Source organism: Sapajus apella, unplaced genomic scaffold, assembly GCF_009761245.1.
Source record: "Sapajus apella isolate SASKATOON/1434 unplaced genomic scaffold, GSC_monkey_1.0 scaffold64, whole genome shotgun sequence".
Classification (NCBI taxonomy): domain Eukaryota; kingdom Metazoa; phylum Chordata; class Mammalia; order Primates; family Cebidae; genus Sapajus; species Sapajus apella.
The window spans coordinates 6,585,729-6,657,817 of record NW_022437004.1 but is presented as its reverse complement, the minus strand read 5'-3'; the positions used below and the strand labels follow the sequence as shown (position 1 = coordinate 6,657,817).

At 39.6% G+C, this 72,089-nt stretch overlaps 1 protein-coding gene and 1 pseudogene across 4 annotated transcripts; one reads left to right on the top strand and one right to left on the bottom strand.

The window, feature by feature from the left end:
- Positions 1-24,932: 24,932 nt before the first annotated feature.
- On the bottom strand, positions 24,933-52,056 carry DR1 (down-regulator of transcription 1). 3 transcript variants are annotated; one of them, XR_004259798.1, is made up of 4 exons: positions 50,518-52,056; positions 42,294-42,457; positions 28,063-28,268; positions 24,933-25,389 (listed from the first exon to the last, which is right to left on the bottom strand). XR_004259798.1 is itself a non-coding variant. In XM_032247994.1 (3 exons), the coding sequence occupies exons 1-3, from the start codon at positions 50,735-50,737 to the stop codon at positions 28,143-28,145; spliced, it is 510 nt and encodes a 169-aa protein (XP_032103885.1). In that variant the 5' UTR covers positions 50,738-52,056; the 3' UTR covers positions 27,912-28,142. The 3 variants fall into 3 exon arrangements, 2 of the variants coding, with proteins under 2 accessions (XP_032103885.1, XP_032103884.1); XM_032247994.1 differs by lacking the exon at positions 24,933-25,389 and having other exon boundaries at positions 27,912-28,268; XM_032247993.1 differs by lacking the exons at positions 24,933-25,389; positions 28,063-28,268 and adding an exon at positions 30,837-35,157.
- LOC116530045 lies at positions 38,819-39,335 on the top strand (annotated as a pseudogene). The gene has a single exon (XR_004259799.1). The product of XR_004259799.1 is annotated as a mitochondrial import inner membrane translocase subunit TIM14 pseudogene (transcript).
- Positions 52,057-72,089: the final 20,033 nt, after the last annotated feature.

Below are 72,089 nucleotides of genomic sequence, written 5' to 3'. Positions count from 1 at the left end.
CTTTTCTACTACATGGGCAGGCTTCAAATTTTCAAAACTTTTACAATCTGCTTCCCTTTTAAACATAAGTTTAAATTTCACACCATGTCTTTGTGAACACATATGGACTGTATGCTTTCAGAAAAAGCCAGGTCACCTCCTGAATGCTTTGCTGCTTAGCAATTCCTTCTACCAGATACCCTAAATTATCTCTCTCAACTTCAAAGTTCCACAGGTCTCTAGGACAGGGGTAAAATGTTGCTAGTATCTTTGCTAATGCATAGCAAGAGTGATCCTTTCTCCAGTTTCTAGTAAGTTTCTCATCTTTGTCTGAGAACTCCTTAGCCTGGACTTCATTGTCCATATCACTATCAGCATTTTGATCAAATCCATTCAACAAGTTTTTAGGAGGTTCCAAACTTTCCCATATCTTCCTGTCTTCTTCTGAGCCCTCCAAACTGTTCCAACCTCTGGCTGTTTCCCAGTTCCAAAGTTGCTTCCACATTTTCAGATATCTTTATAGCAATGCCCCACTCCTGGTAGCAATTTTCTATATTAGTCCATTTTGACACTGCTATAAAGAACTACCTGAGACTGGGTAATTTATGAAGAAAAGAGGTTTAATTGACTCACAGTTCTGCATGGCTGGGGAGGCCTCAGGAAACTTACAATCATGGCAGAGGACAAAGGAGAAGCAAATACTTTCTTCACAAGGCAGTAAGAGAGAGAGAGAGTGAAGAAAGCCACACTTTTAAACCATCAATTCTCATGAAAACTCACTCAATATCACCAGAACAGTGATGGGGAAGTCTGCCCCCATGATTCAATCACCTCCCAGCAGGCCCCTCCCTTGACACATGGGGATTACAATTCAAGATGAGATTTGGGTGGGGACACAGAGCCAAACCATATCAGTTGGATAATGTGATGCTTCCAGATTTGTTCTGTTTGCTTAGTATATTGTGTCATGAGCTCATTTTTTTGCTACCTGAATTTTAGGATTGCTTTTTCTTGTCCTGTGAAGGACTTTATTTATAGAAAATGTGTGGCTATAACCTATTTTGACATTGCTTCTGCAATCTTTCTCTTCTCCTCTTCTCTTTTTTTTCTCTAATCCACTATCTTGTCCTCCTAGGACTTGAATCACATGCATGTTAGACCTGTACCTGTGTTCTATATGTAGAGGAGGCTTCTGATACACTATATCACATCTCCTTCATATTACTAATTTCAGCGCAGCCATGGTGGACAGCTCCGCGTAGCTTTTACAGAGTGCTACATCAAGCACATGCCCATCTATGCTCTGATTTCTCCAAAGCTGCAAAAGGCCACTCAGCCATGAGCAAGTGGAACCTAGGAATGTGGGAGAGTTAACCCTCAACTGAATGGAGAGCAGGCATTAGTGAAAGAATGCCTTAGTCTTTCCATCTTCCAGTAGGATGATTCTGTTCTAAGATATGTTTTACATGGTTCTTCAGAGGGTCTCCAGTAATGTTGGGAACTCTTTTCATCTGTTCCTGCTGCTATAACAAAATACCACAGACTGGCTGGGTGCAGTGGCTCACTCCTGTAATCACAGCACTTTGGGAGGCCAAGGCAAGAGGAGCACTTGAGGTCAGGAGTTCAAGACCAGCCTGGCCAACATGAAACCCCAACTCCACTAAAAATACAAAAATTAGCCAAGTGTGGTAATGGACAACTGTAACTCCAGCTACTCAGGAGGCTGAGGAAGGAGAATCACTTCAGTCTGGGAGGCAGAGGTTGCAATAAGCCAAGATTGTGCCACTGCACTCCAGCCTGGGCAACCGAGCAAGACTTCATCTCAAAAAAGAAGAAAAAACACAGACTGAATAATTGATAAATGATATAAATCTATATCTTACATTTGTGGAGGCTGGGAAGTTCAAGATCAAGGTGTCTGATAAGATGTTGTTTTCTGTTTCCTAACACTTCCTTGCTGCATTCTCATATGGCAGAAGGGGCAAAAAGAGAGTGAACTCACCCCCTCAAGCCCTTATAAGGGTATTAATACCATCCATGAGGGTGGAGCCTTCATGGCCTAATCATTTCTTAAAGGTCCCTCTCTTAATACTTTTGTATTGGGAATCAAGTTTTATCATGAATTTTGGAGGGACATTTAAACTACAGCAAGGTCCCAAGTGACCATCATAGTAACCAACTTCTAAATATACCCTTTATTGACTTTTCTTTCTTCCTCTTTCAGACAGTTTCAGTAGAGTCAGGTCACCTTAATAAAAGAAGGGACTGACCTGATTTGAACCAAGGAGTCAGTTTTTATAATGGCTTGTATATTTACAACCCTAAGGTGTAGACTCTGGGGAATCCCAACTGGAAAACTGGAGTATATATTAAGATCTCTCCTTTTTGATAGGCCCTGAAGTGCAGTTTTTCTTCACATAGTTCTATATGACTGCAAGCAGCTCTGTATACTTTCTCAATCTCTTAGTCAATAATAATTGGTACTAGGAAAGAAAGATGAAAGTAAAAAACTAAAAATATGTAAATAAATAAAAATAAAAGAAAAAAAGAATTGCCAAACATCTTACCTCTCTCTGTGCATTCTTTCCTTCTAGGATCTTGACTTCTAATGTCTTTGTTGCCTAGGTAGCTCTTCAAAACCTTCAGTCATTTATTTCCAAAAACATTTTGCAGTGTTTTTAGCTGTTCTCAGCAGGAGAGTTAGTCTGTAACAAGCTAAATTGCTATTAATAGAAATGGCCATTAACTCTCATCTTCTCAACAATCCTATGAGGGAGATAACACTATCTCTTCTACTGTGAGTAAACTAAGGCACAAAGAGGCCATGTATCTTCTTAAAGGTGCTGAAGAAGAAAATTTCAAACCTGGGCAGCTGAAATTCAGAAACCATGTTCTTAACTTCTAATAGTCTGTCTAAACATGCTGAGTTAGTAGCAGGACCAGTACTCAATTCCTACCCAAATCCAATACTCATTCAGTGTGATTTGCTCCCTAACTAATCATTATATCTCTCTCTTTATCATACGCTTCTTTTCACCACACCTTGTGCCAGCCTCACAGTGAGTTTCATCATGCTGTCTTTCTCTAATTCTTTCTAGTTTGCTTCTTCTCCATCTCTAAGCTTATTTCCCTCTTTTGTAAAGTGCTTTGGACAGTGCCTAGTGTAAGAGGTGCTTAGTAAGGGTGAGTGATTATTTACCTTTTCAGGGCCTCAATTTCCTCGGCTATCAATAGATGATAATGACACACTCAGAAAAAGCCAGCTCTAAAGTAAAAACAAAATCACTGGGAAAGCTATTTTCTGTGTGCGTGTGCGTGTGCGTGTGTGTGTGTTTTACTTTCTTTCTTTTGTTTTTTTTTTTGTACTTCATGCCAAAGGGAGAGCTATTTTCAATGGTACTTAGAAGCTTCTAAAAAAGACTCTGAAAAGTCATTTCTTTGCAAGAGAAAAACAAAACTTGTCTACAATAATTTCGGAATTGAAAAAGACTGCCAAAATTTCTCCTCATCCTTCAGCTCCTCTTTCTGTTTTGTCAAAACCTCATTGTCCTGATTTAGTTCCCCTTCCTCCTCCTCCTCCTTCTTCTGCTGTTTTGGCTCCATTTTGGGAACGCTCTGTGTTCGGTAGAGGAGAACCTGCATAGGTTTATCAATGATGGTCAAAAGTTGAACTTAAAGGCATAAAAGATTTAATGATTCTCTTCAGGACCCTATTAAACTCCCTAGAAAATTAAAATCAAACATTTGAATTTATGATCCTGATTTTCTGATTCATATCAATTGGCTCAAATATTAGTGTCAGAAAGTAAAACCAAATATTAGATAGCAAACGTAGATTGGAGAAATCCTTTAGACACTAAAGGATTTAGACTTCCACAAATTTTTGGAAGCAGATTGTGAATTGGCCTACAATATTGCCAAAGCTTTGCTATATACTATTCCCTAGTTCTCTAAAGAATAGTTGGATTGAACAAAATACAGTAATACCAACAGAATCTTGATGAGCCTATAATATCACACTATGAGACAGTTGAAAAAGTGTTTAAACAATATTCAAGCCTAAAAGAAGAAAGATGCTAACCACCAAAATGATACTCCTTAACTCAAACTTTATAAACAAATCAGATGAGAGTTGATAATTATATTAGAGACAATACCCCAGTTGGACTACCTGTCAAACTCATGATCTAATTAATGTTGTGAGTCAAATGTCCCATACTCTAACCAGGGAAGAAAAGGAAGAAAAGTTAAACAGAGAAGGAAAGCAAAGGAGGACATGAGTTTACAACTAAAACAATAGTTCAACCAATTCCTAACCTCTAAATAGCCTACCCTTGTTTAATAAACTGTTCAAGCATAATTGATAAGAATTAATAAATATGTCATCTGAAGGGAAAAAGAAATAAAAATTAAATTAAAAAGAATGGATAAGTAATATAAATATAAATGCAATAACAGTTTATAAGTGAACTTCTCATAGTTCTAAAATCTTTTTCAGAAACTTAAAGTCATGTCATGTAAATTAAGTATTAGATAATCATACAACATGTGTGTCGTTTATATAGAAAGGCTAAAAATACTTCAATCTGTTAATAAAAAAATAATGAATATCTTTCTAAAAATTATGAAATGGGCTTCATCTACAAATACTGGTATAGAAGTTTAAAATTACTCACTTCCTAGGTTTTCACTAGATATTACGGTTGCTAAGAGTTAAAATCGTAGTTAATATGTATATAATTAAAACCACAAGATATAAGAAAAACAATTCTATATACAGAGTATATAAAGAAAGTAAGATGTGGGCCAGGCATGGTGGCTCACATCTGTAATCTTAGTACTTTGGGAGGCTGGGGCAGAAGAATTGGTTGAGTTCAGGAGTTTGAGACAATATGGGCAACATAGCATTTGTATAATTTGTATAATTTGTATTTATTAGTCAGGTGCAGTAATGCACATCTATATTCTCAGCTCCTCAGGAGGCTGATGCAGGATGATTGCTTGAGCCCATGAGGTCGAGGCTACAATGAGCCATTGAGGAAGGAGACCCTTAATACTCTTCAGCCTTCTACATTGCATCTCAAAAGGATAAGTTAGAAGTCAGCCAGAGGAGGGACCTGTTGGCGCGTCCAGCCAGGTTAAGGATAAGATCCCGGCCGGGCGCAGTGGCTCAAGCCTGTAATCCCAGCACTTTGGGAGGCCGAGGCGGGTGGATCACGAGGTCAAGAGATCGAGACCATCCTGGTCAACATGGTGAGACCCCGTCTCTACTAAAACTACAAAAAATTAGCTGGGCATGGTGGCGCGTGCCTGTAATCCCAGCTAGTCGGGAGGCTGAGGCAGGAGAATTGCTTGAACCCAGGAGGCGGAGGTTGCGGTGAGCCGAGATCGCGCCATTGCACTCCAGCCTGGGTAACAAGAGCGAAACTCCGTCTCAAAAAAAAAAAAAAAAAAAAGGATAAGATCCCTACTGCTAACCACATCCCATCTATAGATTATGGATATGGTATGGAGGAATCTTTCCAGAAGGCATTGTTTTTACTTAAACACGATCGAATCCCCCACCTAAGTCACGTACCCCATGCCTACTTCATGGATCAAGACCCTTTCACATGTACTTTCTAGAGTTGTAGACCTTTAAAAGGGCAAGGATTTTCTTTGTTGGAGATCTTGGTTGTTAGGCATCTATGCTGCCGCAGCTCCCAGCCAAATAAATCACCACTTCCTTCCCAGTTCAGTGTTCGAGAGGTTTGTTTCGTGGCCCACCATCTTTGGGGAGGCACTAGCCTATGACCTCCAGAAGTTTCCTGCTAAGGACTTAGGCTGCGTGCTGCTCCAATATGCTAATGGCTTTTTATTGGGACACCCCATGGCAGTCGGGTGCGCTAACGGAACAGATACTTTACTCTGGCATCTCGAGCACTGTGGGTATAAAGTGTCTGAAAGGAAAGCCCAGGTTTGCTGACAGCAAGTGCAAAATCTGGGGTTCACCATCCAGCAGAGAGAGTGTAGCCTAGGAGCAAAGAGGAAACAAGTCATTTGCAACCTGCCAGGATCCAAGACTAAAAGGCAGGTGAGAGACTAGAAGGCAGGTGAGAGAGTTCCTGGGAGCTGTGGGTTTCTGTAAACTGTGAATTCCAAACTTTGTGGTACTGGCCAAACCCCTTTACGAAGTCACTAAGCAGGGGGCAAATAATTAAAGAAGGATGGATCCAGCTGCCAGATGGAAGCGTAGCAGTGCTGCAGCTACTGGGGACAGTGGTTGTACAGGCCATACATGAAACCACTCATTTAGGTCAAGTCACTTGAGAAGTTGTTAGGCCGGTATTTTTATATCTCACACTTATCAGCCCTGACCAAAACTGTGGCACAGCAATGCATTACATGTTGGCAGCACAATGCAAGGCAAGATCCAACTATTCCCATTGGCATTCAAGCTTATGGAGCAGCTCCGTTTGAAGACCTTCAGGTAGATTTCACTGAAATGCCCAAGTGTGGGGGACATAAGTACTTGTTGGTCCTGGTGTGCACACACTCTGGGTGGGTAGAGGCCTTCCTGACTAGGAATGAAAAGGTCCATGAAGTAACCCATGTGCTTCTTTGAGATCTGATCCCTAGGCTTGGACTGCCACTATGCATCGGATTAGACAATGGACCAGCATTTGTGGCAGATTTGGTCTGGAAAACAGCAATGGCATTGGGTATTACTTGGAAACTGCACACTGCCTACCGACCACGGAGTTCCAGAAAGGTGGAATGGATGAACCAGACCATTAAGAATAGCTTAGGCAAAATGTATCAGGAAACAGGATTAAAGGGGGTGCAGGCACTTCCCTTGGTGTTATTCAAAATTAGATGTACTCCCTCTAAGAAGATGGGATACTCCCCCTATAAAGTCTTGTATCATAGGCCTCCTCCCATATTGCAGGAACTGCAGGGAACTCCTTGGGAGTGGGGGGAGATTGAGCTAGGATGACAGTTACAAGCTCTAGGAAAAATCACTCAGGATATTTCATCCTGGGTAAATGAAAGATGTCCTGTAAGCTTATTCTCCCCAGTTTACCCTTTCTCACCAGGTGATTGATTGCATATGGATAAAGGACTGGAATGTAACCCCTCTGAAGCCATGGTGGAAAGAACCCCAGACCGTGATCCTGACCGCTCCCATAGCCGTAAAGTTAAAGGGAATCCCAGCCTGGATTCACTGCAGCAGTGTGAAACCTGCAGCAGCTGAAACTTGGGAAGCTAGACCAGACCCAGACAACAACTGCAGAATCACCTTAAGAAGGACAACAATCCCTGCTCCAGCCATATCCTGGAAGCTGGCTGGTCCACACATGGTCAAAGCATGAGGAAATTCATCATGGGACTTATTCTCCTTAAAATTTGGACTTGTACAGTAGGGACATTAACTGATTTTGGACAATGCTCTCAGTGTGTGCACCAGGTTACAGAGGTAGGATGGAAAATTACTGCCATTCTTTTGTTCTATAGTTATTATGAATGCACAGGGACACAAGAGGGAACCTGTTTATATAATGGTGCTCAGTATAAGGTTTGTAACCCAGGGGATAGGCAACCTGATGTCTGCTACAATCCATCAGAACCCCCCTATGCATATGACTTTTGAAATTAAACTCCTAGCAGGTTGATGGAAGAGCCCTACTAAGTTAATAGCTAAAACAGAGGAGAAGGGAAGCCCATAAGTATATCTGCCAGAAAACCTACTGGTGCTATGACTGCCCTTATTGGTCATGCATCACCTGGGCCACTTGGAAAAATGATAAAAATAATCCTGTTTGCCTTGTAAAAGGGAGCGACACCATTCCATGGGGTAATGTCCCCTGCATCTCAGGACATTATAATCCAGTAGAATTAATAACCACAAACCCCCAGGACCCCAAATGGGAAAAAGGAGAGAGTGTAGTGCTAGGAATTGATGGAAAATGATGTGGCCCTGGAGTCAGTATCCAGATTCAGGGAAAAATCCAGAAATGTTCAGCCCAGCCAGTTTATCCACCCTTCTATGATATATTAAATGAGACAATGCCAGAGCTTCCAAAAAAGACAAAGAACTTGTTCTCCAACTTGCTGAAAATGTGGCCCATTCTCTTAATGTCACTTCTTGCTATGTATGTGAAGGAACTACTATGGGTGATAGGTGGCCATGGGAAGCCCGTGAGTTAGTACCCTCTGACCCTGTCCCTGAACTGACCTCAGTTCAAAGAATTCAAACCAAGAGTTTCTGGGTTTTAAAGGTTTCAATTATTGGACAATACTATTTGGCCAGAGAAGGAAAAGACTTCACTGTTCCAGGAAGAAAGCTTAGCTGCTTAGAGCAACAACTGTGTAAAGGAACAGTGGACACTGTAGCCTGGTGGAGCTCAAATTACATAGAGAAGAACCCTCTCCTAAAATTTCCAAGACTACAGGATGCTTGGAATCATCCTGGGGATTGGAGAGACTGGACGGTCCCAGCTGGGTTGTATTGAATATGTGAACATAGAGCATATATACAACTGCCTGAAAGATAGTCAGGTAGCTGTATCATAGGCATCATCAAACCTTTTTTTCTATTATCTGTTAAGACAGGTGAGCTGTTAGGATATCTGGTCTGCTCCACCCAGGAGAAAATAAGTATAAAGATACATGAATGGAAAAATGATAAGTGGCCATCGGAGAGAATTATTGAGTATTATGGGCCAGCCATATGGGCAGAAGATGGCTCATGGGGATGCCGGACTCCTATTTACATGCTCAATCAGATCACCCAGTTGCAGACTGTTTTGGAAATACTCGCTAATAAAATGGGAAAACTCTGTCCATTTTGGCCTGACAAGAAACTCAAATGAGAAATGTGATTTATCAGAACTGGTTGACCTTAAATTATTTGCTAGCAGCTAAAGGAGGAGTCTGAGGAAAATTCAATCTAACCAACTGCTGCCTACACATAGATGACCAGGGTCAAGCAGTTGACAGTATTGTAAGAAACATGACCAAACGTGCCTGTGCAGGTATAGCACTGATTTAGCTCTGAGTCCTTGTTTGGAGGTTGGTTCTCATTCATAGGAGGATTCAAGACTCTCCAACATAAGTGTTGTAATAATAATAGATGTTTTCCCCCCTTGTTTGCTTCCCCTGTTCCTTCAGATGACTAGAGGATTCATCACTGTTGTAGTTAACCAAAAAACCAATCACAAGTGTATTATATGCATCATTATCAATCAGTTTCTTCAGAAGATCATGAAAATGAGAATGAGAGTGAGACCTCTCACTAATGTTATAGGTGAGAGTCTCAAAGTGGGGAGTGAGGAAGGAGACCCTTAATCCTCTTCAGCCTTCTACACTGCATGTCAAAAGAAGAAGTTAGAAGTCAGCCAGAAGAGGGACTGGTTGGCGCTGCCAGCCAGGTTAAGGATAAGACCCCTACTGCTAACCACAATCCCATCTGTAGATCACAAATATGGTATGGAGGAATCTTTCTGGAAGGCATTGTTTTTACTTAACCATGATCAAACCCCCCAACTTAAGTCATGTATTCCACACCTACTTCATGGATCAAGACTCTTTCACATGTAATTTCTAGAGTTATAGGCCTTTAAAAGGGCAAGGATTTTCTTTGTTGGAGAGCTTGGCTGTTATATGTCACCACAGTTCTCGGTCGAATAAATCACCACTTCCTTCCCAGTTCGGTGTTCGAGAGGTTTGTTTCATGGTCTTTCCTGCTTCACCATGATTGTGCCACTGCAATCCAGCCTAGGTAACAAAGAAAGAGACCCTGTCTAAAAAACAAAGTAAGAAAGATGTGTTTTTGGTAAAGAAAGCTGAAAAGAGTAATTGTTTCTTTTGCATAAGGGAGAACTTGGCATAGTCAAAATAATAGGAAGGAAACAAAAGTAAATTTTTGTCCTAAGGTGGAATACCAATATAAAAAGGCAGTAAAGGACCAAACTGAAGGTTTAAGTAAGTTGCAGAAGGTTTGTGGAAGACTAATCTTGGGAAAGAAATTTTATATGTGATCAAGTTGGCTAAAATTAGAAGGGAATTATATATAAGTTTTTCTAAAATTTGAACATTAATATCAAAAGCATGCTGATGTAGCTGGGTCTGGTGGCTCATGCCTGTAATCCCAGCACTTTGGGAAGCTGAGGTGGGCAGATCATTTGAGGCCAGAGAACAGAGGCATTCCACCAAATGTACAGTTATTATAGGCACAGTCTAATGGTGAATCTTTGGGTTCACTTCTTAGCATTAAGAGGCCTTTAAAAGTCTAATCCAACAGTCCTTATGAGACTGGCCTGGCCAATGTGGCAAAACCCTGTCTCTACAAAAAATACCAAAATAATAATAATAATAATAATAATAGTCATGCTGGCATGCATCTGTAGTTTCAGCTACTGGGAAGGTAAAATCAAAAGTAAGTTAGTTACTTCCAAGAAACAATGGGGATATAGGCATTAGGTAAATGCTCCCATTCCAAATAAGAGAAATTGTCTAAAACAAAGGGCTATAGGCCCCATGCAAGTTCAAAACCCAACAGGGCAGCAATTAAATATTAAAGCTCCAAAATAATCACCTATTACTCCATGTCTTACATCCAGGGCACACTGATGCAAGAGGTGTTCTCCTGAGGCCTTGGGCAGCTCCGCCCCTGTGGCTCTGCAGGGTACAGCCCCCGTGGCTGTGTTCACATGTTACTGTTGAATTCCTGAGGCTTTTCCAGGTACACAGTGCAAGCTGTTGGTGGATCTACCATTCTGGGGTTCTGGAGGACGATGGCCCTTTTCTCACAGCTTCACTAGGCAGTGCCCCAGTGGGGACAGAGTGGGGGCTCCAATTCCATATTTCCCCTCTGCATTGCCTTACTCAAGGTTCTCCATGCAGGCTCTGCTCCTGGAGCAGACTTCTGCATGGACATCCAGGCTGAAACCTACACAGAGACTCTCAAAGCTTAACTCTTGTCTTCTGCACACCTGCATGCCCAGCACCACATGGAAGCTGCCAAGGCTTGGGAATTGTACCCTCTGAAGCAATGATTTGAGCTGTACCTTGGCTCCTCTTAGCCATGATTGGAGTTGGAGCAGTTGGCACGCAGGATGCCATGTCCTGAGGCTGTACAGAGCAGCGGGCTACCCACCAAACCATTTTTCCCTCATAGGCTTCCAGGCCTGTGATGAGAGGGGCTGCCAGGAAGATCTCTGAAATGCCCTGGAGACACTTTCCCCATTGTCTTGGCTATTACTAAGCAGTTTCCCTTTACTTATGCAGGTTTCTGCAGCCAGTAGCTTGAATTTCTCCCCAGAAAATGGGTTTTTCTTTTCTACTACATGGTCAGGCTTCAAATTTTCAGAATTTTTGTGCTCTGCTTCCCTTTTAAACATAAGCTCCAATTTCAGACCATTTCTTTGTGAACACATATAACTGTATGCTTTCAGAAAAAGCCAGTTCACTTCTTGAATACTTTGCTGCTTAGAAATTCCTTCTTCCAGATACCCTAAATCATCTCTCTTAAGTTCAAAGTTCCACAGATCTCTAGGGAAGGGGTAAAATGCTGCCAGTCTCTGTGAAAGCAAGAGTCACTTTTATTCAAGTTCCCAAAAAGTTCCTCATCTCCATCTGAAACCAACTCAGCCTGGACTTCATTGTCCATAGTACTATCAGCATTTTGGTCAAGGCCATTCAACAAGTTTCTAGGAAGTTCCAAACTTTCGCACATTTTCCTGTCTTCTTCTGAGCCCTCCAAAGTTCCAACCTCTGCCCATTACCCAGTTCCAAAGTCACTTCCACAGTTTTGGATATCCTTATAGCAGTGCCCCACTACCTCAGCATCAATTTTCTGTATTAGTTTGTTCTCATACTGCTATGAAGAAATACCTGACACTGGATAATTAATTTATAAATAGAAGAGGTTTAATTGGCTCACAGCTCTGCATGGCTGGGGAGGCCTCAGGGAATTTTCAACCATGGTGGAAGGTGAAAGAGAAGCAAGGACCTTCTTCAAAGGGTGGCAGGTTGTAGTGAGTGGCGGCAGAGGAAATGACAGAGACTTATAAAACCATTAGATCTCATGAGACTCACTCACTATCATGAAAACTGCATGTAGGAAACTGCCTCCATGATCCAATTACCTCCACCTGGTCCTGCCCTTGACACATAGGGAGTATGGGTATTAAAATTCAAGATGAGATTTTGGGTAGAGACAAAGCTAAACCATATGGCACAAAACATCAATCAATACATGTAAGATTTAAATTGGCTTGATCTGGAAGGATGGGACAACTCAAAGTGGGGGCTTCCAGGTCACAGGTAGATTTAAGCATATTCTGATTGGGAGTTGGCAATTGGTAGCAATGTTTAGCCTTTTTTTGAGTCATTTTTGTATAAATGTGTTAGTATGTGTTTCAAAATTATATGTGATTCTTAAAAATCTGATACGTCCTGATATGTGTTACCAGTCATAATTATGGATATTGTGTAAAGTTGTGGTAGACCACAAAAATGACCAAATTTCCTTGTCAATTGCATCTTTAATCAAGGTCATTTTAAGTCTTATTGTCCACAATTAAGCATCTGTGGTTTTATCCTTATGCTCTTGTTTTCCGAAGCTCTATATAAATCTTTCCTGTCACCCAGGCTGGAGTGCAGTGGCGTGATCTCGGCTCACTACAACCTCTGCCTTCCAGGTTCAAGTGATTCTCGTGCCTCAGCCTCCTGAGTAGCTGGGACTACAGGTGCACGCCACCACATCCAGCTAATTTTTTTGTATTTTTAATAGAGACAGGGTTTTGCCATTTGGCCAGGCTAGTCTCAAATTCCTGACCTCAGGTGATCTTCCTGCCTTGGTCTATCCCTTTATAAATCTTAAAATTTTGTGTCTTTAAGGAAATTCATGGAAAAGACTACAACACATAATCTTGAATACATGTTTCTGATGACTTTAATGTTGAGTCATGTCTGTAGTCCCAGCACTTTAGGAGACCAAGGCAGAATGATCGTTTGAGGCCAGGAGTTAAAGACCAGCCTGAGCAACATAGCAAGACCTTATCTCTATTTAAAATTTTTTCTTCTTCTTTTTTTTTAACAGCAAGCTCATCCTTTAAAAAAATTTTTTAAAGGAAATCAAGATTTAATCATTAGATGGGGTAAAATAATTTCAGAACACTAAGAGAACAAAAGTGGACTCATAAAATTGCTAATGTATCACCAAATGGAACACTAGTTTTGAACTGATGAATAACGGAAATTGTTTTTTAACGACAACTTTTTGTTTGAAATATTGCTGATTCTTTTTTTCCTAAAGAAAACATTTTTCTTTTAAGCCATTTATAGCTTACACCAACAAATGTTTCTAAATTTTTCTTCCATTTTTCTGACTTGGACTCACCAAAACTGAAACTCTTTTTCTTCTGAAGTTCGATGAGGGGAAGCTTATGCATAAACAACCTTGCGACAAATTATAAACTAGAAAAATCTGTCAGATTGCGAATGCCTGCTTGCTCCAACTAAAGATGTTTCAAACCCAAATCTCAATGGGCTGTCTTCACAAAAGATACATTTTCCTTTGCTGTTTAGATGCTGACATTAAAAGTAGACCCGTGACTTTGCTCTTTTTATTGTACAAAAAATAAATCTAAATATTTTAGCAATTTTATCTCCACTCTAGAATTACAGATCAACTAGCTGTTTGCCAATCCCACTTTCTCTTCTTTGTGGATAAAAAGCACCCCTTGAAACTAGGTGTGGCTGTGTAGAATGAATTCAGGGCAACAGAATGTGAGTGAAAGTGACTTATGCTACTTCCTGGTCTGGCCCATAAAAACTGCCAATGCACGATCTGTATGCTGCTCTCTCTCTTTTCCCTTCTACCAGCTACATATTGATTGACTGACTATATTAAGCAAAGACCATTTCCTCCAACCACTGCCTTCCAATCTCCCATTAACACCCACTGCCTAGTAGCCATTAGATTTTTACATGACTTACTCACGTAAATTTCAACTTAAGCCATTGAGATATGATGGTTTATCTGCTTCAGTAGCTAACAGCCCCTTAACTAAAATAACCATCATCCATTTAAGAAGTACATAAACAAGCTCTTCTGAAACAAAGTAAATTTAGATTATTCCTTTTTCTCCTTGAAGTCATATTCTCATCCCACTTCTCCCATAGTACATTATCCAAATATATTTTATGCTTGAATCTTTAATTGACTACTGTATTATACTTCTCTGCAACAAAAATAAGTCTATAATCCGACATTATGAAAGCTATTTGTTTCCTCTGTTCATAAAGGTCTAAATGTTGGAAAAAATATTTTGTGTAGAATTATTATTACAAAAGGGTACAAAACTGGAGCCTCAGGCCAGTTCACATAAGAGAGAAGGATTCAGGCCGGGTGCAGTAGCTCATGCCTGTAATCCCAGCACTTTGGGAGGCTGAGGCAGGCAGATCACCTGAGGTCAGGAGTTTGAGACCAGCCTGGCCAACATGGTGAAACCCCATCTCTAATAAAAACACAAAAATTAGCCAGGCTTGGTGGGTGGTTGTAATCCCAGCTACTTGGGACGCTGACGCAGGAGAATTGCTTGAACCCAGGAGGCAGAGGTTGCAGTGAGCCGAGATTGCGCCACTGTACTCCTGCCTGGTCGACAGAGTGACACTCCATCAAAAATTTTAAAAAAAGAGAGAGGATTCATTATGTTACCAGTCCCCTGAACACCATATCAAAGCCAGTCATCTTACACAAAACCCAAAGAAACACTGAGTCCACCCAGCACACCTACCCAGACAGCCAGGACCACACAAGAACATGGTAAGAAGCTAGTTGGACTTCAGCAACTTAGCTTAGACAGCAGTACCATACTACCCAGCATGATGTGGGACAAATTCATCCCAGCCCTTAAGCCATTCTCAAAACATGCAGCTTTTTCAAGGTGATAGTGGAGGCCATGATTTATAGCCAGTTGGTCAGAAGTATTGGTAATATCCCACTACTTGTGATTGGTACCTGAAATGGAAGCAGTCTTCTGGGATTGAGCCCTTAATCTGTGGAATCTGACCCTATCTCCAGGTAGACAGTATCAGAATTGAATTGCATTAAAGGACATCCAGCTGGTGTCAGCTGCAGAACTGACTGATGTGTGGGGAAATCACACCATATATCTGGTCACAGAAGTGTTCTGTGTTAAGTGTGTCAGTAGAGAGAAAAAGCAGTTTGGTTTTTCCTCTTGCAATGTATGCCCTGAGAAAGTCTCAGGTATCTTGCAGTGCACCTGTGAGGTAGACTACATGTCTATTTGGGGTAGTTGTGGGGGCTCTGCTCCACATTGTGAAGACAAGTTGCATAAGCACCTTAGTCTATTTGGGCTGCTATAATAAAATACCTGAGACTGGGTAATTTAAAAATAATAGGAAGGTATTTCTCACAGGTCTGGAGGCTGGAAAGTCCAAGATCAAAGCACCAGCAGATTTTATGTCTGTTGAACGCTTGCTCTTTACTTCATAGATGGTGTCTCTTAATGCATCGTCACATGGCAGAAGGGGTGAACAGCTCCCTGCACCTGTTTTGTAAGGTCACTAATCCTATTCATGAGGGCTCTACCCTCACAGCTTAATCACTCCTAAAAGCCTCCACATTGTTGTTTTTTTTTTTTTTTTTTTTTCAAGACCAGTCAACTGCAGTAGTGAGAAGGGAGGAAAAAGTAGAACAAGGAGTTCTATCTGTAACTGACTGCGAACATTGAGATAACTGACTACCTTTGAAGCAGCCAGCCTCCACTTCTTAATATTATCACATTGGCAATTAAGTTTCAACAATAAATTCTGGGGGATATATTCAGACCATAGCAATAGGGAACAAACAAATCTTTATTGTTTCGAACTACTGAGAATTTAGGGTTGTTACTACCGCAAAATCTAGGTCATCGTCACTTAAGGTAGACATAGTTATCCAAAGTGGGTTGCTGTAACAAGAACATAAAATATTTAAGAGAGACAGCAGGTAGCAAGAAAATTCTTTTCAGAGTTTCAGACAGCAATCCATGCTACGCAGTAATGAAACTTTTAGTAAAATTGTTATCTACAGTAACTTGGAAGACAGGTCATATACTTAATACATTTGTAGCTTAGGGGGAAGGCTGGAAAACAGAATGTTGTGTGTTATTTGCTATTGGCTGCATTTGGCAAGCTATGACAAGAAAGAGATGAGCTGAGAGAAAGAACTGACCATTTTGTAAGTAATGAAGGGAATAAAGAGTTCACCAGTTTGAGGACCTACTTGTAGAATTGAAAGAGGCAACTACTTCTCAACCTCAGACAGTTAAAGAGAAATTTGAGAAATGTTTGAAATGACAAAGGATAACTAAAATTTAGCCTGGAGGCAATGTATCAATTTAAGACAACTGGCTGTTCTACCAATTTTTTTAAAACTCTGAGTGTATTAATAGATTCCAGATTAAAGACCCAACCAACTAAGGCTATTTGGAACATCTTATTTCACAAATTTGTCACTATCAGCATGGACATATTAACTTGTACCTGAAGCCCATGTTGCAGCAGGACTTTACCACTTTACCAGAGCAAGGCTTACATCACATAGCAGAAAACATTCTTTCATACCTGGATGCCAGGTCTCTGTGTGTTGCAGCGCTGATATGTAAAGAATAGTGGCAAGTGATCTCAGAATGAATGTTTTGGAAGAAGCTGATTGAACGAATGGTACACACTGATCCTCTATGGAAGGGACTTTCAGAAAGAAGAGGGTAGGACAGTACTTGTTTAAAAGCAGACCCACAGATGGCCCTCCCAATTCATTTTATAGGTCATTATACTCAAAGATTATCCAGGTTATAGCAACTGTAGAATCTAACTGGCAGTGTGGATGACACACCTTGCAGAGGATTCAGTGACACTCTGAAAATAGTAAAGGTGTCTACTGTTTACAGTATGATGATGAAAAATTATCAGTGGCCTACAAGATAATTCTAATAAGCTAAATGAATTTTGTATGTATTATTTTTAGAATCATGCTTATGTCACACTAGCATGTGACAATCTTTCTTTTACTCCAGATTGGTTTTCATCTCTTCTACTCAATCTTGGCAGCTCTTGGTGTAATTTTAAAGAACTGGAGCCAGAGTATTTCCCTGTAACTAATACAAGAACCCAATTGTCTCACTTCTTATCTTTCTCTAAGCACATTCACATTCTATATTCTGTATTAAGAAAATATCCCAGTATCACAGGACTCTTGATTACTTTGATAGCTGGTAAGAGTATTGCTAGTTTATAAATCAAAGCTGCTATCTTTTATGGTTTCTGAGAAGGCCTTAAATAATAATACAGTGGAATGACAGAGCAACTTATATTGCTTTCATTCAGTTTTCAATAGTAGATAAAATGGATTATTTCTCCATGTTTAATGTTTGATGGCTGATCTGAATTGATTTTGTTTTATATTGTTTGTATTAGTAGTTTATTTCCTCATACTTAAGAAAACATTAAGTTTTTTTAACTTTGTTAAAAATGTTATAATTTATAAACAGAGAAGTTTGCTCTTTAGGTGTACAATTCTAGTTTTGAGAAATACACAGAAATATAGAACTGTCACAACACTCAAGATACAGAACAGTTCTCTCAAGCTCCCCAGTGCCTTTGTCCTGCCCCTTTCTTTTCCTGGGCTTTTCTGCTTCTTTCCTGTGCTTACCCATTTCCTGTTGGACATTTGTGTTGTTTCCAGTTTCTCACAATTACGAATAAAACCACAATAAATATATAAAATAGGCTTCATCACTCTCACAATGTCTAAATTGGAAAGGAGCTGACAAGCTGTTAAGAAGTAAAATAAGTTGTAAGGAAAACAAAATATAACTAATCAAACTGTTATAATTCATAAACCAGCTTAGCAGTGAACATGTTATAATCCGACTAAATTTCGTTTTCTGCATTTATAAGCAAGACCTTAACTTTAAACTTCATAACACTGACCCTATTCTTTGGAGTCTGTTTCCCAGATGGCCATTCCCAGCTTTTTCCTTGAATAAACTCTTGGTGTTTTTTTGTCGTTGTTTGTTTTTGTTGTTGTTGTTGTTCTGAGACAGTCTTACTCTGTCATCCAGGCTAGTGTGCAGTGGTGCAATCATGATTCATTGCAGCCTTGACCTCCTGGGCTCAAGCGATCTTCCCACCTCAGCCTCCCCAGTGGCTGAGACTACAGGTGCATGCCACCATATCTGGCTTTTTTTTTTTTTTTTTGGTAGAGACAGAGTCTTGCTATGTTGTCCAGGTTGGTGAATAAACTCTTTAAAAAACTGGATTTTTAAATTTTTATTTATTTTTTGGGTGGATAGGGCCTCACTCTGTTGCCCAGGTGAGAGTGCAGTAGTGTGATCACAACTCACCGTAGCCTCAGCTTCCTGGGATCAAGTGATCCTCCCACCTCAACCTCCCAAGTAGGTAGGAGTACGGGAATGTGCTACCATACCTGGCTAAGTTTTTAAATTTTTTGTAGAGATGGGGTCTTGCTATGTTGCCTAAAACAGGATTTTTGATCTTTTTGATTATTTCAGGCTGACACAGGACAGCTCCTCCAGTTCCATGCTTCATATACCTTCTAAAACAGTAAACATAGCAGGGAGTAAAAGGGAGAAGGTGACTCCCTATCAGGGAAGATCTCTCCCTGAAGCCTCAACATCGTCCCTCTATGACTCATCATGCCAAACCTACATGGATCACTGGAAAAGAAGGGGGATGCCATGACTGACTTAGGTCTATTAAGAATCATGCCATAGGGTACATTGCTGCAACAAAACCTGGGTTTTGATAACAAAAGAGAAAGGAGAATGGCTGTTGGGTAGGCAGCTAACATTTGCTACAATTCCTAAATGTGTTTCCTGAAGATTATTAATGAAAAAATGTTTCAGCCCCTTTATCTACCATTTTATGTTGATTCTTTCAACTACTATTTACAACATCTATGATACGTTGGGTACTGTGATAGGAGCAGAAGGCTCAAAGATCATCAAGACATAGCTCCTGTCCTCAAGATTGAATTAAATGAGAGAAAAATATGTCAATAATTCAGAACAGTGTAGCAAATGCTGAAGGAATCTCCCGGTCTGCCGGTTGCGAAGACCGTGGGAAAAGTGCAGTGTCTGGGCTGGAATGCACCATTCTTCCTGGTACAGTCTCTCACAGCTTCCCTTGGCTATGGGAGAGAAATCCCCTGACCCCTTGAGCTTCCTGGGTAAGGCGACACCCCACCCTGCTTCGGTTCGCCCTCTGTGGGTTACCCGCTGTCCAATCAGTCCCAGTGAGATGAACCAGGTACCTCAGTTGGAAAGGCAGAAATCACCCACTTCTGCGTTCATCTCGCTGGGGGCTGTGGACTGAAGCTTTTCCTATTGAGCCATGTTGAAACAAGAAGTCTCTTCTTGGGTAATTTTAAGTAACCTCCAAGTTTCTTGTCACCTAAATTTTAAAAATTTACCATTCAATTTTTTTCTTGTGGTTATACTTTCGATTTATCAATGCACTTATCATAATCTTATAATCATTTGCTTGTCATTCTTTCTTTCTGGATTATGAGGACCTCACAGAAAGAAATCTGGCCTTAATTCACCTTGGTAGACCCCGTACCTAGTGGACAGATAATAAACAAATATTTACTGAATTGAGGTGTGTAATTTGCATCTGTGTGTCCCTAGTTTCCAGCACAGCTAAAAGTTTTTTTTTTTTCCTTCAGCACTTTAAATATGTCATGTCACTCTCTCCTGGACTGTTAGGTTTACACTAAAAAGCCTGCTGGAGACATATTGGAGCTGCACTCTGTATTATTAATATTTCTTTTCTCTTGCTGCTTTTAGGATTCTCACTTTATCTCTGACCATTGAGAGTTTCATTTTTAAATGTCTTGAGGTAGTCAAAGCTAATAATTCTTAAATTTGTCCTTTTGAGGGCTAATCTAGATGTTTCAGGTGTGGTTCACTTTTTCTTATTGTTTCATTTTGTCTCCTCTCAGCATAGCTTGTCTTCAAGCTTACTAATTCTTTTGCTTGATAAATTCTTCTGTTAAGACTCTGATACACTCTTCAATATGTCAATCACATTTTTCAACTCCAGAATTTCTGCTTGCTTTTTATTTCAACCTCTTTATCTGATAGAATTATGAATTGTTTCTCTGTGTTATTTTAAATTTTGTTGAGTTTCCTCAAAATAGCTATTTTGAACTGTCTGAAAGATCACAGTATCTCTGTCTCTCTGTGACTGGTCACTGCTGCTTTATTTAGTTTGTTTGATGAGGGCATGTTTTCTTGGAGCGTCTTGATGCTTGTGGTTATTTGTCAGTGTTTGGGCATTCGACAGTTTATTGTAGTCTTCACAGTTTTAACTTGTTTGTACCCTGATTTCAGACCCTAGCTTTCTGACTTTCTTCTTGAGAAGGCTTTCCAGGTATTTGCAGAAACTTGGGTGTTGTGATCTAAGTCTTTAGTCACTGCAGCCATATCTGCATTAAGGGGCACTGGGCACTCTAAGCCCAATAACATGGTGGTCTTAGATAAGTTCTAGAAGAATTATCTGGATTACCAGGCAAAGACTCTTGTTCTCTTCCTTCAGTTTTTCCCAAACCAATGTGGTCTCTCTCTATGCTGAGCTGTGTGGAGCTCGGGGAGGGGTGACACAAGCACCTCTGTGACTACCACCACTGAGACTGTCCTAGGTCAGAACTGCAGCCAACACAGCATTGGTCCTTGCCCATGGCCCATGATAAACACCGCCTAGCTACCACCTGTTTGCTCAAGGTCCTAGGGCCTTACAGTCAGCAAATGGCAAAGTCAGGCTTGCATCCTTCCCTTCAGGGCAACAAGTCCTCTCCCCACCATCCCACCCCAAGTCCTGGGCAGGTCCAGAGATGCCACCTGAGAACCAAGGCCTGGATTTTTAAACATTAGGAATCTACCTGGTGTTCTATGCTACTGTGGCTGAACTGGCATCCAAAGTCCTTCTCACTCTTCCCTCCTCTTTCTACAACCAGAGGAGTCTCTTTCCATGGCCACTACTGACCCAAGCCCACAGTAAATACCACCTGGCTACCTCCAATGTTCATTCAAAGCCGAAAGCTCTTCAGTCAACTTGGGGTGAATGCTACCAGGCCTGGGACCCTCTCTTCAGGGCAGTGGACTCCTCTCTGATCCAGGACAGGTCCAGAAATGCCATCCACAAGCCACGGCCTGGAATCGGGGATCCCAAGAGCCTGCTTGGTGCTCTACCCAACTCTGGCCAAGCTGGTATCTAAAGCTGAAAGGCCAAGTCCTCTTTATTCTCCCACCTCCTTTTCGCAAGCAGGAATTCTTCCCTGTAGCTACCACAGCAGAGAATGTGTTGGCTCCCATCTAAGGTCAGCATGTCCCCGAGTCTCATTCGAGGCCTATGGTGAATATTGCCTGGGTACCACTGCTTATTTTTCACAGCCCAAAGGCTTCTTAGCAGGTGATGAATTCTGCCACGACTGGGCCCCTCCCTTCGAAGCAGAGGGTTCCTTTCTGGTCCATGGTGTGTCTAGAAATGTCACCTGGGAGTTAGGGCTTAAAATGGGGACCTCAGGAATATGCTGTGTGTCCTATTCTGTGGCTGAGGTGGTATCCAGGTTGCAAGACCAAGTCCTCTTTATTCTTTTCTCTCCTTTCAAGTGGAAGAAAGGAGCCTTTCCTAGAGCTGCAATGCCTTGGGTTGGGGGAGAGATGGTGCAAGCATTTCCTTTGCTGCCCAGCTGGTGTCTCACTGGGTTGCATACCCCCAAGTCTACAGGCTCCAAGTCCAGTACAGCATGAGGACTTGCCCAGCAACTGCAGCCCTTGTGGCCTAAACTGACTTTCAAGTTTTTTTAAAACCCCAGAGCCCTGTAGCTTGCAGTGGTAAGGCTTGCCAGAACACAGGTTCCAACCACTTGGATGGGCAATTCTCCTTAGACTAGGGTTCATCTAAATGCTCCCTCTGTGGGCACTGGCTGAATTCTGCCTGGCGTTACTTTCTGCTGTGACCTGACTGTGCAATTCCAATGCAAAGTCCCATAATCACTGTGCTCTCCCCTCCTTAGCTCACAGATTCTCTCTCCACGTCACTTGATGCTGACATGGGATAGGGGAGGGGTTGGCAATTCAGTCCAGGCCACAAGGGCTGCAATTCTTGGGCAAGTTCTCAGGCTGTACTGGGCCTGGAGCCAGTGAACTTCAGGGGCATGCAACCCAGTAAGACGCCAGCTGAGTAGCCAAAAGAATACTTGCACCACGCCTGCCCTAACCCAAGGCAGCACAGCTCTGGGAGACTCCTTCCTTCTGCTTAAGAATAAAGAGGACTTTGTCTAGTCAGCCACAGTAGGATAGGACACCAGGAGTCCTGAGACTACCATTCCAGGCCCTAGCTCCCAGATGACATTTCTAGACACACCATGGGCCAGAAGGGAACCCTTTGTCTTTCCTACCCTCTTAAGTTCCTTTCAGTAATAAAAAGGTAAAGCCAGGTATTGTGACCACTGACCTGATTTTTGGTTCTTATGAAGGTGCTTTTTTTGTGTGGATAGTTGTTCAATTTGGTGTTCCTGTGGGGAGGATGATTGGTGAAGGCTTCTATTCAGCCATTTTCACCACCTCAAAGGGATCCTGTTAGGGTTCTGTCAACTGTAGGCGTTTGCAAGAGATTGAAAAGCTAAACAACATGGAAACAATCTTCTGGCTCAGGTAGTGGTGGTACCAGCAGAGTATGATACCCAACTGTCATAAGAGTAGGCTCTTGTAGAACCTGGGTAGCAGCTAGACATTGGATCCTTATAGTGGCAGCACTGGCTGCATGGGGCATAGAGGAGCACAACTCTGTTAAAGTCATGTGTAGTATGGGTTGTTGTATGAGTCAAATTCTGCAGATGACTGCTGGCTCCAGAGGAAGAAGTAGCTTCCTATACTTCCTCATTTCTGAGCAACACCACCTCTTTTTGATCCACCAGCCCTTCTAACAACTTCATCATCGAATTTTGTGTATTAAATCTCTCCTTACTTAAATACCTCAGGTAACTTCCATTTTTCTTGTTAATTATATGGCATATTTTATCTGGCATTCCTAGAATCAGAAAATGCGCTATGCTGGAAAAATTATTTTTCCAGGTAAGTTTCAACCTTTCAAAACTAAAATAGCAATTTTCCTGAAATTTTTAATTAAGTGTTTCATATATGGTCCTTTCTTCCTAAACAGAGTATTTGAAATACATTTTTTTTCTCCTTTTCCATTATCCCCACTGAATTTTCACTATCTTCTGTGTTTTAGGCCTCATGTTGAAACTCTAGTACAGACGGTATGGCACTCTAGGTGAAATTAGTACTGACCAGAAGCAGACACTTACAAGTTCAATTGCAAATACTTTCACTGTTGCAGTTACTAAAGAGCTGGTGACAACATGGTTACCTTCCCTGGACACTCTCACTCTAACAATTTCATCATCTAGTTTTGTCTAACTGACTATATGAACTGGAGATGACAGGGAAAAGCTCTACATGGGTACTAAATTATAAGCTGCATCTTGCAGTATGAGTGAAGGTCTGCCAGGAAAGGAGCATTTCAGAGCAGGGAAGTACCTATGCAGACAGGTGTGGTAACTAGTCTCTAAAGATGGTTTACAACATCCCCATTCTACATGCTTATATCTTCCCCCTTTGAATCCGGACTGGCCCTGCAATTGCTCTGACCAATGGAATGTGAGGGAGTAACTGTTCTGGGACTTCTGAGCCCAGCACTTAGGAGGACTAGCAGTTTCTACTTCCTTCCCCCTGGGAACACTCTTGAGATGGTCATTCTTAGAATCCCACCAAGCTAAAAAAAGCTCAAGCCACATGGAGGAGAATCAGGGTGCTGCAACTAACCACCCCAGCTGAGATCCCACCTGATAGTGCCAGCTAACGGCCATACAAGTTAGCCATATTGGACCTTTTAATTTATCCCTCAGATTAATTAAATCATATATCATATGAAGAACTGCTCAGCTGAGCTCATTCAGTTATCGGAATTGTAGGAGATGATTGTTGTTTTAAGCTGCTAAATTTTGAGGGTTGTTTTGAGACAGGGTCTTGCTCTGTCACCCACAATGGAGTGCATGGCATGATCTCAGCTTACTGAAGCCTCAATCTCTTGGGCTCAAGCAATTCTCCCACTTCAGCCTCCCAAATAGGTTGCACTGCAGGTACATGCCACGACACTGACTACTTTTTGTATTTTTTGTAGAGGCGAGGTTTTGCCATGTTGCTCAGGCTGGTCTCAAGCTCCTGGGCTCAAGCAGTCCATCTGCCTTGGTCCTCCAAAGCAGTGGGATTATAGACATAAGCCACTATGCATGGCCAAAGTGATTTCTTATGCAGTGAAAGGCTCTGTCTGCACGGTGGGTCATGCCCATAATCCCAACAATTTGGGAGGCCAAGATGCATCGCTTGAGCCCAGGGCTTCCTGACCAGCCTGGGCAACATAGTGAGAGCCCACCTCTACTTAAAAAAAATTAGCTGGGCATGATGGCATACAACTGTAGTCCCAGCTACTGGGGAAGAAGAGGCTGCACTGAGCTATCATCAGGCCACTGCACTTCAGTCTCGGTAACAGAGTGAGACCCTGTCTCAAAAAAAAAAAAAAAAGGCTCTGGCAGGACTGCAAGTTTTGGGATGACTAAAGGAGTTCTCATAGTTCCTCACTGCTGGGCAATGCTGCCTCCCTTACCTCTTTTGCTCCTCCAGTTCTTCTTGTAATTTTATTACCTAATCCCTATATTAAATCACTTTTGCTTGAAATATCTTAAGGTATTTCTGTTTTTCTGGCTAACCATGTGGAAAACATTTTGTTATCTTCTATTTCTACAACCAGAGTATACTATGCCAAAAAGTTTGAATTATCTTCTGATAATTTCAATCTTTTAACTATTGAAATACTGTATTCCTGAGTTTTTCTTAAATGGCTTATTCATGCACCTTTTTTTTTTTGGGAGGGGGACAGGATCTCACTCTGTTATCCAGGTTACAGTGTGGTACAATCATAGCTCACTGCAGCCTCAAACTCCTGGGCTCAAGTGATCCTCCTGTCTCAGCCTCCCAAAGCACTGGGATTACAAATGTGAGCCACCATGCCTGGTCTAGGCCTTTCTTCTTAAACACAGCACATGAAATGTATTTTTTTTTCCTTTTCCATTATCACCATCAAATATTTACCAAGTTCCTATCATGTACTATATAGCAGTTCTAGGAGCAAACGATATGGAATATCAGGTTAACTGAAGGCTAACCACAAGCAGATACTTGTAAATTCAAGTGGAAAAACCTTTACTGTTGTCAGTTGCTAGGATGCTGAGATGATAATGATATGGTCCCTGTCCTCTAGAAGTTCCCACTATAATAGAAATAGATTTATGAACAAAAAAATTATCATATGCTAGGAAGGATTCAAAAATAGAAATATCTACCACACATACGGGTGACTACACATAAAAGCATCAGAGAAAACTTCATATAGGAGCTAAAATTTAAGCTGGGTCCTGAGGTATGGTTTGAAGTTTGCCAGGTAAAGATGGGAAAATGTTGTTCCAGAGTTGGGAGGAAGCATGTACAAAGGTAGTAAAAGTGATAGCATTATTTAGCCCAGATTTCAGTACAATTAAGAGATTGTAGAAAAGAACGTTGAAGTGTGCTGTGAAACATACTTTTTGCATAAAACTTAACAGTCTGGACTTTATACTACGATCACCAAGGAGCAGAGAAGCCTCATATTCGCTTCTGTATTTCAGAAAAATAACACTGGTGGCAATTTGAAAGATAAACTGGGGCAAGGAAGGACTGGCAGCAAGGCAAGTTAGAAGGCTACTGCAAGATTCAGATGAGAACCAATAAAGATACAAAGTAAGGATTGTAGTTGCCTAACCTCCAAGGCAGCATGACTAGAATTCTGTGTAAAATAATTCCTAAACTAGTTCTTTCTCCAAGAGTTATCCTTATATACTGATAGCTGCTGACTCCTCAGTACCAATGAGATCATAATCCTTAATTTCAAATTAAGAACATGAACCTCAATTTCATTTCTAGTAGCTATGGCTCACTTAAATTCTAAATAATAAGCCATAACTACTAGATTTATTTATTTATTTGCCATGTCCATTGCTAAAGTAGCTACTAGATCTTATTCCTATTTGTACAACAGTAAGTTTGTTACTAGGATTTGGAAAACAGGGACCTTGCAATTTTAAAAATGCAATTTGGCCTTGGTTTTATTTTATTTATATCCATCACTATACTAAAAGGGGATGGCCTTGTTTTTAAGAGAAAGTTTACTCCAAAGATTCTAAAATTCTGCAACATTTGGATAAGGATGAAACTAAAAACCTGACACCAGGCCACTTTTTCTATAAGCTTTCTTTAGTATTTTGACCAAAAGAAAAGTCCTATATAAAGCCTGCACAACAAAACAACTTTATAAAACAACTTCTCATATTCTGCATAACACTGAGTGAATCATTTAGACGACAGTGGACAGAAAAAGGGAGCTGAAAATAGTACTAGATATTACCTCGGCTTCCTTAGAGTAAGTTCTACAATTACCTTGCAAAAGCACACAATTTTGCTATCCTCAGGCAGGCTTATAATTTTTTAAAAGACTTCAAATAAAGGTCATTTATTTCAGTATTTGTTCCAGCATTTCCAGAGATACTTGTAAATTCAAGTGGAAATTTGTTCCAGTGGAAAAAAAAAATAGTTCTCAGAATTGCTTATATTAGGGTTTAAATCCTTCACTTATTAGATGTTATTACAGTCATCCCTTGGTATCTGCCAGGGATTAGCTCCAGGATACCCCAAGGGAACCAAAATCCAAAATCCAAGGATACTTGGTACCTTGTAAATTGTCTCTAGATTATACTATCTAATATAATGTAAATGATATGTAAATATTGTTATATTGTTTTTAAAATTTGTATTATTTCCTTGTTGGCTTATTATTTTTTCTCCAAATGTTTTCAATCCATCATTCCATGGTTGGTCGAATCTATGGATGTGGAACCCACAGACACAGAGGGCCAACTGTACTTAATTTCTTGGAATCTGAATTTCCTCACTTACAACATGTTTATAATAAAGACAGACTAAATTTTGTAAGGGCTACTAGTATATGCATAAGGCAACTGCATACGAAAACCTAACACTATTAGGCTTAGAAAACATACTCTATTCTATGTAATATACCAAATAAGTGTCTCAGAAATAAATATCATTGTTCTTAACACTTAACCACACTACTATAACCTACTATATGGATTCTAGAAGTTTATTAGTGACATAAATATGAAGTTAATGGCATCTTTTATAGGCACAACGAAAGAAACACTTATTAGAAGAAGGTATTTGCATCATCAGACCATTTTGAGCCTGGTGTGTTTTCCCCAGTAATTGGGGGATCCTTAGATGCTTTAACAACAAGCACAGTTTCTCCATCCTTCGCTGTATACATACTTTCTAATACTTTCTCTCTCCTTCCACTCCCAATTCCTAATAAAAATCTCTCATTCACATTAAAAACTTATTCTGGCAAGTCTTCCTCTTCCACCTCTACTACCTTCTATGTTGGTGACAATGCTATTCATATAAAATATACAAAGGCAAGAAACAAAAGGAAACAGTATGTACTATTCTTCATACTCAGTACATTATACATAAAATATGGAGTTTCTAGGTAAAATAAAATATTGCATACTATATGTCTATTATTTTTAACGGCATGCCTGTGTTACCAGTCTATGACTCTGAACTATCAGTACTTACCCTCACAGAGGAAATGAACAAATGAAAAAAATATATAAAAAAGATATATGTATTAGATGTAAAATATATACGTAAAAATATGTAAGATATATGTAAATATATATGTAAAAAACTATTACAAAAAGAGTTGATCTTCATTGTTCATATCACATACAGCAGGTCCTCAACTAATGTCATTTCATTAAAATGTTGATGAAAAAAGACTATTTACAACCAGAACCACTGCCTGTGTGAATTCTGCACATCTTCCACATACCTGCCTGAGTTTTCTCTGCATACTCTGGTTTCTTCTCAATCCCCAAATATGCACATGTTAGGTGAACTGGTAAAGCTAAATCATCCCATTACGGGTGTGTGTGGTATGTGAGTGCACCCTGCAATGAAAAGGCATCCTGTCCAGGACTGGCGCCCACCTTGCTCCCTAAGCTGCTGGGATAGGCTCCAGCTACCTGAGACACTGAACTGAAATAAGCAGGTTAAAAAATGAATGAATACAAATTACTATAAAACAAAAATTTATAAAGTATATGGTAATCATACAAATGCACAATACATGATGCAGTATAAAAGCACTCAGCCAGCCTACCATATTTCTTATTTTTTGTTTTTGAACTGCATGGTGGTAGGAGGTGCTCCTTACAATTTTCACTTTCCAAACACCACTACTACTACAACCACTGTCACTCATTGACTCAATAAACATTGGGTAAATAATTTTTACTTTTTGAGATAGGATCTCATTCTGCCACCCAGGCTGGAATGCAGTGGCACCATTACAGCTGACTGCAGCACTGTGTGATTGCTTAATGCAGGGTCTATCAATAATAACACCATAAACAATTGGGGCTGAATAATATGGTTTTGTTTGTTTGTTTTTTCGAGATAGGATTTTGCTCTGTTGTCCGTACTGGAGTGCAGTGGCATGATCATGGCTCACTGCAGCCTTGACCTCCCAGGCTCAAGGGATCCTCCCATATCAGGCTCCCAAGTGGCTGAGACTACAGGAGCAGGCCACCACCCCTGACTAATTTTTCTATTTTTTTTTTTGGGTAGAGATGGGGTTTCACCATGTTACTCAGGCTGGTTCTGAACTCCTGAGGTCAAGCAATCTGCCCACCTCGATCACCTAGTGTTAAGATTACAGGTGTGAGCCACCATGCCCAGCCAATTCTTTCTTGTTTTTATCCTTTTTAAATGTATATATAGCTCACATTAATTTTAAGGTTTAATTTTAGAAGTGTTCTGGGTCTTTATTAGAAATTCGGTAATGTTTTTTGACCAGAAATATGCCATAGGAACTTAACTCTTTTTTTTTTTTTTTTTTTTGAGACGGAGTTTCACTCATGTTACCCAGGCTGGAGTGCAATGGCGCGATCTCGGCTCACCGTAACCTCCGCCTCCTGGGTTCAGGCAATTCTCCTGCCTCAGCCTCCTGAGTAGCTGGGATTACAGGCACGCACCACCATGCCCAGCTAATTTTTTGTATTTTTAGTAGAGACGGGGTTTCACCATGTTGACCAGGATGGTCTCGATCTCTTGACCTCGTGATCCACCCGCCTCGGCCTCCCAAAGTGCTGGGATTACAGGCTTGAGCCACCGCGCCCGGCCTTAACTCTTATTTATATCAATTCCCTTACGGTAAAATTGCTTTCATTATATGTTGTTTTCCTTAAACTTGCAGTTTCCAAGAACCTATCAACAACACTGAGGACTTACTGTAATATAAATTACCTTTCTATGTATATAAAGATGTTCCCTATTTCAATTGTGAATATACAGATCTGTGCACTCAAAAATAACAAGCCTATTAGGATTCAAACAGCTATTTGTATACCCATGTTCACAGGAGCATTATTCACAAAGCCAAAAAGCACAAGCATGAACAAAATATGATAAATACATACAATGGCATATTCAGCCTTTAAGAGGAAAGAAATTCTGATACATGCTACAACATGAATGAACCTTGAAGACATTACGGTAAATGAAATAAGAATGAACCCATTTAGACATCTAGAGTAGTCAGTTCATACAGACAGAAAGCAAAATGGTGTTGAGGCTGGGGAAGAGAAGAGGTAATGGGGAGTTGTTTAATGAATACAGAATTTCGGTTTGGGAAGATGTTGTACCTGGATGGTGGTGGTGGTTGCACAATAGCATGAATACACTTAATGCCACAGATCTGAACACTTAAAACTGGTTAAAGAGGTAAATTTTACGATATCCATATTTAACCACAATAAAAAAATGCTTATTAAAAGATGCATTAGTTATGAGACAGTATACCTCATCTGTTTCAAACTGAGTATGGCTAACAATGAGGCAGAAAAGCAGCAAGCAGGTAGAGAGATTTATAATAGCTGCACTAGGTCCTATGGCATGAAGGGATCAGCAGAAGTCAAGAAGCCTTCTATAAGATTTGACTTTCTTGAAAACACATTTTAATCCTGGGCCTCTTCTCTCCAAATCACCTGTTTCTTTTAGTCTTTTTCCAGTGACACTGTGTGTTGCTTCTAACAGAGGTTCAGTTTTACAGCCTTTCCCTCAAGTGTCCTATCCTAAAAGTAAAACTTGGATCATCTAAGGTGGTGGTTTTCAACAAGGGGTAATTTTGCTTCCTATCCCCGCAACACCCAGGGACATTTGGCAATGTCTGGAGACATTTTTGGGTTGTCACAATTGGAAGTAGGGTGGGGAGTGGTGCTACTGACACTGAGTGGGTATAAGCCAATTATGCTGCTAGAAATCCTACAATGCACAGGATAGGCTCCCACAACAAAAACTTAACCAACCCAAAATGCTAACAAAATGCTTACTTTGAGAAACCCTGTTCTAAGGTTTTTCTAAGTTGCTTGATTCATGGTGGAAACTGATCATAAGTTAAAAGTTTCCGCCTTTTGGATTGCTTGAACCCAGGAGTTTGAGGCTATGATGCATTATGATTATGCCTGTGAATAGCCACTGGAATCTAGCCACTGCAATCTATGTTAGGAAACATAGTAAGACCCTGTTTCTTAAAAAAAAAAAAAAAAAAAAAAAAGTTTCTTCCTCTTATTCCTTACTTTCTCTTCTCATTTATTTTGAGGAAATAGGATAAGAACCAGTGGTAACACCTTAGGTGAAAGGAGGCTACTTATATATTATCATTCGCTTCACCCTGGCCAATCCTAACCATGACCTGGGCCATGGTGAAAAACATATCCTGGGCCATGGTGAAAAATTCAGGCGGTGGGATAGGACTTGTGGTCAAATTGTTGGGGACAGAGGAAAAGAAGAAAACAGCAACAAAAAAATCCAAGTGAAGACAGTGGAGGGCAGTGCCTATGCCATCTGGATTGGATAATTCTTCCTGATGACGATTTAGATATAGATGAGTTGGACAGACATAATTTAGAAACCTATATAAGAAAATATGCATTTTAATGAGGTTATAACAAAAAATTTAAAATTCAATTAAAAAATTAAATCACAGATTTTCCCACAACATACTAATTCAACATACTACTTATGATTACTTAAAATCTGCATTTTTTTCTAAGGAGCAATAACCTAATGAGTATGTAACACTAATATGTCAGTAATAAGGGCAATTACTTTTGCTTTTATTTTCCTCTTATACGAAATTAAATAACAACATACCTGCTGTAGTATAACTCATTTAGTACAATTTAGGTATTTTGAGAAATTCAATCCACTAAGCTCATTAGGGTAATTCATTATTATGCTACACATTAAAATGGTGTCTGCTTACAGTCATTTTGGAAAACTTTGACAGTAAATGCTAGAGCTGAAAATACACACACACTACAGCCTAGCAATTCCATTCGTAGGTTTATACTCAACGGAAATGTATACACTCACCAAAAGACATTTATAAGGATGTTCTCCACAGTACTACTCATAATAGCTCAGAACTGAAAAATCCTCAAATGACTATCAATGGGAGAATGAATAATACTTTTGGACATAAGAAAAAATGGATAAATAAATGGAAGACTATACAGCAATGACAATGAATGAACTACAAATACATGCAACAATAAAGATGAATCTCACTTTGGTAGGTTGAATAACGGCCTCCAAAGATAGCCAGGGTCTGAATCCCTGGAACATGTAAATGTCACTTAAATGGTAAAAAAGATTTTGTAGATATGATTAAATTAAGGATCTTGAGATAGGGGGATTATCCCCGCCTTATGCAAGTGAGCCCTAAATGTAGAGGCAGGGAAAGAACTGACTACGGAAGGGAAGATGATACAATGACAAAAGCTGGCATTGATCATAGAGAGAAAGGGGTCACAAGCCCATAAATATAGGCAGTCACTAGAAGCCAACCAAGGCAAGAAAACATTCTCCCTCACAACCTCAAGAAAGAACCAACACATCTGGTACTTTGATTCGGGCTTAATGAAACTGATTTTTGGAGTTCTGATCTCCAGGACTATAAAAGAATAAATCTGTGTTGTTTTACACCACTAAGTTTGTGGTAATTTGCTATAGTGGCAACAAGAAACTAAAATATTCACAAAAATGATGAATGAAAAAAAGACTGTACTATATATGAGTGCATTTACATAAAATAAAAAACAGGCAAAACTAGTCTATGATTTTAGAAGTCAGGATAGTAGTTACTTTCAGCAAGAAAAAAGTGTTAAGATGGGGCAAGAAGAAGGCTTCTGGGTACACATAATGCTCTGTGTTTTGATCTGAGGACTGATGATATCAGTTTGCTTAATCTGTGAAAACCTTTATTTGTGCACTGTTCTGTGTGTGTGGTATATGCAGCTTTATGTGTGGTATATGCAGCTTTAAAGGCTTTTCAGCACTTATTAATCTGGTAATCTGCTGAAAAAGATATATAACATATATTCAAGGGGATGGAAAAATACTTAAGGAATAATAACTTTATTTCTCAAGAACGCTAACGATTTTGTTTCTCTCTTCAAAAGATTAAAAAAATTTTAACTGGCAAAACGTTAATAGTGACTTTTAATTCCAAAAAAAGAAAAAAAAAAAAGGAAAAGAAAACCTAAAAGTAAAATATTGCTTAAGCAGCTTTGTTATGCCTCGATCTTACGACTGTAAATTACAAAAACACAAGTAAAACCACATTTTTTGAAATAATAGTAAACAAAAACAAAAGGCAGGTACTACATACCAAATGACCAAAATGTCTTTTGGGCCTAAGATTTTTGAAACTAGTAAAAATAGTAAATAGAAATCTCTCTATAGATCATTAAATATAAAAACCATTTATAAAACACATCACAATTTTATTGCTTGAAGAATACAGCATATGAAATCACAAGAATGTCAAAATGAAACGTCACTAGGCTTCAAACGTATAATACATTATCAGATGCAGTAAAATATTAATTAACCTGAACTCTGCATCAGAAAAAAAAAGTTATGGAAAATATCTAAGTTGTTTACTTAAGAAACAGATATACTTAAAATAGAAAGTATAAAGATGTTACAGTACAAATTAGAAAAGCCAACATGTATTAACTTATTATTGTTCTAGGCTAGACTACCTTTGGTACTTAAACTTTGTAAAAAACAATTTCTTCTATCTCATCCAAACGCACTTCATGGATATGACATCCATGAAGTAACTTCAACTTAAAACATTCAGCAAAATTAACCTTTTCACTTCATGGGGGAAGTATATTTAATAAATGTATAACAATATTTCCCTTTTACTAAAACTGCAAAATATGATCATTAAGAAACCTAATACTTATAAAACTTTACTTGCTTAGCTCTCCAATTAAAATTGGAATCCTGGTAGCCACAAGCTATTTTTGGGCTTGGTGAATACATAAGTTTAAAAGATTTGGCAACTGACATAGGAATTTAATTACTTCATACTATATTAAGTGTCTCTTCCTTTCTATTTCCAAAATATAGACACTATACCATTTCTTCAACATCCTGGATTCCTATAATCACTACCATACTTTATTTATTAGAGCCAAATTAAAGCTTCTGTCTTTTAACAAGCAGGTAGAAACTATTGATGTTTCATATAGGACTGATCAGTTATAACACAACTTATATTACATATAGGGCTGATCAGTTATTTCAAATAGCGCTGATCAGTTATAACATAACTTCTTAAGCAAAACTAATCCTTTTTTAAAGCTATCACTCAATTATGATGGAGACAATAATGTCATCTCAAAAGGTAACGTTGGACTCTAGGCTATCTAGTCAGGAAAATGTAAAAGTAATTCTAAAAACAATAAGTAAACTGTAACTACAAGTTAAATTAAAAATCCCTCTCTTATGGCAAGCATTCTCATTAACTTTCATTTCTTTCCCCCAGCAAAGGTTTGAATATTCATGAACCTCTGTTAAACCAAGGGAACCAAAGCAATTGTTTCAAAAGTCCCACCTACATATTTGAATAATATGAGTATGGATGAACTAGGCAAGTAATACTATCAACAATTATTGAATTGGAGTGAAATAGTAAAAATCATGACAGACTTTTAAACTGGGCAGTCTCTGAAATGTCATAGTGGAGCTCAAAATGAATTATGCTGTAATAAAACTATAGTTTTTACCTCTACACAAAACAAAAACAAAATAAAAAAACATAACCACCAAATTTATACAACTACTATTGAACATACTCCGTAGTTTTTGAATGTCTTGAAGTTTTTCTAACAAGTTTATCTGAGCATATATATTTATTGCCTATATATGTACTCATTTTAAAAGACAAATTCAGATACTACAGAACTGAACACTTTTCAGCAACCTGATCCAATGTCTACTGATTCATACAGCACCCCCCCTTAATAATTTAAAATTCATAAGTTTCAGTTTAGTTAAAAGGGCAGAGGAAATGCAAATGCGGATTTAGAGCTTTGTATAAATTTCACTGTATTTTTATAAACTTGAAGTTTTCTGTAACACTGTTTATTGATCAAATGAAGGACTCGCTATCTAAAATTTCATAAACACCATTAAAAATTCAAAATTGATATTATACTGAACCTTAAATTTTCAATAGTTCAAAGAGACAGTTTTTACATGTATAGCACACAAGAGATGAAACTCAATAGCAGACATCCCTAGAATACCAATGACAAGTCCACCAAGATGCATACAAAATTACAGGTAAGCATTTCTTTCACTGTTTTTGTTGTGCAGGGAAAAACATTTATAGAAGAAATAGAAACTCAGCTGGTGAATTTCAGATATCATCATCATCTTCTTCATCCTGAGAAGATCCTGCCTGATTAGATGCACTGGCTGAGGCAGCAGCAAGCTGTGCTTGTTGGGCGGCTTGCTGCATTTGAAGCCATTCCTGTTGGGCCAATTCTGCTTGTTGCTGTCTAGCCTAAACACCCAAAAAAAAAAAGTCTTTTAAAAAAACTCGCAATATATACACTTCGGTTAGATGTAGATTAGGCCAGTATTACAGACAATTATTATCATACTTGGATATTTTCAAACTACTATGTAATTGTCACATATCTGGAGAACATAAACTCTACAGGTAAATATAATTACAGATTACTTTTTTTCTAACCCAACACAGGTCTAAGAAATTTCTCAAACTTGAGTCTCTTATAAATGGTCCCCTTTCATGTCATGTAATTTATGACCTTTGGTTCAACTGAAGACGTTGAAAAAGTTGACAAAAACCTACAATATTTCCTGTGGCTCTGTCCCTGTACTTTTTTATTCCCTTCATTTCACTTGATTCTTCTGTACCCTCAAATTATAATTTTGATATAAACATTTTTCAATCTAAAATTTATTTATATGGTTTAAAAGTTCTCTAGTACAGTACCTCATAGGAAAGAAGTACTGTACATGTATGCAGTAGCTGCCCTGGTATTTCTTTGAGTTTCTTATTTTTTTCTTTCTGAGCTTCTATTACAATTCTCTAACCTACTATATGTCTCTCTGTGTCCCTCATTCCCTCTCTGTAAGTACACACATTTGTAAAATACACAGATACACATACAAATATACATATCCTTCCTGTATATACACTAGTAAAAAGATACTACTTAAAATTCATTCATCTGATATATCCTCTATTAAAAACCACCACAGGATTTTAGAAACCAAGATGCATACATATGAATTACATATGAAACAGCTAAGGCTCCTTCTCAATTTAATTTCATCTGTTTGCAGAAAAACTACACCAAAAAGGGAAAAAATGAACCTGTTCTTAAAAAGGTCTTATAAATTCCCATTAGACTCTGCCAAAACAATCTTTTCCTCCTTCTGTCTGTTCTTGCAATTGTTCTGTAAGTCTAGCTCATACCCTCCCCTAATTCCTAGTCATCATTTGAAATGCAAATCAATTAGTCTTTCTTGACCTTTCTAGGCCACATTTTATGCTCTATTTCATATACCATAATTCCCCATGCATTCCCATATCCCTCCACTTTGTTCTAGAATTATCTAAGTTTATATCTTTTGTTTCCACCACACTTGAGAATAGAGATTGTTTCCATATTCTTTGTTTCATTGCTAACACAAAGGCCCTCAATATTTTCTGAATGAACATACTACGGGAAAACAGTGATGCTCAGCATAACCTGTAACATTTAAGATTTTACCATGTACAATCCTCATTCTTCTGAATAATCTGTCATGACTTATTATCCAAATATTTCTAGATATAAATTCTAATCAGGTCATTATTTCATTTTTTTTTAAAAATCGTTTGTTACCAACCAAATCCAAATTTCTTAGCCTAGAATTCAGTCCTCCAAATTAGTGTCTACTCCAACCTCTCTATAAACTTTCTTTGTAACATGTACTTTGTGTTTCAAAAAAGCCTAGAACACAAAATGTTTCCCAAATATACACCATACTGCCTCATCTTTGCTACCTTTACTCATGCTGACATTCATCCTATGTGAAATTTCCTGCCATTTACTGAAAATCTAACCTTCCTTGAAATACTATTTTCTCCTCGTGGTATATCAGTCAGTGTATAATCAGGAGATAGAAGTCAGACGAGTTACTGGAATGGAAAAAAGATAATATAAAGAATTGTTAAACAAGTATAAAGTTGCTATTAGGCAAGTGAAAAGGCAAGAGGAGAACAGTAAAATATCATGAAAGTAGCAGCCACAGGAAGCAGCCACCAACCTCAAAACTGAGGGAACAAAAGAAAATGCTGCAATTTTTAAAATCTAGAAATTAAAGAAACCACTTCATGGAACTGAAACTCAGACCTTGGAAGGATGGAAATAGATAAGCTGGTACAAATATATCTGGGCTTGAAGAAGGGCCCCAAGGGTTGGCATCCACATCCCCAGAGTCGGGGTATGGGGTGTGGGTTCAGGCTGGTCGTGTATTAGAGAAAATGAAAACTGAATTCAGTTTCTGCTACAGGAAAACTGATGCAACCAGAATGAAGAAGTGTTGCTGAGTTGTTCAAAGGAACTAAAAGACAAAGGGAAATAAAAGGAGTAAGCCCTTTTTCTTCCTCCATCCATGCAATCTCCCTCTAGAACCCCATTCTGGCAAGAGTCTAATGGGGAGTCAGCTAGCAAAGAGACATATGGCTTGCACAGTATTAGGTCCAGTCACAAAGCAGAGCACAGAAAGGTGGGTCTGGGGCTAAGACAACTGCATACTAGTTGGCACACTCCTGCACCTCCAAAATTTGATGTAATGTTCCCATACTTGGGATTTCTTTCTTTTTCTTTCTTATTTTTGTAGAGACAGGGTCTCACTATATTGCCTAGACTGGTCTTGACTGCTTGGGCTCAAGTGATCCTCCCACCTGGGCCTCCCAAAGTGCTATGTTTACAGATGTGAACCACTATGCCCAGCCAGAATCTTTTTCTAATAATTGGTCAGCCTCGTATTATAGTTGTCTTCTTCATCCAAGTAGTCCGTCTCAAAATAGATGTCAGTGTGTCAGTACTATACCTCCCCTACTAGATACTAAGTTTCTTAAGAAGAATGATATATTCCCATTATGGAAGAAGTATGACAATTCCTCAAGGATGTAGAAATAGAAATTCCATTTGGTCCAGCAATCCCCTTACTGAGTATATACCCAAAGGATTATAAATCAGTCTATTGTAAAGACACATGCACACGTATATTCACTGTGGCACTGTTTACAATAGCAAAGACCTGGAACCAACCCAAATGTCCACTGATGATAAGACTGGACAAGGAAAATGTGGTACACATACACCATGGAATACTATGCAGTCATAAAAAACGATGAGTTTGTGTCCTTTGTAGCAACACAGATGAATCTGGAAACCATCATTCTCAGCAAACTGACACAAGAACAGAAAACGTCAGTTTTCCTATGCAACAATCCTGCATGATCTGCACATGTACCCCAGAACCTAAAGTACAATAAAAATAAAAAATAAATAAAGAATAATGATATATTCTTCATTTTTGTATATCTACAGTACCACATGTCTTGCATACAGTAGGGACATGTTAATTGAATTCTGACCTGAAATTTGTTGATTGATGGTTAGGAGTGGGGTAGTGCTGGTGTAGGTGGCAGTAGTGAAGTAGAAGAAGAAAAGTTATTATCTTTGGGGAAAGCTATCCAAGTAACCATAGTATCAGAGACTAATATAGGAAGAGTTCTACATTAAATGTTATTTTTTTTAAATCAGATGAGTAAGAATTGAAAGGAAAAAAAATTACTGAATTTGGCGATTAAATGTTTCTGTGGTAGAGCAGAAGTTAAATTTGAGAAATAAGTGGTTGTACCTTTTCAAAAAATAGTAACACTGATCATTATTTATTTATTTAGAGACAGGGTCTCACAACATTATCCAGGCTAAAGTACTTCACAGGCACAATTGCTATCCACTGCAACCTTGAACTCCTGGCCTCAAGGGATTGTCCTGCCTTGATCTCCTGAGTAGCTGCTACTACAGGAAGGTGCCACCTTGCCTGATGGGTAACACAGATAATTACAGCAAAAAATGAAAGGGTTTGCGGGACACAAGGAGATGCAGAAGACCCATATATCCTGCTCGGGGCGTGCGGGCGTCCGCCGCGGTCTGTGCGCTGGGATGAGCCGGGCTTCCGGTGGAAGCGAGGGAAGCCAGTCGCAGCAGCCATGGCTAGTACAATGGTAGCAGTTGGACTGACCACTGCAGCTGCAGGATTTGCAGGCCGTTATGTTTTGCAAGCCATGAAGCATATGGAGCCTCAAGTAAAACAAGTTTTTCAAAGTCTACCAAAATCTGCCTTCAGTGGTGGCTATTACAGAGGTGGGTTTGAACCCAAAATGACAAAACGGGAAGCAGCATTAATACTAGGTGTAAGCCCTACTACCAATAAAGGGAAAATAAGAGATGCTCACCGACGAATTATGCTTTTAAATCATCCTGACAAAGGAGGATCTCCTTATATAGCAGCCAAAATCAATGAAGCTAAAGATCTACTAGAAGGTCAAGCTAAAAAATGAAGTAAAGGTATCATGAATTTTAAGCACATATTACTTTATGTATATGAGTACTAGCTTTTTATAATAAAATGCCTCAGAGTTACAGTTTAAAAAAAAAAAAAAAAAAGAAGACCCATATATCATTAAAGGCACAGAGAAATAAATAAGTAAAGACTAAAGGTATTAGAAAAAACAAGGATAAGACCACTTTTACAGTAAGCAAAACTTTCTTTTGCCTAGGAAATTAGAAATCAGCCATTCTCCCTAATAATGACTATCATCTATTTTTGTAAAGAAATACGAAAAATAGTTGATTCTAACACACTGGCATATTTACTTTTATGGCAGAAATACCCAAAGAGTTCAAAACCAACTAACAGAGCTTCTCTAAAAACATTTTTAGAGTTCATAAGAAAATTGCAGGGCAAATCAAATACGTAAATTTAACCAACTTAAGCATACCTACCTTTTGTGGTCTAATCAACTACAAATAAGTATAATTTTATGACATGGAAAAAAATTCAAATAATTTCAAGTCTCTACAGAGGTTTTATTGCAAAGGTAGTTTATTCAATTTGGTAGTTTATTCAATGATCTGCAAAGCTGTGTCCTAGTTACATTTCAAATTTAATTGACTTTTAGGCACTATGGCCCAGTATCAGCTCCCATACTTTTCTCTAAACATAAAAGCATTTCTATGCCTTTAAAACTAACTGTTGAGCTGGGCTTGCTAGTGCATACCTATAGTACCAGCTACTCGTGAGGTGGAGGCAGGAGGATCCCTTGAGCCCAGGAGTTCTAGGCTGAAGTGTGCCTGATTGAGCCCGTCAACAGCCACTGTACTCCAGCCCGGGCAACATTTTAAGGTCCCGTCTCTTTAAAAAAAAGTTGATGATAAAATTTTATTTGTATTTATTTCCACAAATCGAACATTTTTCAGTGATATTTACTCTAATGTATTGTTTTCTCTCTTGCTCTCTACTCAATCCAACCCAGGTTTTTTTTTGTTTTTTGTTTTTTGTTTTTTTCTAAAATTGGGGTGTGATAGACGGTAAATAGGCATATATTTCCTAATTCACTTTTCTTTTGGAGGTTTTCATTATGTTTTAAGATTCTCACTCCCACATATTAAAATGACTCATTTATAATTTAAAGTTAACTTTAATCTTGATGTATTAAAGATTCCCTCCTTCCAAATATTTGCCGCTAGCTTCATTTAGGCTGTTATTGTGTTAACATTTAAAATCTAAAAAATGAAACAAAATGAAAGTGATAAAAATGATATATTTACTTATCCATTCTTTCATGTTTAGAACTTCAGTGCTCTAGGAAAGAAGTACTGGGCAACTGCTATAATTTTACCTCTCTGCTTCTCATCCTCACCAGAGCAAAGAAATACTAGAGATCTTCACACATAAGCCAGGTAAGAAACAAGGGAGATAAAAAAGAAAAATAAAAAACAGGTAATAGGGATAGAGAAGTGAAGACAGGTATGGCAGGCAGTCAATTATTTCTTCAAATTTTTCCCTGACAAGGATAATGCATATTCTATTTAAAAGCCCCATAATAAGTTTAAGCAGATAAAATGGAGGCTAGAGCATCAGCATGGTATTGTAGAAACAGTACAGGCTTTGGGGTCAAAATATATAAGTTTAAATATAGATTCCAACACTTCCTAACTTTCTGAACTTACTGTTTTATTTAGGTCAATCTTTCCCACTCAATCTTTCCCAGTAGACTAAATAACGACAGGAACCTTGACTCTCTTGTTCACTCTTGTAAGCCTAGCACCTAGCATGATGCTTGATAAATTGCGAGGACTTCAGTAAGTAACTGTAGAACAAATGAAAAATAATTCCAAGCAAATTTTTCCAACTCTATTTCCTAATATGTAAATGAATACAATAAAATGTATACTTCATAAAAACTCTGCAAAGTTTCTATGTATTTAAAGTATCCAGGAGAGCATCTTCTGTCACTAAATGTTTAATTTAGCATTCTCTAGGTGGTCTGCAACAGCATAAATCAATAAATAGCCATTAACGTTTTTAAAACATCAACACCTCTTCTTCCGTACCTCATATTCATATGGATTATAATACTGCATGTACTCATGCCTGCTTCAAAGGCTTTTCCTCTTTAGTGCCTATGATAGGTTGTTGTGAGGATTAAATGAGATAATGCAATTAAATTACTTGGCAATGTGATTAACATATGGTTAGAACTCAATAAATTTAAGTTTTTATTTTCTTATAAGTTTAAATGGTACTTGGTATCTAGTGACTAACAATACTTAAGACTCAAATGCACTTTGATGTAAACCAAACTGACTGTTATAGCTGCAGAGAGATCAGCTACAGGACTAATCTGGAAGAGTTTATCTAAAATGATGCTTCCCAGTTCTAATGGTTACTACAGCTTCTCTTCTATTCACTCCAAAGCTGCCTTATAATTTCACATGAGAGGCCAGAACTGAGAAGGGAAAAAACAGCCTTGCAACCAATTCCTCTCTCTTTTCTTTTTGAAACAAGAAATATTAGTACTTGGTTTTAATCCATCAGAGACTAGATATTAGAATTATAACAAGAAAAGAAGAAGACATTTTCTCCCTTTCTTTGCTCTACTATCCTTAAGATTTTTTTTAAGAGTAAAATGCTTCAAAGGTGTATATTAAAGACCATATTTAACTACACAGTTGACATTAATCAGATTTTGCTTGTATGCCATGGATCATAAAATCTGCATAGTATTTTCTCATCAGCTCATCATTTTAAATCTTAAGAATATTTAGGTATACTTTTCATGCTTTAAAATGGTCATTCTGTCTGAAAAAGATATCAAAGTGAAATTTCAATGGGTATTTGGAGTTGTTCTCTTTACAAAACAGACTGCTGCAAACATTTACTTTCACATAAACCAGAGTCAAATTGGTCAGCTCTGAATACTAGATTCTATAATCAATTAGCTAGAAAAAGGGAATCCTCAGTGTATGTCTGTTAATTTAGGAAGCAATTTCAAATGCAAACAGGGTAGGATTCAAAAGAAAATAATTTAAATACATTACTTACTTTTGCAAATAATTCTTGTTGCTGTCTCAATAATTCTTCTTCAGGAATGCCAAGGTTTTCCAAACGAGAACTGGCCTTTCTTCTTTTTAATGCTACTGTTTTACACTCTTGCAAGACTTCTTTTACTTCACTGATATAAGAGCCAAATCCCAAACTTTCTAGTGCTAGAGAAATGAAAATATTAAAATATGAAAGGGTGATAAAACACAGCTTTCCTCCAACCTGTGGATCACAAAGTTTTTCTGAGTTTTTCTTTGTAGGAGGGGAATGTTTTGCTGTTTTCTAATAATTGTACCTATTTTATAGTTGTACAACAGTTGTCTGGGCAGCAAGACAAGTATTTTATCAACCTGCTAAATATTAGGTGGCAAATCAGTTAAAACTTGAGGAACCAAGGCACATGCCTTCACTTTTCATTCTGACTAATTTTTAAAAGACCAAAGCATTTCCTGTAACTGGGAGGAAAAAAAAGCCCAGTATAAGAACATACGGTTTTAGTAAGAAAAAACCCTTTGTGTCATTTGACTTAGAAAAAGTAGGCTGGTAACACATTCTCTACTAAGTTTCAGTAGGACAGAATAAAAGGACAGATGAGTTTTTCTTTTGTCCAACACACCAACAGGAGGCTATTTTTAGCAGATACCAAATACTGGTGGAAATAAGTCATGAAATTCAGCACTTACAGTCAGCCATCAGGTTTCTCTTGAAAATAAAACAACAGAAAAAATAAAAACATTTTAAAATGATGTGGCAGAAAAACTGAGATGAAAGAAGACTATAAGGATACAAGAAGCATTAATAAAATTTTTTCTCCCCTTTTCATATTTAGAAAGGAAATTTTACAGGAAAAAAAAATGGGCTGGGCATGGTGGCTCATGACTTTAATTCCAGCACTTTGGGTGGCCAAGGTGGGAGGATCCCTTTATTCCAGGAGTTCAAGACCACCCTGGGCAACATGGCAAGACCTCATCTCTACAAAAAAATAAAAAAATTAGCTGGGTGTGATGGCTCATGCCTATGGTTCCAGTTGCTCAGGAGGCTGAGGCGGGAGGATTGCACGAGACCAGGAGATTGAGGATGTGGTAAGCCATGACTACATTGCTGTACTCCAGCCTGGATGACACAGCAAGACCCTGTCTCAAAAAAATAAAAATAAAAAAATAAATCACACACTCTAAATACCTTCTGTAACCCAGAAAAGACAAGGCATAAAATTTCCTGCTCATAGTATATTATATTTTACAGTTTTGGTATGTTGACTAATGTCCTAAAGGAATATTTTGTATTGTGAACCAATGACGAAACATAGGTGGTAAAAAACACAGTAAATCAATTTACCTCATCAGTTCTTGTAGTCTTTCAATCATTATGTTGAATTAGATTGCTTTTAGCATATATGCTCTCACTTCTAACTTCAGGGATTTGCTCTTCTGAGAGAATGCCAAATATACCTTTACAAATCCACATGCCCATGCAAACTGTGGTTTTAAGACATTTTGAATGATTTACAACTTTAATTATTTCCAATGTTAAGCTGTTTTTATCAACCTTCTTTAGAAATAACCTGATGCCAAAAAGCAGAGTACTGTACTATTAATAAGTTAACTCATCTCCCCTGACCTCCCTAAAAACTTCAGAAAAGCATTAATCTAAGTTCTGTATATCAAATTCACCAACATATAATTCTGGCTTCAAAGAGTTTGAGATATAATGGGAAAATAAGTGACAACTAGGCAGCCTGTATTTTTCATTTGAATTGACAGACTGATTTACTGTTTTAAGTGTCAATGATAGAAGCCAAAGTTTTTCTATTATCTTTTTTCTTTTTAAAAATCTTTTCTACTACATAGAAAATTTTAACAAGATCGGCTGGAGACAATACCAAAAAAACCCAAGTGAATGGTTTATGGTTTCCCACCATATTCTAAAGAAAGTCTGATTTCCTAGTCCTACACCAAAGTCATCCAAGATCTAGGCCATGCTAATTTTCCAGCTTTATTTCTGCCATTAAATCCCTGCATACTTCTGCTAAATATGACTGCTCAACATTTCTCAAGGAGCCAGTTTCTCACATTCATGTTGATGGCAATAAACTCAAGGCACAGATTAAACCCATCTTCAAATTAAGCTTGCTTGATCCTTCCAAACAGACATAATCTCCCCTTTTTAGATGAGATAGACCTAGAACTGAAATTTGGTTGACACAGTATTTGTAAAACCTTGGATCAATTGTTTAATATGTCTAAGCTTCAGTTTTTCCCTCTATAAAATGAGAATAGCATCCATTTCATAATAGCTTCCTACAACCAGGAGCAAGTACAGTGGTTAAGCATACAGGCCTTAAAGCCAACCACCAGGGACTGACTCCAAACTCTGCTTCATATTAGCTGTGTGACCCTTCACCTCTGAGCCTCACAGTTTTCTCACCTCTAAGAAAGAATAACAATAGCACCCACATCTCATTGGATCAGGATGTGAATAAATGAATTAATGTAAGAGATCAGAACAAAGGCTTGTCCCACAGAGTGAGCAATATATTATATATTTATTATCACATTGTGGCTGAGCACAGTGTCTCATGCCTGTAACCTCAGTGTTTTGGGAGGCCAAGACAGGAGGACAGATTGAGGCCAGGAGTTCCAGACCAGTGTGGGCAACACAGTGAGACCCTGTGTCTACAAAAAATTAAAAATTAGCCAGGCACAGGGGTGCATGCCTGTAGTCCCAGCTACTTGGGAGGCTGAGGCAGGAAAATCACTTATGCCCACAAGTTTGAGGCCACAGTGATCTATGACTGTGGCACTGTACTCCAACCTGGGTGAGAGAGCAAGACCCTGCCTCTTAAAAATTAAAAATAATAAATCAATATCATATTATTACTTTTAAGATTGTAGGAATCAACAGTTAATTAACATAAGGCATTTAACAGCGTCTAGCACATTAGAATCACTTAACCAACTCAGACTATGTATTACTCATCTTTATTTTTAAAATTTAAAAGAGTACCCTCGTAAGTGTATAGGACCTAAATGAATGTATAGCTATATAATATTACATTTAAATTCAAGCTGGACAAGCATATTGATAAAAAATTAAATTGATGAAATTAACAAATCAACACACTGGAGAGACAACCCTCCAAAATAGCATAAATTACTAGACACTAAGAAAATCCAAGCCAGCCAACCATGGTGGCTCATGCCTGTAATCCCAGCACTTGGGGAGGCCAAGGCAAGGGGATCACTTGAGGTCAGGAGTTAGAGATCAGCCTGGCCCACATGACAACACCTTGTCTCTAAAAAAAAAATACAAAAATTAGCTAGGTATGGTGGCCCATGTCTGTAATCCCAGCTACTCAGAAGGCTGAGGCACGAGAATCACTTGAACCTGAGAGGCAGAGGTTGTATTGAGCCGAGATCACACCACCGCACTCCAGCCTGATAGAACATCACTCTGTCTCAAAAATAAATAAATAAATATAATAATAATAATAATACTAAAGAAAGAAAATCCAATCCAAGCTATTTTTAACCATGGAGGGCTTGAATTTAAAAACTCAAAAAATATATAACTACCTTTAAAAATATTTAAGGCTGAGAACACTGCTTTCAAGAAACTGGCAAGTAGGTCCAAGGTTAATATTTAATATTATTCAAAGACTTGCCATATGTAAAAACTATACTCTCAGTAAAATGGTTGAAAAGGAGCAGCCATAAATTTAACTTCAAAAATTTCATTGACTTTAATTTTGAACACATTTGGCTAACAGATATCAATAACTGGCCACAGTACCTTCTAAATAGGGAGATATGTTACATCTTTTGCTATCATTCCCATTTTATCATTAGTTATCATTCCCATTTTATGAAAAGAGAATATTAAAGAATAAAGGAAATGGCTACCAAGCAGGGCCACCATTTATGGTTGTATAGATTGTACAGTACAACATACTAGAGGACCATTCTTATTGTAAATATCATAAATTTGTATGTTTACTGTGACACTTTTTCTAGCAGACAGTAGTAGCAATGCTTTTTAAGGAAGGAGTGGCTTTTTCTAATTTGTACAAAGGGAACTTACGGACTATTGATGGCCCTATTCTAAGGATCTCATGTTTCTAAAACAGAAAAATATATTTTTTTAAATTTGTGGGTAAAACTAACACACATCACTATATATCACCCTCTGCCATGTATCTTAAAACTACAAACGGCAAAGTCCATGGTGTATATAGGGGAAAAAATACTTAGCACATTTTTCAGCTTAAAAGACAGATGTTAACAAGACAGCTATTCAAATAACAAAAAAAGTAAAAACTTCTCCTAAGTAACAATAATCTTCATGTATGCTTATCTTATTTTACAAAGTGATGTACTCCTGCAAAGTTCTGTCATAACATAAATTTATGTGAATCACTTTATACTTCATATGCATAAAATGTTTTTTCATTTTTAAAATTATGTGATATATAGTACCCTTTAAATACTATATAAAGCAACATTCTCTGATTTCACCATTTTCTTTTGCTTGTGGGAGGGAAGGGCTTAATGTATTTCACATAAAATACATTAAGAGGATGTAGGCCAACGTGACTTCTTGGCTCATTATCCTCGCAAAGGTTTCTGAAGACCCTTAAGAATCATGTCCTCCATGGTATTACTACTGGGAATCTTGGATAACAATGAGAGATGAATGGCAGAGAAGGAATTGAGTATCATATATCTTAATATCCTTCATAGTATCTAGCACAATGCCAAGTACTTGGTAGTATTCAATAAGTAATTGTAGGGTGGCTGAAGCAAAACAGGAACAGGCTTTAGAGCAAAGCTTCTCAAAGTGTGGTCCATGGACTTGTGCTAGAACTGCTCCTAATGGATACGGATTAGTTAAGTACAGAAAGTCAAAGCATTTAAGTACCTTCACTGCAATTTGACAAAAAAATTTTATGTCTATTGAATCTAATAGTAAAAAATGGAGTGTTGGTCTTTTGCTCATCTTTTCTAGTGATCCATTTTCATGTTATCTTACAAAGGTACCAGTGTGAGAAGGACAGGAATTTTTTTAAAACTCTTTCAACATAAGACAGCTTGGAGCAACTCAATGGCTGAAGATGCAAACTCTCAGATACTCTTTCAAACTTTTACTACTTTCAGTTACTATTCTCATAAATGTGAGGGCAGATATTTCATGTAAGGTTCTCAACCCCTAATTCTCAAAAATTACAATACCTGAAATCAAGTTTTATATAAGAAAGCCTTAAACGATTTGCCTAAAGTTAAAGAATTGTCAGTGCAGAACCTACAGCTCTTGACTCTCAATATCAATTCTTTCTATAAGGCAGCAGAACATGTTAGAACTCATTCAAGAATACATGTTCACAAAACACTCCAACAAAATAGGAATACAAAATAGCTCAGAACTCGCTCTATTCATGTGTCTATGATCTTACTACCAAGTCTACTTTCTTAAACTCAAAATAAGCTAAACGGAAACCAATTTTTTTAAAAACTAAGTTATATTATTTCATAAATTTACTGGTGATAAAATTAGTTTAACTTTAACTTGCATTTTACAGAACTACCTCAAAATGCTTAATTTGCTCGGACAAGATAAAACAAGGTGATAAATGAACAAGTGAAATGTCCTGAAGCAAAGTCTAGTTCATTAAACTTATATTAAAACCCAAACTTCCAACATGTGAGAATCATACCACTTTAAAATGTACATTTGGCCGGGCGCGGTGGCTCAAGCCTGTAATCCCAGCACTTTGGGAGGCCGAGGCGGGTGGATCACAAGGTCAAGAGATCGAGACCATCCTGGTCAACACAGTGAAACCCCGTCTCTACTAAAACTACAAAAAATTAGCTGGGCATGGTGGCGCGTGCCTGTAATCCCAGCTACTGAGGAGGCTGAGGCAGGAGAATTGCCTGAACCCAGGAGGCGGAGGTTGCGGTGAGCCGAGATCGCGCCATTGCACTCCAGCCTGGGTAACAAGAGCGAAACTCCGTCTCAAAAAAAAAAAAAAAGTACATTTATTCCACTTGGCTATATTCTACATTCCTAATCAATGCTGACAGAAAAGTATAAAATATGTCATATCTATTATGATTTGTATATAGGAACACACTTCAAACACCTAAAACATATAAATCTTAAGAATTTCTTTAAAAATTTATCCTCTCAAAACAGAACTTCTTTGGAACAATTAAACAATATGAGATTACAAATGTATAACGTCTACAACCCCAATTGGGGAGAATTCTTTGGTGAAAATGTAGATTCTTATCCACTTAATAGCATAATAAAAGAAAAAAAGTAAATTTATAAGACTGTAACAGGTCAATACATGATTTTTTTAAATGAATAAATCATCTTCATTACACAAAGAAAATGCTTTTTCATTATAACTTTCTGACTCATGTTAAACTTCATTTAGCATATTCCAAAGTTGAACTATTTAGCATACTGCTTGCTACAGCTGCACTTCTATTCCATCATGTCAATCAGAAATCTAAATATATCCTAGAAAAGAATTAACTCTCCCCAAGAAGACAGACTGTAATGTGTTATTAGGTTTTTGGAATGATCCCGACTTCTGTAGTGTAAACAAATGTTTAGGCAGACCCTGTTGAAATCTTCTGCAATTTTCATTAGAAAAGCAATGTTGATAAAAGGTTCTTCTTCCTTTTTATGAGTTGTAAAAAGAAATTACAGCTATCTGTGCTGGATAATCTTGTGAAAGACTTATGACAGCAATCACACATACAATGTAAAAATAAATACGCAAGAGAAAAAGTAGACAACTTGGCTTTCATTTTACTTGCTAGAGTATTCAGTACTCCAAACAAGTAGAAAAAAAAAATACTAGTTTTAAGAATCAAATATGCTTTTTCCTAGGGATTTTTCTCCTATGGACTGAAATGGGCAGGATATATTTTTAAAACACCCTCAAGACATCATAAAGGATTAAAAATGAATCACTCAATCCTTTTGTCAATATTGAAAGTAAAATATTGGATATGGTCAACATAAGCAGATGTGTTTTCTACTTCAGTACAACAGGAAAGTCACATTTTAAAAAGTTAAATTACAGAAATTAAGTGATAGACAACTATCTGCCTACCAAAATGATTAAAATTAACCATTTTTTCCCTGATTTCACAAGCAATCAATACTTTTAAATTAGATTACGAAAGGCAAGTTCTCACCTCAAACTGAGTACAACTCTTTCACAAGAGTACATGTAAAAAAAAAAAAAAATCGCAAAAGGTACATTCCCAAAACATTATGACTAGTAAATATGTTTCTCCTCTCTGAAACCATCAGAATACAGTCCCCCAAATCCCTATTACAGGACCAAATCCTTTCCAGGATAAAAGAAGCTGTTGAAGCTTTCAGAAGTGCTGTTCAATAAAAGCTTAAGTGTATACATTCAAATGGTAATGACAGTAGGAAAGGACAAGGAAATTTTCCGTTTAAAAAAAAAAACAAAAAAACGAAACTTACATAAACTTTCAATCCAAGATTGTAAAACTTACCACCACAGAACAGAACAAAGCAAAAGACATAAAAGCAAACAAAAAGAAGAAACAAAAATTTAAAGTTCACCCTTTTCTTACAGAATGGAACAGGAGTGAGTGCTCTGGTAACTCATTCATGAACGTACCATCAAACCATTTTTAAAGCAGAAAACATACTCCTTTTATTCAACAACGATAAACGTGACAACGTTGAACACATCGCATGTTAAGAATCTTTTAACTCATGTGTTCAGAAGATAAATCTTTTCCTCTGCATTGGCGAAAGGTTAGGTGGGGAAGGGATGCTCTGTCTCCACTCAAACTTGAAGTTCCTCTGTCGGAATTTTAACTTTCCAAGGGAGAACTTCTGCATTCCTTAATTATTATCTAAATTCAACTTCAGGCAAGCAATTCTTGTTGCTTTGGCTTACCTGGCTGTAAAGTGAGATCACTCTTATTCTTTATGTTTTGGGGACGTTGACCTAAATGTTTGCACTCCTTCCGCGTATTCGCTGGATGAAAAGTACTGCAAGAATGCTACAAAAGGAGTGTTTTAAAGCACCGGCTGCCTACATGCCAGTCTAGCTTTTTCATGAAGTTACATACCAGTGAAAAGGAATGAAGGCTTTGACACGAACAGGTCACGCGATTAGCAGACTGTCCCCCTAGACCCTCATTCAAACCAATTCCCACACATGACTTACCTTGTATGACATGCTCTGGTGAGATGGTCTTCTTTTCCGATTTGTTACAAATCTCATTGGCTTCAGAAGATATAAGGTGAATGAATTCAGTGCAGCAGTTCACCACCAGCTCTCGAGCATCGTTGGCCACTCGGACATTAGGAAGAGTCTCTTTGATCATTTTATTGATAGCAGCTCTTGGGATAGTGAGATCATCATCGTTGCCAGACGAGGAAGCCATAGTACCTTCCTGTTTCTCGCGCCTCGACTTTTAAAAACTCCCCAGCTCTGGTCCACTACTCTACGGATATTTCTCAAAACGCCGCCCTCGGAGACTGATCCCGGGGGGTGCTCTTCGAAGAGAGTGCAGAAAATGAACGGAGGAGGAGCTGGCTTGAGGGCTGGGAACACCCGAGTGTGTAAGAGATTTAGGATGAGTTTGGGAGGAAAGTGGAGGCCTGAGGATTCTAGAGAGAACACAGCCCCGGCTGAGGAGGGGAAAGCACTGTGGTCCGGAAATTTGAGCGGCCGGGGAACCACCTTCGGGTCTCCTCAGAGGGGCGGGCGCTGTCGCCTAACTGGTCCCCAACGGCGTCGGAGCAGAGGCAAGATCCAGGGGCACTGGCCTCGCCGCGGTACCGGGTGGGTACCCAGCGGGCTCGGCTCTACAGAGCCCGAGGCCCCGCTGCCGCCGCCGCCGCCGCCGCCAGCAGCCGTTGCCGCCGCCTCGGCCAAACCATCCTTCAGACACCCGCGCCGCCGCCTCACAACATGTCCGCCGCTGCCGCTACCGCTGCTGGAACGGCGACGGCCGCCTGGGAACTAATATGGACAGAGCCAGGCACAGTGGGAGTCGCACTGGCGGCCTCCGTGGCCGCGTAGCCCGAACGTAGATCTTGGAAGCCGAAGCGGCGGCAACGGTGGTCCCTCCAGAGGCCAGGGAAGGTTTACTGGAAGCCGCTCCCGACACCCTTTGCGCCACCGGAAGCCTCGATCCCTCAGATTTCCCCCTCCCTCCCGGACCGACTTCCGGGTGTGGCTGCAGCCCTTCCCCCACCAAGGCCGGCTGCAGCCGCCAGCTCGCTCTGCCAGCAGCTTCCGCCTGCTGTGGTCCTGGCTAGCGCTTGGGGATCTCGTCCCTTCAGAGGCCCTAGCCAGGCAAGCGCGCGCGTCACTGTACGGGAGAGATCCAAGCATGCACTTGTTCTGGGGCCGGGACGCTGGATCTGGGAAGGGGTCGGTGGCGGGGTAGATGGGCGAGGAGGGATCGTCTCTACCCTCTTTCAAGCAGCTGAGGCCTCCGAACCCTTCCCTGGCCGGATTTGGGGATAGAGGAGCGCTGGTATTAATAAAACAGCTCTTTGCTATTCCTTTAGGAGCCCAAAGGAGGTTTTCAATCCCAATGAGGATTGAAAGTGAGAAGAATGGGGCCTGAGCTTGGGAGTGGGAGGTGGGGAAAGCAGAACCCCGTGTGCCTGTTTCTGCATCGTCTGGAGAAAAAGCTTTTGAAGATGTCTAATAGACCTTACTCGGATTAAGCTCTCTAAAGTTCTCCACCTATGTATGTGTGTGTGTATGTGTATATGTGTATATATATATATATATATATATATATATATATATATATATATATGGCTTCATGGGAAATGAAACATTCAGAGAAGTTACTTGCCCAGAAGAGACTAAGCCGCCTAAAGGCTAAGTAGGAAAGTAGAAGTCAGTTCCAACATAGTGGAAATGCATGGCATTCAGTGAGCTACGTTAGAATGTTCCCATTTAGCCAGTTTTCATGGTGTATTCCATGTTGGCTTCTGCAGGGGAAAAAATTGTTAGAGCATCTTAAGCAACTGGTTTTTGCTTCTTTCCATAGTGACTAGTAAAAACAACAGGTGTCAAGATCTAAACAGAAATTGCATTTTTTTTAAAGCATGTCAGCTGGGCGCTGTGGCTCATCGTGCCTATAAACTCAACACTGAGAGGCTAAGACAGGGGGATCACTTGAGCCCAGGAGTTCAAGACCAGCCTGGGCAACATAGGGAGACCCGTCCCTACAAAAAATGTATGTGTGTGTGTGTGTGTGTGTGTGTGTGTGTGTGTGTGTGTATGTACCAACATCCCATTGTTTATAATATGGCCTCTTCCATACGACAGTATGACATACTTAGTTTTTTGTTTTTTGTTTTTTGTTTTTCCACAAGGCTTGGTGGCAGGCATCTGCAGTCCCCGTTACTCTGGAGGCTGAGGTGGGTGGGCGGGTCGACTGAGCCCAGGGAGTCAAGGCTGCAGTGAGCTGCGATCGTGCCACTACACTTCCAGCCTGGGTGATAGAGCAAGATTCTTTGTCTCAAAAAGAAAAAAAACACCACCACTAAGTTTGTTATACCGTCATGTGGAAGAAGAGGCTATACTTTAAATAGTGAGATGTTGGAATTAACAAGACACCATTTAAATCCAATTTGTCACTTTGGTTCATCAGATTCATTGCTCTTGATACACAGGATGGCAACTGGCTTGTTGGCAATGTTTTCTTAAAACGTTCTGTCTGACCCCTGCTTTCTTTTTTTCTCTCTCTCTCCAAAATGATCTTTGAGACCCCCTGCTTTCAAGAAGACATTACAGTTTATTACACCATTTTTTCATTTAGCATTTCCTCCAGGACATTTACTAGTTCTTTAATTTCTGAAGTGTAAACACTTGTTTTTCGGTGCTACTAAATTTAGTCAAAACAAAATTTCTTTGATAAAAACGATATTTAAATTTTCTTCAGACTGGGCATCGTGGCTCACGCTTGTTATACCAGCGCTTTTGAGAGGCTGGCTCAGGAGTTTGAGACCAGCTTGGCCAACCTGGTAAAACCCCATCTCTACTAAAAATACAAAAATTATCTGGGCATGGTGGTGGGTGTCTGTAATCTCAGTTAGTTGGGAGGCTGAGGCAGGAGTTCGCTTGAACCCTGGAGGCAGAGGTTGCAGTGAGCTGAGACCACATCACTACACTCCAGCCTGGGTGACAGAGCAAGATTCTGTCTCAAAAAAAATTTCTTCAAAATGGGAATGTGAACTGTTGGCTCAGGTATACTATCTTTATGAGGTGATGGGTTTTGTTTTTTTTTTTTTTGTCAATTTACTGTTGATTTAAAGATTTATTATGGTGCCTAATTTATCTTGACCTTATCAAGTTTATCAACCTGAAAAAGCTAGCTAGGAAAAAAATGTCCCCAAAGTTGTCACAGTGTCACTGACCCATATCTTGTCTCTCCCGAAAAAAGTGTAATAACTTTGCTTTTTCATGTAACATTTATGCTTTATAGACTTATGCTAAATAGATGAGTAGAGTACACATTATTTCAGTAATAGTTTATTACTACAGGCTTCTGTGGTAACATAAATAGAATTGAATGTGAAATAAAAAGACGTAGGTTCCAGTCCCAGCTTTTTGTTGCTTAGACAAGTCACTCTTCAAGCCTCATTTTCTTCAATTTAGATATAGAAATGTTGTGTAACACACAGGATTCAAAGTCAAATGAGACTTGTATGTCACTTTTTATAGTATTTTTCATACTATAAAAAGTGCTTTTTATAGTATGAAGTGTTATATAATGTTAGTGTCTATTATCATCTTTAACAGGCTTGGTCAGTTTTCAACTAGTAATAAACGATGTAACTAGTTTATTACATATATGGCTGAGAGAAATTTAATTGGATATAAATACCAGTGTGATATGTCATAAAATATGCTAATCTATAGCCCATATTTAAATAGTTATTTATGATATGCTATATGTAGTTATATTATAAATAGGCTTTTGAGGACAAAGAGAACATCTCCTTATTAAGCTTTAAGAATTTTAGAGAGAGTGCATATATATGAAACATTTTTGTCATGTTGTCTAGGAGTGGTAGTGCACACCTGTGATCCTAGCTACTTAGGAAGCTGAGGTGGCATGATCACTTGAGCCCAGGAGGTTGAAGCTGCAGTGAGCCATGATCATGCTACTACATTCCAGCCTGGGTGGTAAAGTGAGACCTTTCTCAAAAAAAAAAAAAAAAAAAAAGTTTAGCCTCAGACTAGTTAGGGGAGTGTCACTGTCAAAAACAGTGGAGTTGAAAGGAAGCTGTTTAGAGAAGATGCGCTTGCTTTTGCACAACAAAAGCTTCAGACAACAGCAGACATTTATAGAAGTGATGTCCTATAGAAAGTGGAAAGAGAAGACAGGATCTGATTTCTACATTCATTCAATAACTGTCTAGTTCCTGACTATGATGTGAGAGAAATAAAGATGAATACAACTCCAACCTTGTTCTTGAAGACCCTATAATCTGGTGGGAGATGCAGAACATAAACCAGATTGAAATGAAATACTGTGATAAAACATGCAGGCCAAGAATATGCATGGGAAGAAGTGATTAAAACACCAGTTGTAAAGTACAAAGGGTTTTATGGAGGACTGAATATTTTAACTGAGCTTGAAGATTGAGTACAATTTTGATAGAGAAGGAAAGAGCATGTAGCTGAAGAAAAAACATAAAAGTATATTGTATTGCTTGGGAAAATAAAGTAGTTTGGAGTGGCTCTGTTAGTAGGGTTTGTAAAGAGGTGTAGTGATATATGCTGCAGGAAAAGTAGGTTAGGGCAAAAACAGAACATATCAATGCCTGATATGAATTATACACTGTGCCAAAAGTTTTCATACTTGCTATTTCATTTAATTTCCATATGGCCATGCAAAACAGGTATTTCAACACGGCTGGTGGGGGAAGGGAGAGGGGAGAACGGTCTTAGAGAGTTTTACTAATTTGTTCAAAGTCTCACAGATAATAAGTAATGGAGCTGAAATTTCAAAACAGGTTGTTACTTAACTCCAAAGCTGAAACTATTTGTAATTTGGTAACAATCTCTAATTTAAAAAGGGTTATATTCATTATAGGGCTTTAAAAATATAAAGCACTTTCAGATGCATTTGGTTGTTATAATTGAGGGACTATGCTAACTTCTCTTCCCAGGTCCACAAGAGGCATAGTTTCAAAAGCAAGAACTTCCTAGCACCATGCTTCCATCCACCTCCCTATCTGGGAGCCTTGAGTTCTTTGTCTAACTTTTCCCATGCATGGGCTGGGTAGAAAGCCCAGGTGAGCTTCCTTTGTTTAGAAAGCCCACTGAAAGCTTCAAGGGAGAAGGCTTTGATTGCAGGCCAGGCAGCCAATCCTATATCAAAGTCGAAGATCAATCACTCCAAAGGAAGTTTGGAAAACCTCCTCTCACTGGATGAGAACTTGAATGGGGAGGGAGCGACTCCAGGGTTAAATTCCCTCTACTCCCTTACCTATACAGATTTCCATCTCTGGGATCCCCTCCCACAGCAGCATGGAAACCTTCTATCTCTCACGACAGCATGGGAACTCTCTCTCTCTCTCTCTCTCTCTCTATTTCTCTTTCTTTCTCTCTTCCTAATAAATTGCTTTTCTGTAAAGCTGTTTGGGTCCAATATTTACTTGAATGAGCTCACTTCACCACCAGGGCCCTCTCCCCATTCTTGGGTGAGTGAGGCCCAAGGATCTGGGAAAACACATCAATCATGGAACAGTGAGCATTTTGGGGACACCCCCTCAGCCTGGCTCCTGTCACCCAGTTACATCTGTGGTGAGCCAGCCAGGAGAAACGTCATAAAAGACTGTATTACTTAGGAGTGGTGAGTGAATCGGACCCCTCTCACTTGCTAAATCTGTCCTATTGCTTCTCCTAAATCCGTCAAGGAGAAAGTGCCAGGCACAGAGGCCACTGGGCCTGTGTGGGACCATGGGAGTCCCAGAGATGTCTGCTGAAAATGGCCTGGCCAAATTAAAAGGCACTGTGCCTGGCTTTCTCCAAACCTGCTCGCTCGCTCTCTCTCTCTCTCTCTCTCTCTCCACCCCTGTTGTTTCACTGGGCACAGCCAGGTCAGGCCCAGGAGTTCTGAATGCTGTAGTTCCCCCCAGGCATCCCCACTGCCTACGTGGACTGGAGCAGCAGTGCTTCAGAAAGGGAAAGCACCCAAACAGGGACTCCTCCCGGGTGGCTGGGCTTGCCACAGTGCAGGAGTGCTTCTCGCGGGTGGCCCACTAACCTGGAGTGCCTGGCCTGCTGGCTTGCCGGCTGCGTGTGCGTGTCTTGGCAAACGCTGTCTGCAGAAAGCAGGCACCAAGCACAGAGATTGCCAGCGTGGCGGCTGAGCTGGGCACATGCGGTTGCAAATGCAGGCTCTGTTCTGCCTCTAAGTAGCCTGGCTACATTTAAAGGTACAGCATTTTTTTTTAAATTCAGGCAAAGCTTAATGGAGCCCAGCTGAGCATGCTGCATTGAAGGAGCACCCTGAGACCCATTTTCAGGAGGAGGCAGTGGCATAGGGAGGGACCCAACATGTGCATGTGGTCCCAGCAGCCACCATGGTGGACAGTGGCACCGCAGGGGTATGCTTTCCCGAGGCTGCAGGTGCTGCCTGTGTGAGACACGCCTGGTTTTTCAGACTCACAGTGGAGTGCAGTTTTTGTTGTTTCTTTCAGACCCACACCTCCTGGGTCCAGATTTCCATAAGGCAGGCTGCCCTATAGCAGCCTGAGGATGCCCCAGCCCAGAAGCTAAGCAGGGTCAGCATTGACTGGGGCTTGGATGGGGACTACATGTAGAAACCAGGAGCTGGAGGCTATAGGATATTGTGTTTTTTGTCACCCGCAAATTTCCCAATCCAACTGAATGGTACCAAAATCTAATAAGGTACAATTTGTCTTGCCTAGGATTGGCTGTCCATATAGCAGAACTTCTCCATCTAGAAAACCATAGTCCAACCGGGTCCAGGACTTAAATAGTTAATTACAGGCCTGACATCCCTAGGACATTTTCCTATAATGGAAAGTGGGGTGGGGGAGGAGGCCTGGGTCCTGAGTGCATTGTTTCAGCCTCGGCCACGTGGCCATCCAGCCTTGTTTGGATTGTTGTGCTCAGAGGTCCCCCCTAGAAGTTTACCCTCCTAGGGCAGTTTTATAATCAGGCCTATGTAAATTGAACTCTTGCCAGGGAATATTAACACTCACCATCCAAGCCTCACTGACCTGGTTCAAGGACTCGCTGGTATGAACCACCAATCCCAGCAGTCCCCATGTCTTTATGGTGGTCAATGAAGACATGCAGACAGTGAACGTGTGTGCTGTGGTGCCAGTAAGCGTGATTAAACCCAGCACATGGAAGGCCCTGAGAGATGATCATGTGTCTTGGGCATAAGAAAATTATGAGGTGCTACAACGAGGGGATGCCCCAGGGCTAGCACTATAACTGGGGCATTTCCCAGGCTTAGCATTTGCAGGGAATTACCAGGGATGTGGGCATTCCTATGTTCTATTTCAGATGGGTGCTACTCTTGCCAAAGAAAAGTCTCCCTTAAAATGCATCCTGGACAGCTGGGACCAATTTGACACACAATCTTTGAAGAAGAAGTGGCTCATTTTTCTCTGCCAAACAGTGTGGCCATGATACCCTCTGCTGAGTGGAAAAACCTGGCCTCCTAAGGGAAGTATAGATTGTAACACCATTCTACAATTAGACCTGTTTTGTAAGAGCAAAAGTAAATGGTTTGAGGTCCTCTATGTGCAAGTTTTCTTTTCTCTAAGGAATAATCCTCAGCTATGTAAGGCCTATACCCCTGTCCCTACTAACCCCTCCTCAGGACTAACTACCCCCACATTTAGGACTCCCTGTGACTCCTCCCTCCACCAATGCTGACCAGGCCCCCTCAGCTCCAATAACCCAAAGAAGCCAGGAGAGGCTGAAACAGCCAAGGCATCGCAATCTACTAGGATGCCCTGACTCTGCCCTCTACAGGCTGTAGGAGGAGAATTTGGCCCAACCAAGGTGCACACTCCCTTTTCACTTTCTGACCTAAAGCAAATCAAGGTGGACTTAGGAAAATTTTCAGATGACCCAGACAAGTACACAGATGTTCTGGAGGTCCTGGGTCAGTCCTTTGAATTAGATTGGAAAGATATCATGTTATTGCTTCGTCAAACACTAACCAGCAATGAGAGAGAGGCTGCTCTAGCAGCTGCTCAAGAGTTTGGAGACACCTGGTACCTTAGTCAAATACATGACAAAATGATGCCAGAGGAAAAGGATAGATTTCCTACAAGTAGACAAGCAGTCCCTAGCATGGGCCCTTGCTGGGATCCTGACTCAGAACAGGGCAACTGGAGTTGTAGGCACTTCTTGACCTGCATACTTGAGGGATTAAGGCGAACTAGGAAGAAGTCCATAAACTATGCAATGTTATCCACCATAACTCAGGGAAAAGAAGAAATCCTAACTGCCTTCCTTAAGCAATTGTGGGAAGACTTAAGAAAGTATACTCCCCTGTCACCAGACTCCATCTAGGGTCAGTTAATACTAAAGAACAAGTTTATTATGCAATCAGCAGCTGACATTTGGAGGAAGCTCCAGAAGCTGGTCCTGGGGCCAGAACAGAGTCTAGAATCATTACTAAACCTAGCAACCTCAGTGTTTTATAACATAAACCAGGAGGAACTGGCTGAAAGGAACAGGAGAGACGAGAGAAAAGCCACAGCCCTAATCGTGGCCTTTGGGCAAGCAAACCCAAGGGGCTCAAAAGAGGGAAAAGCTTGGGTTAGCTGCCAGTCTGGCAGAGCTTGTTACCATTGTGGCCTAATGGGACACTTTATAATAAATTGTTCCCTGAGAAATGAACCACCACCTTGTCCTTGCCCACTATGCCAAGGGGGTCACTGGAAAGTACTTGTCCCAGGGGATGAAGGTTCCCAGGGCCTGAGGTGGCTAACCAGGTGACCCAACAGCAGGACTGAGGGTGCCTAGGGCAAGCGCCAGCACAGCCATCACCCTCACAGAGCCCTGGGTAAAGCTGACCATAGAGGGCCAGGAGGTTGATATCCTCTTGGACACTGGTGTGGCCTTCTCTCTATTACTCTTCCGTCCTGGAGAGTTGTCGTCCAAGTCTGTAACTGTCGAAGGAGTCCTAGGACAAGCAGTCTCCCAATATTTCTCCCAGCCCCTAAGCTGTAACTGGAGAGATATGCTCTTCTCCCATGCCTTCCTCATCATTCCAGAAAATCCCACTCCCTTACTAGGATGGGACCTGCTGGCCAGAGCAGGAGCCATTATTTATGTAAACATCATCAGGGAGGAAATCCCTTTCTGCTGCCCATTATTTCAAGAAGGGATTAATCCCAAGGTTTGGGCAATGGACAGACTATTTGGATAGGCAAAGAATGCATGCCCAATTCGAATAACGCTAAGGGATCTCACCTCTTTTCCTTACCAAAGACAGTAGCCCCTAAGACCGGAAGCCCAAAAGGGGATACAAGATACTGTAAAGAACTTAAAAGCTCAGGGTCTAGTAAAGTCCTGTAACAGCCCTTGTAATACACCAGTTTTAGGAGTATAAAAACCTAATGGACAATGGAAGCTGGTGCAGGATCTCAAGCTTATTAATGAAGCTGTGATTCCTTTACACACAGCTGTACCTAATCCTTACACCTTGCTCTCTCAAATACCAAGAGAGGCACAGTGCTTTACATTCCTGAGCCTTCTGTGTACCATGACATCCTGCCTTCCAGTTTCTGTTCGCCTTTGAAGACTTTAGACCAAAATTCTCAGCTCACCTGGACAGTGTTACCCCAGGGCTTTCAAGATAGCCTCTACTTCTTTAGCCAGGTTCTATCTCAGGAACCTAGTAATTTTTCACATCCAGGTACTCTGGTTCTTCAATACATGGATAACTTACTTTTAACTGCAAACTCAGAAACCCAATGTCAGCAGGCCACCCAGGACCTCCTAAACTTCATTGCCATCTGTGGATATAAGGTTTCCAAACCAAAGGCCCAACTTTGTAGGCAAGAGGTAAAATACCTAGGGCTTGTCTTGTCTAAGGGCACTTGGACCCTTGATGGAGAATGTCTCCAATCCATACTGGGCTTCCCCCATCCAAAGACCTTAAAACAGTTGCAGGGATTCTTAGGAATAGCTGGTTTCTGCCAATTGCGGATTCCCAAATATGGTAAAATAGCAAAACCTCTATACACTCTAATTAAGGAAAGCCAAAAAAGCTAACATCCATCTAATACAATGGGACCCTATAGCTGAGGCAGCCTTTCAAACTCTAAAGTAGGCACTACTACAGGCTCCAGCTCTAAGCCTTCCTACAGGGAACGACTTCTCCCTATATGTTACGGAAAAGTCAGGAGTGGCACTGGGGGTTCTCACCCAGACTTCGGGGACCATGCCATAACCAGTGGCATACCTAAGTAAGGAAATTAATGCAGTAACAAAAGGCTGGCCACACTGCTTGCTAGTCATAGCTGTGGTGGCTATACTGGTCTCAGAAGCTGTTAAAATAGTGCAAGGGAAAGATCTAACTGTATGGACTTCACACGATGCAGCTGGAATTCTGGCCTCTAAAGGAGGCTTATGGCTGTCTAACAACCACATACTTAAATATCAGGCCTTAGTGCTTGGAAGAGCCTGTACTTCAGCTGCGCACATGTGCAGCCCTCAATCCAGCTACTTTTCTTCCTAAGGAAAGAGCAGACACAGAACATGACTGTCAGCAAGTTATAGCTCAGAACTCTGCGGCTCAAGAGGATCTCTTAGAAACTCCTTTAGCCAATCCTAACCTTAAGCTATACACTGATGGAAGTTCCTTTATGGAAAATGGAGTTCAAAAAGTACGATATGCAGTAGTCAATAATCAAACAGTGCTTGAAAGTAATTCCCTTCCTCCTGGAACTAGTGCCCAGCTGGCAGAACTAGTAGCCCTCGCTCGAGCTCTAAAATTAGGAAAAGGAAAGGGAATAAACATACACAGATTCCAAACACGCTTACCTGGTTCTGTATGCCCATGCTGCCATATGGAAGGAAAGAGAATTCCTAGCCGCGGCAGGAACTCCCATTAAATATCGTAAGGAAAGATTAGACTTATTACAAGCTGTCCAAGAACCCAAAGAGGTAGCAGTCTTACACTGCCGGGGTCACCGGAAAGGAGATGAGGAGGAAGCAGAGGGCAACTGCCAACCTAACCTAGAAGCAAAAAAGGCAGCTAGACAAAAATTTACAGAAGGACCTTTAATATAGGAAAACCCTCTCCAGCGAACTAAACCTCAATACCCATCAGAAGAGGTAGAGTGGGCAATCTCCCAGGGACATAATCTTCTTCCTTCAGGGTGGCTAGCTACTGAGGAGGGGAAAGTACTCCTACCTGCTGCCACCTGTGGAAAGTACTTAAAACCCTGCATCGAACCTTCCATATGGGTATAGAGAATACCCATTGGATGGCCAAATCTATATTTATAGAGAAAGGTCTCTTCAAGGCTGTCCAACAAATAGTCAAGGGATGTGAAATATGCCAGGAAAATAATCCTTTGGCACATCACAAAGCTCCTCCTGGGGAACAGGGAGCTGGTCATTATCTAGATGAGGACTGGCAAATGGACTTTACCCATATGCCTAAGTCTCGAAGATAACAATATCTGCTAGTATGTGTATACCTACACAAACCAGGTTGAGGCTTTCCCCTGCAGAAGAAAAAAAGCCCAAGAGGTAATAAAAGTCCTGATTAACGAAATAATCCCTAGATTCAGACCCCCACGCTGTCTTCAAAGTGATAACAGCCCTGCCTTCAAAGCTGCAGTGACCCAAGATATTTCCAGGGCATTAGGAATATGGTATCATCTCCACTGTGCTTGGAGGCCTCAGTCCTCGGGAAAAATGGAAAAGATGAAGGAAATTCTTAAGAGACACCTAAAGAAACTGGCACAGGAAACCCACCTCCCGTGGCCTCCTCTGTGACCAATAGCACTCTTAAGGGCTTGAAACTCTTCTCAGAAAATAGGACTCAGCCCCTATGAGGTCCTTTATGGACGGCCCTTTCTTACTAATGATCTCCTATTAGACAAGGAAACAGCAGATCTAATAAAAGATATAACCTCCTTGGCTAAGCAGCAACCAGCTCTTAGACCCTTACCTGAAGGACACCCTAGGGAAACAAAGGAAAGAGTTGTTCTGCCCTGGAGACGTGGTGTTTGTTAAGTCTCTCCCCTCAGACTCTCCCTCCCTAGGCCCATCTTAGGAAGGACCATTTTCTGTTATTCTGTCTACCCCAATGGCAGTTAAGGTGGTGGGAACTGACTCATGGATTCATCACACTCGGCTGACGCCTTGGACACCTCCTGAAGGAAATCATAGGCCCTCCACTCCGCAGCCTGAAGTTCCAGAAGAGGACCCTTGGTACACCTGCAAGCCTTTAGAGGATCTACATTTTCTCTTCTGACAAGATCCCCAGGAAAGTAACTGCTCATGAGTCTCATTTACAGCCTGGCATTAACAGGACTATCACTCTTTTAACTTTGCTATCTGTAATTGGGTTCTCAAGCTCCAATTATTCCTTTCATAGTGGGTGGGGGGAGAGTTGGAATAATAGGAAAACTTGGTATGGGCATTAGAAAAGTTACTACCTGTACTCAGCTTTAATATATGCTATCTCAGGAGTTAAATAATAACATAAAAATTCTCTCTGCAGAGGCAGCTTACTCGGCAGAAACAGCTTAACTCTTTAGCTGCCATAGCTCTTCAAAGTAGAAGGGCCCTAAATCTGCTAATAGCTGAGAGAGAAGGAACCTGTCTCTTTCTAGGAAGAAATGCTGCTACTTTATAAACCAGTCAGGTATTGTCTTAAACAAAATTAAAGAACTCAGGGATCAAGAGAACACAGGGTTAGAAACCTTTAAGAACAGTATCGTGGAGCTTGTTTAACAACTGGTGGTCCTGGCTCTATCCTCTCCTAGGCCTGTTTATAACCATTCTATTATTGTTGACAACTGGGCTTCTCCTCTTTAACCTTCTTGCCACATTTGTTTTTTCTAGAATTAAAACCATAAGACCTCAAATAATCCTGCAAATGAAACCCCAAATGTCCTTGGCTCATAAGCTCTATTGTGGACCTCTAGATCAACTGTATCCTTGGAAGTCTCCCCTCTGGAGGAAGCCTCAACTACAGGGCCCCTTCTGTACCCCAATTCAGCAGTAAGTAGTTAAAGACCGATCAATGCCCGTGTCCCAACAGCAGTTGGACTTTCCTGTTCAGAAGGGGGACTAAGGGACTATGTTAACTTCTCTTCCCTGGTCCACAAGGGTGTGGTTTCAAAGGCAAGAACTTCCCAGCACCATGCCTCCATCCACCTCCCCATCCAGAAGCCTAGAGTTGTCTAACACTCCTGCGTGTGGGCTGGGTAGAAAGCCCAGGTGAGCTTCCTTTGTTTAGAAAGCCCACCAAAAGCTCCAAGGGAGGAGGCTTTGATTGCGGACCGGGCAACCAATCATATATTAAAGTTGAAGATCAATCACTCCAAAGGAAGTTTGGAAAAGCTTCTCTCACTAGACAAGAACTTGAATGGGGCGGGAGTAACTCCCGGGGTTAAATTTCCCCTACTCCTTTAACTATATGGATTTCCCTCTCTGGGGTCCTCTCCGGTGACAGCGTGGGAGCTTGCTCTCTTACTCTCTATTTCTCTTTCTCTCTCTCTTTCTGCCTAATAAATCATTTTCTGCAAAACTCTCTGGGTCCGATACTTACTTGAATGAGCTCACGATGCCACCAAGGCCCTCTCCCCATTCTTGGGTGAGTGAGGCCCAAGGACCTGGGAAAACACATCCCATCAGAGAACAGTGAGTGTTTTTGGGACACCCCTGCAGCCTGGCTCCTGTCACCAGTTACTTCTGAAGTCATTAATCCCAATTTATAGTTGGGAAAATTGAAGCCCCATGAGATTATTCAAGGTTGAAGAGTGAATAAGTGGCAGATTGGAAATGCAACCCAAGCTTTCTGACTACAAAGTCTCAATTCTTTCCAACATCCTTTAAGAAGTCTGGAGATTCTTTTGTAAGCAGGGGAAAGAGCTAGTGAACATTTTTGAGAAGGGGGATGACATAAACAATAATATTTGGAAAGATTAGTCTGAGCATATGAGATGGTCTGGAATGGACAGAGACAAGAACATTAATTATTAAGCTATTGTAAAAACAGTAATGATGTAGACTTGAACAAAGAGATTTTGGTGATAATAAAATAGAAGAAACAAATTAGAGGCATTTGAAAACAAAATTTACAGGAGTTAGCTCCTCATTGCATCTACAGTGAGATAGGAGGACCATGCCTAAATAATAATGGAGGTGGGGTGAATGATGGCTAAGAGGAGGTAGATTTGGATGGAGAGAAAGAAAGAGACATCCAAATGGATGTATCCCATGAGAGCTTGACAGTGGAGATGTGGGATAATATAATAGGGCTATGTAACAAGTCCCTCTATAGTAGGGCTTGTTTAAGCTAGACTGTAAGTAGCACAGAGCCAGTGAGGGTCTGGTTTATTTCCACAACCCCAGAACCAGGACAGGCCCTGGCACTCTATAAATATTTGTTAACTTTGAAACTGGAGAAGGCCTTAAAGGATGGTAGAAATTTTGAAAATTGTCCAAAGATAGAAAGCAAAAAGAACATATTTGAGTAAAGACTTGATAGAAACCAAGAAGCATTATGTAAAGGGAGTCGTTGGGAGAGAGTTACAAGAGTGTGAGATGTCACAGACAGGGGATCAAAGATAGAGTTACTGAAATAAAATGTCAAGAGAGAGCGGGAGTCAACATGTGAAGAACTGAAGAGGAATGAGGGGGAGAACTGGAGCCGGGCAGCAGAGAGTGCTCTTTCAAAAAGTTTGGTGGTAAAGGAAAAGGGAGCAATGAGAAACATCTTAAAGAGAAACAGGATCAAGCAGGAATTGCAAAGGCATGTGTAGCTCAAGGGAAAGGAGGCAGAGAAGAGAGGTAGATTGAAAATACAAGCGAAATGAAGCTCATGGAAATGGAGGAGGATGAGATTGAAAAGGCACAGATGGAGTGATCAGGATTAGTTATACAGATATGAGCATGTTTCACAGAAAGGACAGGTTGAAGCCAAACTATAGGTGAGTGGTTACAGACAGTGATTGCAAAGGGAGATGAGTAGAAGACTAAGGTCATTTAGAGAATGACCACAGTCAAGTACAAAGGAGTGGTCAGAGAAACAGCAAGAGAAGTTGTGTAAAATCACTGTCACAAAAATGGATACACAATCAGCCAAGTTTGAGAAAAAGTAACAAGTAGCCAAAGTGCCAAGCATTGCAGAGGAGAATGAGAAGTGGGAGTAAATGGTATACATCCAGTGATATTTGTACAAGCAGTTCATAAACAAAACCCTTAGATTTCCTTTTTTTGGGGGGGTGTCTATTCAGTTAAAGCTGATACATTCCCATGGGTCAACTATGCAACTAATTCAGATTTTGAGATGAGTAACAAACCTCTTTGTATATAGATGGTAAGTTTAAATTGTGATGCAAATAAATTTTTCTTTCAAATGGTGTGAATGTTGAATCTAATTCAGTCCTGCTAATTTTGTTTAAAAAGCATATGAAGCAGATGGAACTAGAAAGCCTACTTCTGTAAGTTCCATTTATTCATTCATGCATTGCTTTCATTCAATAAATGTTTATTAGATGTCTACCATATACTTTGCTATTTACTGGGGTTATGGGGGGATATGGCAATAAACAAGAAAGGCAATGTTTATTGCCTGAAGAAGTAATACCAAAAGAAGAAAAAACTATTTGCTATATTGTTGCTAATAGAAAAAAAATTAACTTTTAAAAGCAATTGAAAAAATGATTAATTATAGTAAATCTATTTGAATAACTCTTAGGTGGCCATGAAAATACTTACGAAGATTATATATGAATATGGTAATTTTCCTCTAATATGAAAACAAAATACAACATTGTTATTAGAACAATGTGAAAATACGTATGTACACAGAGAAAGGCTCAATAGAAATGCAAACGTGTGTTAGAATAAAGAAGTTATTGGTGGTTTTACTTTTGATTTTTCATTAAATTTGTTTAAATTTTAAATTATTCTTTTTAAAAGTGTCTTCTAATCTTAAACATTAGTAAATAGTGAGAAATATTATTTCTACTGATTTATAAATATGTCCACTCTTCACATTCACAATGGGATTTGTAAAAGCAATCCTTGGATTTAAAATCTTTTTTTTTTTAGCAAAGCTTTCAAATTGGTGATATTCAGGTAAAATCTAACCCACAGATATTGCACCAGTTATTTATTGCCACAAAAACGCTGCCTAAGAAGCTGTCCCAAAAGGCAGTGGGTTAAAACAATAACTATGTATTTTTTTTTCTTAGGATTCTCTGCATTAGTTAGATAGCTCTTCTGGAATTATTTTCTAAGTCAACTGTGGGTTGAATAGGTGGCTCTGTTGATTTTTCGCTGTACTTTCACATTTGGGACCAATTGGCAGTTATCAGCTCTAGAAAGGCTGTGGCTGTTTTCCTCATATTCCTCCAGTAGGTAAGATTAATCATGTTCTCATATTGAAGCAGAAACTGTCTACTCGTTTATCTATTTACTTCCTGGGTCTCCTGGGCACTAGGTACTGTAATTAAGAACTGGAGAAATAAAATCAAATGGGAAGTTGCCCCTACTATCAAGGAACTTGCCATCTAATGGGGGAGAAAGGCAAGTAAACCAAAGACTACACAGTGCAGTATGGTAAGTGCCATGATTGTGATGTGACAGGCCCTAAGGGCCCAGTGGGAGACCTTCAAATCAAAGCAAGTAAGTATGAGTCGACATTGGTAAGTATTGTAGTGGAGGTATCGTTGAACAAGGGAAGAAGAAGAAGAAGGAGAGGAAGAGGAAGAGGAAGAGGAAGAAGCAGCAGCAGCAGAAGCAGCAGCAGCAGCAGAAGAGGAGGAAGAAGAAGAAGAGAAGGAGGAGGAGGAGGAGGAAGAAGAGAATTTCATGTAGAGGAACAGCAAAAGCTCAGTGAGTCAAAATACCACAGCATTATTGGTAAGCCGAGTTTTTTTTTTTTTTTTTTTCTATTTTGCTATTTTGGTGGAGAGAAAGGAACACATAACACATAAAGAAATAACATGAGAGAAAGCTATTTGGGGAAGTATAGTATTTAAGGTTCTGGTTGCAAACAACTCCAGCTAGTTAAGTTGACTTTATCGGAAGGCTACTGGAGTATCTCATGGAATCTTTGGAACTCTTGAATAACTAGGGTAATTCTGGGGAACTCACTAGTAGGAATCCATAAACTGTCCTCCTGGTGGGCTGTAAACAACTCAGCTTCTATGTGTCTCACATCAAAATTCCAGTTTCTTGGGAAAACAAGTCTGTTTGGCCAATTTGGGTCATATTTCCACCTCCATGTTACTCAGGTATGACTCGTCTGCAAGTTATGTGTATAGATATTTTGCTACTGTTCCACCCTTATGCTGGGGAGGGAGGTGTCACTGTGAGCTGTGTGGCTGCCTTAAGAGATATCTGTTGTGTCTTATTACTTGGTTGCCTTTCCCTACATGTACAATGACTAAAATGCCTTCAATCTATTTGATTCAGCCATTCAGTACAACTCCTATGCTTGCCATCTTTCCAAGCCCAAAAGTACATTCAGCTGATGGAAGGAGCATCTTGGGCTTAATATTCTTTTAGTCCTGATCTCTGGAAGTAAAATGTCTATTCTTCTAATTCTGGCACAGTCTTATCTAGCTGTAGCTCCTCATGGTCCTGCACTCCATTGACTAAATTGTAAGTATAACTACTACCAGTGTACTCTATAAATAACTGTTGGGGGTAGGGTGGCAATAGTTGCTACAGAAAAAAAAGGAAGAAGAAGAAAACAGTGATAATTCTTATTTTAAAAGGAAAAAAAAAGGCAAGAGGCTCTCTCGAGGCCAGGAGTTTAAGACCAGGCTGGGTAGCATATCAAGACCCTGTCTCTACTAACAAAAAAAATTAGTCAGGCATGGTGGCATGCACCTGTAGTTCTAGCTACTCAGGAGACTGTGGTGGGAGGATTGATTGAGCCCAGGAGTTCGAGGCTGCAGTAAGCAATCATCATACCATTGCACTTCGGCCTAGCCCTCAGAGCAAGATCTATCTTTTTAGGAAAAAAAAGGCAGGGAGGAGGAATAAAGTAATTTTTCAGCCTTCAGACATTCCAGCAATATGTGCAGACTAGTCATTCTTACTATATAGCTTATGAGGCCATAGCTGGTATGTATGACTACTCAACCAAGTTTCCCTGCTTACAGTTAATATTCCAACTGACTGGGGGGGCTTTGCCTAATAGAGTTATTTAAGCCTTCATTTTTAGACATCTAAGACCTTGGTGATCATCAGCATAAAATGTGACAAATTAGACAAAAGCAATACAGCAGATCAGAGAACAACTCTGAGGTGGAATGATTGGGAACCAATGAATAGTTGTTCAATATTGGTTTATATTTTATAGATGATGAAACCGAAGCACAAAGAATTTAGATTAACTCTTACGTGACAAAGCCAGGACCGAAGCTCATGCTATCTGGCTCCAGAACAACTCTTCTTCATAGTTATTTTATATTGCCCCTGCATTGTTGGTATGAAAAGTAAGTGTAGGCCCTGGGTCTTCTAAACCTGGGATTAAGTCACGTGTTCCTATTCCTCTTCTGCTTTTACTAGCCTTGTGAGTGAGAAAGTTACTGAATTTTTCTAAGCTCAATCTTTTTCAATTATAAAATAGAGATACCTTTGTGGTGGCATGATGCTTATCATTTGATAAGCAGATGTATAAAAATGGTGGTGGCTTTAAGTCTAGCACATAAAGTTTGGATTTTACAAAAAAGGTGGAGAGAATTGATCAAGAGATTTTTGTGACAGAACAGGAAGTTACAAGAAGGTGAAATGAGAAATGATCTGTGAGAGACTTGAGGAAATGAAGAGGTAGATATTCTCAATACACTGTAGAAAGCATGACTAAGGGGAAGGAAGTGAGAAACATTTTTTAAAAATCATCTTCAATAACTAATTTGAGGAACAGCCACACTTTGTAATATGAGCCAAGAGATAAAATCAAATTTGTCTCTTGGGAGGGGAAAATAAGCCTCTTTTCAAGCTAAATTCCCTGGCCACCTGATTTGTTTTCTTCACTGTAAATGAGCACTGGGAAAAACACAGGCGTTAGAGATTCTGCCCAAGCAATTCACAGACTATTTTCTTGGTAATCACATTGTAGCTCTTTTTTCAGTTGAGCTCACACAGGATTTAATGCTGTTTTGTGACAGCAAGTATTATTATTATTTTTTTTTCATCTTCTGGTTGTATGAGGAGCATTTACCATAAACGGTAATGAGCAAAGGTTACTACATCTTATTCTTCTCAATAACATCTATAGCCCAATGCAAGTATTATTTTTAACATCTATCAAATGCACCAAAATATGCCTGAAAATGTCTTATAGGAATGTATATATGGGAAGAAAAGTTCTTATAGGAATGTATATATGGGAAGAAAAGTGAGTTACATATATCTTTGGAACGACCTAATATAAAATTCTGCAGATTCACCTTTATAAGCTTGGTTATGTAACCTTGTTATTGTTTTGGTTAAAATCCATTTATGCCTAGTGTTCCATTATTGGAACACTAAGCTTGTGGGAGTTATTTATATTCTACTGCTCAAGGTCATCTGATTTTTCACAAAAAAATCTTGCAACCTCCAGCATAAATGGTTTAAGGCCAACATTTACTACAATAAGGTAGTACATTGATTAAGTGACCAATTGTAGTATTTTAAGTAGCACATAATGGCAAGTGGCATGTGGCTAATTATAGGCAAAGTGATTGAGAAAGTCACTGTTCCCAAATAAATCCCAGTTTATGGCATTCACTATCAAACCTATCATCTTTATTAAGACAAAAATTAGGGTTATTGTTTACATTTAGAACAGAAATATGTATCTTTGTGATTTTCATGTATTTGGGAGAAAGGAACAACTTAAGCACAAAGATAAATCAATTTCCTACATAGACGCTTTTCTAGGTATTGGCGGCTTTAATTTAGAAGATAACAAAATCAATTTCTATTTATTTGATGTAATTATATTGATTATATTAGAAAAACATGAACTAATACATTTCGCTTTAATATCTACCAGCTGGTCACTTGCAGGTACCCATGTACTCAAAATGTGTTTGATCATTTTAAATGCACAAATAATACTTAACTCCTGAGTATTGATAATAAATATATAATTTATGCATATATCACCCATAGTTAATTAAGACTGTTTTATTGGCTTAATAAGCAGAATAAGATCATAAAATGTATGCCATCATAGCCCAGATGTATAGCAATAAAAAAAAAATCTCACAATACAAGTCTGCATTAGCAATGACACTGTTATAAAATATTTATAACACTTTCTGATTTAATTTTTAAAAGCCAGAGATTCATTCAGTATGTTTTTGGCATTTGAAATGAAACCTTACTTACCCTCCTCATAATAGCTGATTAAAAACAGCTCTTGAAGAGGTTCCAGGCAACACACACAGAGGGGAAATGGGTAGATCTACACAGCATCTTTGTATTTTCACATTAAAAGTCAATGTTATTCAAACTCAAGTAGACAGATAATAAAAGTGGCATTCAAGCTGGGCATGGTAGCACAAGCCTGTAGTCTCAGCTGCTCGGGAGGCTGAAATGGGAGGATCACTTGAGCAGAGGGATTTGAGGTTTTAGCGCACTGTGATTGCACCTGTGAATAGCCACTGCACTTCAGCCTGAGCAACATAGCAAGACCCCATCTCTTTTTTTTAAATGTTACATTTACAATTGGTGAGGAAAATATAAACTATACAATAAATGAAGGGGTCATTGGCTAACTGTTTGGAGGGAAAAAATACACCATTTTCCAGAATAAATTTCTAGTGATTTATTGTAATTTTCATGCACTTGAATGATTTTAAATATTTTAATATAAAAATGAATCCATAGCCTTACTGGAAGAAAATATAAAGAAACACTTATATAGTCTTGGAAATGGGAATTATATATTACATGAAACATTAAGTAAAACATTTTTTTTAAATATTAAAATACAAAAATCTATCATTTAGAAATCACCAAAAAATTAAAGGGCAGGCTGGGTATGGTGGCTCACACCTGAAATTCCAGTTTTGGGAGGCTGAGATGGGAGGATCACTTGAGGTGGGGAAGTCTGAGACCAGCCTGTGCAAAATAGCAAGACCCCCATCTCTAAAAAAAAAAAAGCCTGGCATAATGGCATGTGCCTGTAGTCCTAGCTACTCAGCAGGCTGAGGTGGGATGATTGCTTGAGCCCAGAAGTCTGAGGCTGCAGTGAGCTATGCTTGTGTCACTGCACTCTAGCCTGGGTAACAGAGTGAGAACCGAGACTCTGTCTCGGAAAACAGAAAAAGGTCAAGTGCCAAATGAAAGGAGAGAAAAAAAGGACTAGGAGTTAGGAATTCTTACATATCAGTAAGGAAAAGATAAATAGCCTAACAGTAAAATGGGCAAAGGACTTCTATCGGTAAATCAGAAAAGTGGAAATAAAAAGGGACAGCAAAGATAATTTTTAAATTTCCATCAATAATAAACAATTCAAATCAAAGCAACATTAAAATACCATTTTGCCTATCTAATTGGTA

Excerpts from the sequence above, each read along its gene's own strand:
- DR1 (XM_032247993.1), bottom strand. The coding sequence starts at position 50,737 with ATGGCTTCCTCGTCTGGCAACGATGATGATCTCACTATCCCAAGAGCT. Across the intron at positions 42,458-50,517 it reads ACCAGAGCATGTCATACAAG|CACTAGAAAGTTTGGGATTT; the intron begins GTAAGTCATGTG and ends TCATTTCTCTAG. Across the intron at positions 35,158-42,293 it reads AACAAGAATTATTTGCAAAA|GCTAGACAGCAACAAGCAGA; the intron begins GTAAGTAATGTA and ends TTGGGTGTTTAG.